Source organism: Leptodactylus fuscus, chromosome 5 (assembly GCF_031893055.1).
Source record: "Leptodactylus fuscus isolate aLepFus1 chromosome 5, aLepFus1.hap2, whole genome shotgun sequence".
NCBI classification, from domain to species: domain Eukaryota; kingdom Metazoa; phylum Chordata; class Amphibia; order Anura; family Leptodactylidae; genus Leptodactylus; species Leptodactylus fuscus.
Genome location: NC_134269.1, coordinates 130918142 through 130990230, shown reverse-complemented (window position 1 = coordinate 130990230; position 72089 = coordinate 130918142). Strand labels below are relative to the sequence as shown.

The following is a 72089-nucleotide window of genomic DNA, read 5'->3' as shown; positions in this document are numbered from 1 at the left end:
TGCAATGGCTGTCAGAGAACGCTTACAGCACATTGTCCAGCAGCCAGTCAGACTCTGCCTCCTCTCCTCCTATTACCCAACAGTCTTGTCTTCCTTCCTCCCAAAATTCCGAAGCTTTACAGAACAATAACCCAAACTGTCCCTGCTCCCCAGAGCTGTTCTCCGCTCCTTTCATTGTCCCTCAACCTGCCTCTCCACGTCACGATTCCACGAACGTAACAGAGGAGCATCTGTGTCCAGATGCTCAAACACTAGAGTCTCCTCCATCTCCGTTCGATTTGGTGGTGGATGACCAGCAACCCACCCTCATCGACGATGATGTGACGCAGTTGCCGTCAGGGCATCCAGTTGACCGGCGCATTGTGCGGGAGGAGGAGATGAGACAGGAGTTGGAAGAGGAAGTGGTGGATGATGAGGACACTGACCCGACCTGGACAGGGGGGATGTCAAGCGGGGAAAGTAGTGTGGATGTTGAGGCAGGTGCAGCACCAAAAAGGGTAGCTAGAGGCAGAGGCAGAGGTCAGCAGCTTAGGCGAAGCCAGGCCACACCCGGAATCTCCCAAGATGTTCCAGTTCGTACCCAGCCCCGAAAAACTCCCACCTCGAGGGCACGTTTCTCGAAGGTGTGGAGTTTTTTCAAGGAATGTGCCGAGGACAGATATAGTGTTGTCTGCACAATTTGCCTCTCGAAATTGATTAGGGGCTCTGAGAAGAGCAACCTGTCCACCACTTCAATGCGCCGTCATTTGGAATCCAAGCACTGGAATCAGTGGCAGGCAGCAACGGCAGGACAAAGGCCGCCTGCCGTTCACGCCACTGCCACTGCCTCTGCCACTGCCTCTGCCACTGCCACTGCTGACTGTGCTGGCGATGCACTCCAGAGGACGAGCCAGGACACCACTTCATCTGCCTCCGCCACTTTGTTGACTTCTACCTCATCCTCCCCTGGTCCTGTCTTATCTCCTTCTCCTGCACCATCAAAGGCACCATCAGGCGTTTCTTTACAACAACCCACCATCTCTCAGACATTGGAGCGGCGGCAGAAATACACTGCTAACCACCCACACGCGCAAGCCTTGAACGCCAACATCGCTAAACTGCTGGCCCAGGAGATGTTGGCGTTCCGGCTTGTTGAAACTCCCGCCTTCCTGGACCTGATGGCAACTGCGGCACCTTGCTATGCCGTCCCTAGCCGTCACTACTTCTCCCGGTGTGCCGTCCCCGCCTTGCACCAGCACGTGTCACTCAACATCAGGCGGGCCCTTAGTTCCGCGCTTTGCACAAAGGTCCACTTGACCACCGACGCGTGGACAAGTGCATGCGGACAGGGACGCTACATTTCACTGACGGCACACTGGGTGAATGTAGTTGAGGCTGGGACTGCTTCCCAAACTGGCCCGGTGTACCTCGTCTCCCCGCCTAACATTCCTGGCAGGGACACGAGAAGAACACCCCCCCTCCTCCTCCTCCTCTACCGCCTCCTCCTCCGCCACCGCCTCCTCCTCCGCCACCGCCTCCTCCTCCGCTGTTAGATTGACCCCAGCTACGAGTTGGAAACGTTGCAGCACTGGCGTTGGTAGACGTCAGCAGGCTGTGCTGAAGCTGATCAGCTTGGGGGACAGACAGCACACTGCCTCCGAGGTGAGGGATGCCCTCCTCGATGAGACGGCAATATGGTTTGAGCCGCTGCACCTGGGCCCAGGCATGGTCGTTTGTGATAACGGCCGGAACCTGGTAGCAGCTCTGGAGCTTGCCGGACTCCAACATGTTCCATGCCTGGCCCACGTCTTCAACCTAGTGGTGCAACGTTTCCTAAAGAGCTACCCCAATGTTCCAGAGCTACTGGTGAAAGTGCGGCGCATGTGCGCCCACTTTCGCAAGTCGACAGTAGCCGCTGCTAGCTTAAAATCTCTCCAGCAACGCCTGCATGTGCCACAACACCGGCTTTTGTGCGACGTCCCCACACGCTGGAACTCAACGTTTCAGATGTTGAATAGAGTGGTTGAGCAGCAGAGACCTTTGATGGAATACCAGCTACAAAACCCTAGGGTGCCACAAAGTCAGCTGCCTCAGTTTCACATCCATGAGTGGCCATGGATGAGAGACCTTTGTGACATCCTACGGGTCTTTGAGGAGTCCACAAGGAGGGTGAGCTCTGAGGATGCGATGGTGAGCCTTACAATCCCGCTCTTGTGTGTTCTGAGAGAATCCCTGATTGACATCAGGGATAACTCAGATCACACAGAGGAGTTAGGGATAGCATCCGATCCGTCACAGCTGGAGAGTAGGTCCACACATCTGTCCGCTTCACTGCGTTTAATGGAGGAGGAGGAGGAGGAGGAGGAGGAGGAAGAAGAGTTGTCCGATGATGTGATGGTGATACAGGAGGCTTCCGGGCAACTTCGAATCGTCCCATTGTTGCAGCGCGGATGGGTAGACATGGAGGATGAGGAGGAAATGGAGATTGAACTTTCCGGTGGGGCCAGAGGAGTCATGCCAACTAACACTGTGGCAGACATGGCTGAGTTCATGTTGGGGTGCTTTACAACCGACAAGCGTATTGTCAAAATCATGGAGGACAACCAGTACTGGATCTTTGCTATCCTTGACCCCCGGTATAAAAACAACATCTCGTCTTTTATTCCGGTAGAGGGGAGGGCCAATCGCATCAATGCTTGCCACAGGCAATTGGTGCAGAATATGATGGAGATGTTTCCAGCATGTGACGTTGGCGGCAGGGAGGGCAGTTCCTCCAGTAGGCAACCAAGTTCTCACCGGTCCACACAAACGAGGGGCACACTGTCTAAGGTCTGGGACACCTTGATGGCACCCCCTCGCCAAAGTGCCGCCACGGAGGGTCCTAGTGTCACCAGGCGTGAGAAGTATAGGCGCATGTTGCGGGAATACCTTTCCGACCACAGCCCTGTCCTCTCCGACCCCTCTGCGCCCTACACGTATTGGGTGTCGAAGTTGGACCTGTGGCTTGAACTTGCCCTATATGCCTTGGAGGTGCTGTCCTGTCCTGCCGCCAGCGTCCTATCTGAGAGGGTGTTCAGTGCAGCCGGTGGCATCATCACTGACAAGCGCACCCGTCTGTCAGCTGAGAGTGCCGACCGGCTCACTTTGATAAAAATGAACCACCACTGGGTAGAGCCGTCATTTTTGTGCCCACCTGTGTAAAGCACCCCAACATGAAACTCCATGTCTGTACTCAACCTCTCCAATTCCTCCGCATCCTCATACTCATCCACCATAAGCGTTGCACAATTCTGCTAATACTAGGCTCCCTCCACCCTGATTTCCCCCAACTCTGCTGGTTAGAGGCTCCCTCCACCCTGATTTCCACCAACTCTGCTGGTTAGAGGCTCCCTCCACCATGAATTTGCCCAAACTGGGCTGTTTAGAGGCTCCCTCCACCATGAATTTGCCCAAACTGGGCTGTTTAGAGGCTCCCTCCACCATGAATTGGTCCAAACTGGGTTTTTTAGAGGCTCCCTCCACCATGAATTGGTCCAAACTGGGCTGGTTAGAGGCTCCCTCCACCATGAATTTGCCCAAACTGGGCTGTTTAGAGGCTCCCTCCACCATGAATTGGTCCAAACTGGGCTGGTTAGAGGCTCCCTCCACCATTAATTGGTCCAAACTGGGCTGGTTAGAGGCTCCCTCCACCATTAATTGGTCCAAACTGGGCTGGTTAGAGGCTCCCTCCACCATGAATTGGTCCAAACTGGGTTTTTTAGAGGCTCCCTCCACCATGAATTGGTCCAAACTTGGCTGTTTAGAGGCTCCCTCCACCATGAATTGGTCCAAACTGGGCTGGTTAGAGGCTCCCTCCACCATTAATTGGTCCAAACTGGGCTGGTTAGAGGCTCCCTCCACCATGAATTTGCCCAAACTGGGCTGTTTAGAGGCTCCCTCCACCATGAATTTGCCCAAACTGGGCTGTTTAGAGGCTCCCTCCACCATGAATTGGTCCAAACTGGGTTTTTTAGAGGCTCCCTCCACCATGAATTGGTCCAAACTGGGCTGGTTAGAGGCTCCCTCCACCATTAATTGGTCCAAACTGGGGTGGTTAGAGGCTCCCTCCACCATTAATTGGTCCAAACTGGGCTGGTTAGAGGCTCCCTCCACCATTAATTGGTCCAAACTGGGCTGGTTAGAGGCTCCCTCCACCATTAATTGGTCCAAACTGGGCTGTTTAGAGGCTCCCTCCACCATTAATTGGTCCAAACTGGGCTGGTTAGAGGCTCCCTCCACCATGAATTTGCCCAAACTGGGCTGTTTAGAGGCTCCCTCCACCATGAATTGGTCCAAACTGGGTTTTTTAGAGGCTCCCTCCACCATGAATTTGCCCAAACTGGGCTGGTTAGAGGCTCCCTCCACCATGAATTGGTCCAAGCTGGGTTTTTTAGAGGCTCCCTCCACCATGAATTTGCCCAAACTGGGCTGGTTAGAGGCTCCCTCCACCATGAATTGGTCCAAACTGGGCTGGTTAGAGGCTCCCTCCACCATGAATTTGCCCAAACTGGGCTGTTTAGAGGCTCCCTCCACCATTAATTGGTCCAAACTGGGCTGGTTAGAGGCTTCCTCCACCATGAATTTGCCCAAACTGGGCTGTTTAGAGGCTCCCTCCACCATGAATTGGTCCAAACTGGGTTTTTTAGAGGCTCCCTCCACCATGAATTGGTCCAAACTGGGTTTTTTAGAGGCTCCCTCCACCATGAATTGGTCCAAACTGGGCTGGTTAGAGGCTCCCTCCACCATGAATTTCCCAAAACTTGGCTGTTTAGAGGCTCCCTCCACCATGAATTGGTCCAAACTGGGCTGGTTAGAGGCTCCCTCCACCATTAATTGGTCCAAACTGGGGTGGTTAGAGGCTCCCTCCACCATTAATTGGTCCAAACTGGGCTGGTTAGAGGCTCCCTCCACCATTAATTGGTCCAAACTGGGCTGGTTAGAGGCTCCCTCCACCATTAATTGGTCCAAACTGGGCTGTTTAGAGGCTCCCTCCACCATTAATTGGTCCAAACTGGGCTGGTTAGAGGCTCCCTCCACCATGAATTTGCCCAAACTGGGCTGTTTAGAGGCTCCCTCCACCATGAATTGGTCCAAACTGGGTTTTTTAGAGGCTCCCTCCACCATGAATTTGCCCAAACTGGGCTGGTTAGAGGCTCCCTCCACCATGAATTGGTCCAAGCTGGGTTTTTTAGAGGCTCCCTCCACCATGAATTTGCCCAAACTGGGCTGGTTAGAGGCTCCCTCCACCATGAATTGGTCCAAACTGGGCTGGTTAGAGGCTCCCTCCACCATGAATTTGCCCAAACTGGGCTGTTTAGAGGCTCCCTCCACCATTAATTGGTCCAAACTGGGCTGGTTAGAGGCTTCCTCCACCATGAATTTGCCCAAACTGGGCTGTTTAGAGGCTCCCTCCACCATGAATTGGTCCAAACTGGGTTTTTTAGAGGCTCCCTCCACCATGAATTGGTCCAAACTGGGTTTTTTAGAGGCTCCCTCCACCATGAATTGGTCCAAACTGGGCTGGTTAGAGGCTCCCTCCACCATGAATTTCCCAAAACTTGGCTGTTTAGAGGCTCCCTCCACCATGAATTGGTCCAAACTGGGCTGGTTAGAGGCTCCCTCCACCATTAATTGGTCCAAACTGGGGTGGTTAGAGGCTCCCTCCACCATTAATTGGTCCAAACTGGGCTGGTTAGAGGCTCCCTCCACCATTAATTGGTCCAAACTGGGCTGGTTAGAGGCTCCCTCCACCATTAATTGGTCCAAACTGGGCTGTTTAGAGGCTCCCTCCACCATTAATTGGTCCAAACTGGGCTGGTTAGAGGCTCCCTCCACCATGAATTTGCCCAAACTGGGCTGTTTAGAGGCTCCCTCCACCATGAATTGGTCCAAACTGGGTTTTTTAGAGGCTCCCTCCACCATGAATTTGCCCAAACTGGGCTGGTTAGAGGCTCCCTCCACCATGAATTGGTCCAAGCTGGGTTTTTTAGAGGCTCCCTCCACCATGAATTTGCCCAAACTGGGCTGGTTAGAGGCTCCCTCCACCATGAATTGGTCCAAACTGGGCTGGTTAGAGGCTCCCTCCACCATGAATTTGCCCAAACTGGGCTGTTTAGAGGCTCCCTCCACCATTAATTGGTCCAAACTGGGCTGGTTAGAGGCTTCCTCCACCATGAATTTGCCCAAACTGGGCTGTTTAGAGGCTCCCTCCACCATGAATTGGTCCAAACTGGGTTTTTTAGAGGCTCCCTCCACCATGAATTGGTCCAAACTGGGTTTTTTAGAGGCTCCCTCCACCATGAATTGGTCCAAACTGGGCTGGTTAGAGGCTCCCTCCACCATGAATTTCCCAAAACTTGGCTGTTTAGAGGCTCCCTCCACCATGAATTGGTCCAAACTGGGCTGGTTAGAGGCTCCCTCCACCATGAATTTCCCAAAACTTGGCTGTTTAGAGGCTCCCTCCACCATTAATTGGTCCAAACTGGGCTGGTTAGAGGCTCCCTCCACCATGAATTGGTCCAAACTGGGCTGGTTAGAGGCTCCCTCCACCATTAATTGGTCCAAACTGGGCTGGTTAGAGGCTCCCTCCACCATTAATTGGTCCAAACTGGGCTGGTTAGAGGCTCCCTCCACCATGAATTGGTCCAAACTGGGTTTTTTAGAGGCTCCCTCCACCATGAATTGGTCCAAACTTGGCTGTTTAGAGGCTCCCTCCACCATGAATTGGTCCAAACTGGGCTGGTTAGAGGCTCCCTCCACCATTAATTGGTCCAAACTGGGCTGGTTAGAGGCTCCCTCCACCATGAATTTGCCCAAACTGGGCTGTTTAGAGGCTCCCTCCACCATGAATTTGCCCAAACTGGGCTGTTTAGAGGCTCCCTCCACCATGAATTGGTCCAAACTGGGTTTTTTAGAGGCTCCCTCCACCATGAATTGGTCCAAACTGGGCTGGTTAGAGGCTCCCTCCACCATTAATTGGTCCAAACTGGGGTGGTTAGAGGCTCCCTCCACCATTAATTGGTCCAAACTGGGCTGGTTAGAGGCTCCCTCCACCATTAATTGGTCCAAACTGGGCTGGTTAGAGGCTCCCTCCACCATTAATTGGTCCAAACTGGGCTGTTTAGAGGCTCCCTCCACCATTAATTGGTCCAAACTGGGCTGGTTAGAGGCTCCCTCCACCATGAATTTGCCCAAACTGGGCTGTTTAGAGGCTCCCTCCACCATGAATTGGTCCAAACTGGGTTTTTTAGAGGCTCCCTCCACCATGAATTTGCCCAAACTGGGCTGGTTAGAGGCTCCCTCCACCATGAATTGGTCCAAACTGGGCTGGTTAGAGGCTCCCTCCACCATGAATTGGTCCAAGCTGGGTTTTTTAGAGGCTCCCTCCACCATGAATTTGCCCAAACTGGGCTGGTTAGAGGCTCCCTCCACCATGAATTGGTCCAAACTGGGCTGGTTAGAGGCTCCCTCCACCATGAATTTGCCCAAACTGGGCTGTTTAGAGGCTCCCTCCACCATTAATTGGTCCAAACTGGGCTGGTTAGAGGCTTCCTCCACCATGAATTTGCCCAAACTGGGCTGTTTAGAGGCTCCCTCCACCATGAATTGGTCCAAACTGGGTTTTTTAGAGGCTCCCTCCACCATGAATTGGTCCAAACTGGGTTTTTTAGAGGCTCCCTCCACCATGAATTGGTCCAAACTGGGCTGGTTAGAGGCTCCCTCCACCATGAATTTCCCAAAACTTGGCTGTTTAGAGGCTCCCTCCACCATGAATTGGTCCAAACTGGGCTGGTTAGAGGCTCCCTCCACCATGAATTTCCCAAAACTTGGCTGTTTAGAGGCTCCCTCCACCATGAATTGGTCCAAACTGGGCTGGTTAGAGGCTCCCTCCACCATTAATTGGTCCAAACTGGGCTGGTTAGAGGCTCCCTCCACCATGAATTGGTCCAAACTGGGTTTTTTAGAGGCTCCCTCCACCATGAATTTGCCCAAACTGGGCTGTTTAGAGGCTCCCTCCACCATGAATTGGTCCAAACTGGGCTGGTTAGAGGCTCCCTCCACCATGAATTGGTCCAAACTGGGCTGGTTAGAGGCTCCCTCCACCATTAATTGGTCCAAACTGGGCTGGTTAGAGGCTCCCTCCACCATGAATTGGTCCAAACTGGGTTTTTTAGAGGCTCCCTCCACCATGAATTTGCCCAAACTGGGCTGTTTAGAGGCTCCCTCCACCATGAATTGGTCCAAACTGGGCTGGTTAGAGGCTCCCTCCACCATTAATTGGTCCAAACTGGGCTGGTTAGAGGCTCCCTCCACCATGAATTGGTCCAAACTGGGCTGGTTAGAGGCTCCCTCCACCATGAATTTGCCCAAACTGGGCTGTTTAGAGGCTCCCTCCACCATTAATTGGTCCAAACTGGGCTGGTTAGAGGCTCCCTCCACCATGAATTTGCCCAAACTGGGCTGTTTAGAGGCTCCCTCCACCATGAATTGGTCCAAACTGGGTTTTTTAGAGGCTCCCTCCACCATGAATTGGTCCAAACTGGGCTGGTTAGAGGCTCCCTCCACCATGAATTTCCCAAAACTTGGCTGTTTAGAGGCTCCCTCCACCATGAATTGGTCCAAACTGGGCTGGTTAGAGGCTCCCTCCACCATGAATTGGTCCAAACTGGGCTGGTTAGAGGCTCCCTCCACCATGAATTGGTCCAAACTGGGCTGGTTAGAGGCTCCCTCCACCATTAATTGGTCCAAACTGGGCTGGTTAGAGGCTCCCTCCACCATGAATTGGTCCAAACTGGGTTTTTTAGAGGCTCCCTCCACCATGAATTTGCCCAAACTGGGCTGTTTAGAGGCTCCCTCCACCATGAATTGGTCCAAACTGGGCTGGTTAGAGGCTCCCTCCACCATGAATTGGTCCAAACTGGGCTGGTTAGAGGCTCCCTCCACCATTAATTGGTCCAAACTGGGCTGGTTAGAGGCTCCCTCCACCATGAATTTGCCCAAACTGGGCTGGTTAGAGGCTCCCTCCACCATGAATTGGTCCAAACTGGGTTTTTTAGAGGCTCCCTCCACCATGAATTTGCCCAAACTGGGCTGGTTAGAGGCTCCCTCCACCATGAATTGGTCCAAACTGGGGTTTTTAGAGGCTCCCTCCACCATGAATTTGCCCAAACTGGGGTGTTTAGAGGCTCCCTCCACCATGAATTTGCCCAAACTCTGCTGGTTAGAGGCTCAATCCACCCTGATTTTCAAAACAAATGTTGGTGCCAACCTCAACTTACTACAAGGGCCAAATTCACTGCTGGTGACAAGCTCTCCTCACTGCAAGTGCCAAATACACATGTTTCAAGGTGTTTTCCTACTGTCAGAGAGGTGGTATTGAGTGTGTAAAGTGTGTAGTTGTTAGGCTGTGATGTTGGGGTAATAGAGGGTCTTTGGTGTGTTAGATGCCCCCAGACATGCTTCCCCTGCTGTCCCAGTGTCATTCCAGAGGTGTTGGCATCATTTCCTGGGGTGTCATAGTGGACTTGGTGACCCTCCAGACACGGATTTGGGTTTCCCCCTTAACGAGTATCTGTTCCCCATAGACTATAATGGGGTTCGAAACCCGTTCGAACACACGAACATTGAGCGGCTGTTCGAATCGAATTTCGAACCTCGAACATTTTAGTGTTCGCTCATCTCTAATAAGAGGTACGTGTACTGAAAATAATTCACCAAAATTAGAAAATGTTCGAGGATTTAGGTACACTTAAAATTTTACTTTTAATAATGCTTTTAATAAAAGTAATAGTGTTAACAAAAAGAAATTACTGATAAAAAGTTCTTATGTAGGTGGCGTGTGTGAATCAATTATTCCTTTTTGGTATGTGGACCATGATATGTTTAACACCCAGGACTGACTAAGTCAGTGCTTCAAATATTCATAGACATTATATAAATGGACACAGATGGGGAACAATTAGGTTCAAGACTGAGAGAAAGCTATAAATTTATTATCTTCCATCCCTTTGTTTGTCCATTAGAACCTATTCCCTCAAACACGTATACACTGTATCCATTAATGTCAATAGCCCACTTAAATACTTAGCCTAAGATTAGCTGGCTATGGTGACTTGTTATCTCAAGGAAGAGACTTAGAGTGTTCACACCTAGCACACATCCATTGACAGTTTCACAGGCTAAATTCGGGCAGGCTAAACTCCATTGTTTTTACTGACTAGGGTGGGGTACTATAAACTTAGTCCACATACACACACTGCACACTACATGGAACATTGGTTGCCATTCACATCACGCGTTTCTACTGATTTAACAGCTCCTCAGAGGCTATAGAAGAACTTTGTTGTTTCGGTTTAGCGCAATCACGGGCTCGATGGCCGCCCGGTCGGCTCGAATGGGACAGGAACTACGACAACGGAGGCATCGAAAAAAAATCGGAAAAAGTAATTGGCTGGCTAATTCAGGTGACCTCCAATTTATACGAACGATGGATTTAAGATCCGGTTCATATGAGACTGTGAACTATGTGACTGTGAGACAGGGACAGATGTTCTTGCAGGGTTAGCTAGGGATTACCTTTATTTAGATGGGAATGTTACTCACACAGCTCTTTGGGACTCTATCTGGTCGGGATCCCTGTAAGCTTGCGATATGCGGGAGCGGACTTTTTCCCATAGGAATGCATTGACCAGCATTGATTGGCCGAATGCCATACAGACTACAGCATTTGACCAATCAACGCTGGTTCTGCCGGAGGCTCATCTGTGAGGAGGTGGAGATCAGACCAGAAAGGAGACTGCTGTGGACCGATCTTAGACTCCGCCTCCTCCGGCAGAACCAGCGTTGATTGGCTGAATGCTGTACTCTGAACGTTCCTCCGCGCCCCCCCCCCCCCCCTCCTCTCCGGAATAGCAGCATCGCTCCTGCCGCTGCTGGCTTCATGCAGGGCAGGAGCGTAGCGATGTTGCAGGCACCTGTGCCGGCATCTACACTCCCCGGCATCCGCCTCTCTATTACAGCGGATGCCGGGTCTGTATTGGCGGCCCCTTCCCCCCCTCCAGGCTCGCTCCCGTGCACTTAGCCCCTCCTCCCTCCCCCCTGAGAGCAGCAGATACATCACTTGACTTTTGACCAGATAAGTCAAGGGCTGTGTCAACAGAGAAATGAATAACGTAAGATAGTGGACAAACAAAGCAGTTTTGCTGAAGCAATGTATTTAGGAAAAGTCTTACATTCAGATTAACAAGCAGTATAGATAGGATTGTGATGGGACAACCCCTTTAATCCATAGAAAGAGGTGGTTGTAATGTTTCTTCTGCTTCTTGGCAGTATTGGAGTTATTTTGAGAAGCCTATGGACGAAAATACGAGAGCATAACCATAGTATGCTGTGTTTTGATGCTGCTGACCCCCCTTCCCCCAAAATGCATAAAACCTAGACACAATGGGGGAGATTCATGAAGACTGAAATCACCTATAAAAGTGCTTCCCTAATAGCAGATTAGACAACGCACATTTGACTATTTTTAATGCATAATTTAATTTAGAATATTATGACTGTATCTCATATACCAGGTAGGCATGCTTTGCACTGCAGCTTCAAATACTACAACTATAAGATTAGCTAAAGTAGGGATCTAGATATGAAAATGTAACAATACTGCCATCTAGTGTCGAACCTTATGATTTTTACTTTCAATGTACTGTATATGCACAAAGATATTTGTATACAGTAAAGTGATTTTAAAAAGGGTTCTATATATAGTTAATAGAGACAAGCGTGTAGTATTTGATCTTAGAAAAAGGTTTTCTTTTTACAACAATGTGTACGGCAGATACGCCATATTTAATTGATACAGTTCATGGGCAAAAGTGCTGGCATCGGTCATTTAGCCACTTCACATAAGCGTATTTATCAGGTATTTTATTACGTATGATGATTATGTATTGCATCAGATTAACGGTGCGATACATGGTTATGCATCTGGTTAGTATGATCGTGCCTCTTGGTAATAGGGATGATGATGTGCAATAATGTGCATCTGTGGGATAACATGTGGCTGTAAAAGAATGAATGGACAGATGGTCACATACTGGTCAAGTCTTTATAAATCATATTTTGTCCATCAATAATAGGGAAGATTACGTAGAGATATAGCTTGTCCAGTTGTTTATAATTTACTTGTTATAGTTATGATTCGCTGTACCGTATATATCTGCTGCAGTCATCTGATAACCTGGGGGTACAATAGAAGATTCTCCCCTCTCCCCCGATGATAACACCAACAGTGAGGGCAGAGACGCAAACCATTCAGATGCGCCGAACACCGTACATTTAATTGGACCACATCACACTCTGGTCAAATAGGGTCAGCAAATATAATATAAATGTAATGGCCTCTTTTGCCCCCATACATAGTATAATGGCCCGTTTTGCCCCTACATACAGTCTAGTGACCCTTTTGGATCTCACATAGTGGCCCCCTTTTGCAATTAAACATAATAAAATATCCCTCTTTTGCTCCCCACACACAAACTTTATTGGCCCCCTTTTTGCCACTACACAGTATAAAAGCCCCTTTTTGTCTCATAAGTAGTTAAGCATCCCCTTTTGAGCCACACATGCAGTTTCACAGAGTGGGCCCAGCCCCATATGCCAGACATTTCTGTGCTGGCACACATATCCTCATTATTTCCTGCTTGCAGCTCCCAGGATTCCCTACCCCTTCTCTGAGCTCTGGCACAAATCACCACATTAGCACTAGAGTAGGGGGCGGAGGAAAGTTTGGGGAGATGCGAGCATCAAGTAATGAGGATATCTGTAGCAGCCCTCGCTACCTAGGCAGTGATTAGACAACGAATGAGTCCATCTGTTCTGATACTGCTGACATTCTGTGGGCCCCCCAGGTGCTCTGGGCCCTGGTACCTGTCCTGGTTGGCTGACACCTGCCTTGGTATGAGTGGTGATAGACAGTACACTTTAACATCTGTTAATGATGTGATAAAACCTGAAACTGTTTTCTGTCTTTATGCAAATGAGTTCTCTCACAGCACTGGGGACGGCCCCCAGCGCTCAAACAGCACTGGGGGCATCACCAATGCTGCGAGAGAACTCTCCAGCACCACCTCCATCTTCTTCAGGAACCAGCCTCTACACGTCGTCTTCCGGCCTGGCTTTCAATCTTCTAAGCATGTGCAGTTGGCTCTGCCAGTGGGCAGAGCCGACTGAACCTGTACGCGGCCATTTTTTTGTGGCCGCTTATATGAGCTCTTGTAGTAAGCGACCACAAAAAAATGGCCACACTCAGGTGCAGTTAGCTTTGCCCGCTGGCAGAGCCGACTGCGCATGCGTAGAAGATTCCTGAAAAAGATGGAGGCGGCGCTGGAGAGTTCTCTCGCATCATTGGGGATGCCTCCCAATGCTGTTTGAGCGCTGTGGCCTGCCCCCAGTGCTGCGAGAAACTCATGTGCATAAAGACGGAAAACGAAATAGCTACCGAATGGCAGCGCGCAGAACACATCTAAAGGTAGGAGAAGAATAGCCTTTCTTAAGGCTATTCCACGTGTTAGAAAAAAAGGGATTCTAATGATAATATATTTTGTCTTACCCTGGCCCTATGTCCTACTGGCACTAATGTGTCAACCCTACATTCAATTAATGTCATTACCATTATATGAAGGCATTGATTCATTTATGGGCATCTAAAAAAATTTTGTTAATAAAAGTTATATTTTAAGGGGTATTTGCTTTTTCACACAATATGAATGGAGAGAGGTCATGCATGGAAAACTCTCCATTTACTGCTCATCTGTCTTCAGAACTCCTATATACAGGAATACAGAAGCAGAAAGCTAACGGAATAAGTCAAGCTCTCCACACCGCTACATGTGATGAAAATATATAAAAATCATTTTCTAGAAAAAACAACAAAAGCTATATAAATTTTGTATTGTAATAATAACAGCAGCCATAAAGTGGAATAAAATATTACTGGTTTAAAGTAAATCTATCAATTGAACCCAATATCAGTTCAGCAACACAGACAGATGGAGCAATGACGGTGTTGTCGATTAACTCTTTGACAGTGGCGTAACTACCGCTGTAGCAGCAGAGGCAGCTGCCACAGGGCCCAGGATATTAGGGGCCGGTGACAGCCGCTACCGCTGCTATCATTATACTCGGGGGTCTTTTCGGACCCCCGAGTATAATGATCGGCGGCCCAGGAGAGGTAAGAAACATAAAAAACACTGTCACTTACCTCTACACGATCTGTGCAGGCTTCGACCTAGTCGCCTGACGTCTTATAACCCCGGCCTGCTTCCCCGGTCATGTGATTTAATTGAAGATGGACTACTTCGGAGGCCGACAGCGTAGGAGCCAGGAGATAGGTGAGTAACAAAGTTTTTTTATGTTTTTCTCTCTCTGGGTCTCCGATTACTATACTCTGGGGTCTGAAAAGACCCCAGAGTATAATAATTGTTTATGGGTATCCACAGTGGGACATAATACTGTGTGCAGGAGCCACTATGGAGTACAATACTGTGTGCAGGGGTGACTATGAGGGATAATACTGTGTGCAGGGGCCACTATGGGGGATAATACTGTGTGGAGGGGCCACTGTGGGGGATAATACTGTGTGCAGGGGCCACTATGGGGCATAATAGAGCGCGCAGGAATGCGTAGGAGGGGGTCGGTCGAGGTCTTCGGTGTTGATGTTGGTCGGGGAATAATGTAAAAATGCTGCTGCACACACTGAATTTGCTAAGGGTATGGTAAGTTTATTTAAATAAATTAAACAATCGTTGTGCCATGGACATGTAGCAATAAGCAAAAAGGAAAACAATAGATCAAATTAACGTTTCGGTCGTTGGACCTTCATCAGATATGATCTATGTACAGGAAGCGGAGGGTGTAGTATGTTTTCCTTTTTGCTTATTGCTACATGTCCATGGCACAACGATTGTTTAATTTATGTAAATACACTTACCATACCCTTAGCAAATTCAGTGTGTGCAGCAGCATTTTTACATTATTTGCTGTTGGATCGAAGGATCCTTTCTGCTAGCACCACGCTATATATTACCCCTGAGTGTGCGGTACCATTGCTTTCTATATATATTAGATGTTGGTCGGGGGGGCCCCCATGTCAAAAGTTTGCCACGGGGCCCTGCCATTCCTAGCTACGCCACTGCTCTTTGACAAGACCTTTGCTACCCCAAATATCTTACTTACATATTAGCAAAAACAGTGATATCTCAGCAATGAAGGAACCTATTGATGAGAAGAAAATACTGTTTTAGGTGACCCTATGGTGTCCTCTGGATTCCTGAAGGTAACCGCTTTTTAATGCATATAGGTTTCTGTTCGGGGGTCCCCAAGTGGACTCCCCAAATGTACATGTGAACCAGGCCTGAGATCTACTAATATTATCACCATACGGTGACCTTGTAGTGGTCAACCGTCCCAGATTCTGTGGGACTTTCCCAGATTCCAGGTTGTGTCCCGCGGTCCCGGTCGATGGGAAGTATGTCCTGGTTTAAACTGATCTGCATTCGGAGGAAGCAGATGTGTTGAATACACTGGTGAATAAAACGAGCTGTTGGCAGCAAAAAGGGATGCCATATACTGGGGGGGGAGGGTGCCATATACATATTGTGATAGGGGCTATTAAATTGTGTATGGGGGGGGAAAAGAGGGTCATTATGTTTTGCATAGGGACAAAAGTGGGCCATTATACCATGGTGAGAGCATAAGCCAATATATTGTCTGGGGGTGATTACAGCACATGGGAGCCATTATACTATGTTTTGGGCATAAAGAGGGTCATTATAGCGTATGTAGGCCATTTAGGAGCCATTATTCTGCCATGCTGCCGACTCACCATCAGCTGAGCCCCTGCCATCTGCCTCAGTCAATAAACATTTAAAGACTTATTAAAAGCTTATGATTGTAGTTCACCCTCATCAGGACTCATATAACAAAATTTAAATATTATATACTAGCTGGTACCCGCGACTTCGTCTGCGGTGATTGTAGAAGTGGGTATATACAGGCGTGGGTAAGGTTTTCGTACTGTGTATATGGTATGGGATATGAAATGTAAGTTTGTATCTTGTTTTTGCTATAATTCAGAGAATACGTGAGACTTTTGTGTTGAAGCTAATTTGTATTTGAGCTGCTATACGGTGTTGTGAGAAACTTTACATAGTGACTTTGGGACAGAAGTATTTGAAGTTAACCCTTTCCCGCCGATGGCATTTTTTGATTTTCGTTTTTGACTCCCCTCCTTCTAAACCCCATAACTTTTTTATTTCTCCGCTCCCAGAGCCATATGAGGTCTTAATTTTTCCTGGGACAAATTTTTCTTCATGATGCCACCATTATTTATTCTATATAATGTACTGGGAAGCAGGGAAAAAAATCAGAATGGGGTGGATTTGAAGAAAAAATGCATTTCTGCGACTTTCTTACGGGCTTTGGTTTTACGGCGTTCACTGTGCAACCAAAATGACATGTCCCTTGTATTCTGTGCTTCGTTACGATTCCGGGGATACCAAATTTATATGGTTTTATTTACATTTTGACCCCTTAAAAAAAATCCAAAACTGTGTTAAAAAATTATTTTTTGAAAAGTCGCCATATTGCGACAGCCGTAACTTTTTTATACTTGCGTGTACGGGGATGTATAGGGCGTCTTTTTTTGCGTGACCGGGTGTACTTTGTAGTTCTACCATTTTCGGGAAATGTTATTGCTTTGATCACTTTTTATTCAATTTTTTAGCAGAATCAAAACAGTGAAAAAATGGCAGTTTGGCACTTTTGACCATTTTTCCCGCTACGGCGTGTACCGAACAGGAAAAATATTTGTATAACTTTGTAGAGCGGGCGATTTAGGACGCGCGGATACTTAACATGTATGTGTTTCACAGGTTTTAACTACTTTTATATGTGTTCTAGGGAAAGGGGGGTGATTTGAATTTTTAATCCTTTTTATTTGTTTTTATATTTTTTTTACTTTTTTTTGCATTTATTAGACCGCCTAGGGGTATTGACATGGGTGGGCGGTGTCGCGGATTGTCAGAGCGGTGGGGGTCGGCAAACATGGCTGCTCCGGAGCGTTAAAGAGAGCCTCCTGGAGTATCGTTAAGGTGAGGGGCAAAGTGGTAAAGTATATGTATATGTGATTGTGTGGGGTTAGGGGCGAGGCTGTAGAGGGCAATATGAATTTTGTGGCTTGCTATGGTCCAAAGTGTGTGAGATTGCAGAGATAGTGATGTGAGTTTGGGTTTTGTGGGGGTCCTGGCACAAACGTATGTGCGCTATTGTGACGAAAAGTAGCCTATTGCGCAATCGAGTGTAATAACTATGTTTGTGGAAAATTTCAGCCAAATCGGTGGAGCGATTTTTGCGTGATTGACCGCCAAACATCCGAACATCCAAAGGGTCCTGGGAAAAACGTATGTGCGCTATTGTGACGAAAAGTAGCCTATTGCACAATCGAGTGTAGGGACTATGTTTGTGGAAAATTTCAGCCAAATCGGTGGAGCGGTTTTTGCGTGATTGACCGCCAAACATCCGAACATCCAAAGGGTCCTGGGAAAAACGTATGTGAGCTATTGTGACGAAAAGTAGCCTATTGCGCCATCGAGTGTAGGGACTATGTTTGTGGAAAATTTCAGCCAAATCGGGGTCCAAAGTGTGTGAGATTGCAGAGATAGTGGTGTGAGTTTGGGTTTTGTGGGGGTCCTGGGAAAAACGTATGTGCGCTATTGTGACAAAAAGTAGCCTATTGTTTAATCGGGTGTATTAACTATGTTTGTGGAAAATTTCAGCCAAATCGGTGGAGCGGTTTTTCCGTGATTGAGGAACAAACATCCGAACATGCAAACATCCAAACACACAAACCCACAAACTCACAAACTTTCACATTTATAATATTAATAGGATACATTTGTAAAAAAAAAGAATGGTGAAAGTTTTTTTGTCCCTCTCTACACCCCCAAAAATAAAAGGCAGACAATAATATACTGTATATCTACCACAAAATAGTTAATAATATCACTTGTCCCACAAAAACAAGGCCAATATGGCTACATCAATGGTAAAAGCAAATAAAAATGTGTGGCTCTTGGATTTTGGCGACATCAAAAAATATTTATTTGAAATGTGCTCTTATGTTGCAAAAGCAGTGAGACAGAAAAATAACTTCTACATATTTATTAATATAATTAATTAATGTAAATGTTCGGATCCATTGAATGAAAAATAGTTAATAAAAGATGGTCATTTAGTAATATGTATCTTATGCTGCAATAAACAAGCCCTCATACAGCAATGTCTGTAGAGAAATAAATAGACCTTGATGCTAAAACAGTATTGGTGCTTAAAGGGTTAAATCTTCAGCTTCATTTGTCACCATGGCAACTACAGGCAGCGACAACCAATAGGATTGCAGGATAGGGATTTGAAAAAAATCAGTTGGCTGTGGTCAGTTAGTAGACAGTGAAGAGAGAAGAAGGACATGGAGGTGCTCGGGCTCTGCAGAGGTGATGACTTTGTGATAAGTGACCGCGATCTAATCCTAATACCGAAAATCTTAAGATATGACCGATCATTGCACAGACTTTATTACAGATAACAGCGAGGGGGTGACTGTTAATAAATGACCAGTATTAGCCTCTGTTCTCATGAGCTTCTCTCTAATCTGACCTATCATTTACTGTATATAACAATAAGAAATATTTCTATGAATTTCTCTTGTCATTGTTAATAAGATTTCTTCCTATGTCCAATGGTATCAGTTCTCATCAGTTGACAGATGCCAAAAGCACAGCTGCCATATACTTGCAATGGGCCGTTTACATTACCGTTGCTAATGTTTGTTGCTATTACCTGTCATTATTACTAGCTAACTTACATGGTTTTATCTTTGTTTCCATATAGGATGAACTGCATGAATGTGTCAGAGATAACCAGGTACCATGAATGTAAATGTCTGTGTGAAGGGTGATCACAAGTGTGGTAAGTAGGTCTATACATAGTATGTGTAAGGGGTACAGGAGAAAGATAAAAGGTGCAGAGGGGTAGAGGAGGCAGTAGAGAAGTGAGAGGTGTGGAGGAGACAGTAAAGAGGCGAGAGGCAGGAAGGGTAGAAACAAAATGCATTGAAGGAGCAAGGCACAAAGGGGTAGAGAAGAGAGGAAAAAGGTCAGAGGAGAGACTGGCAGAAGAGTTGTGGAGTAAAGGAGAAAGGCACAGAAGTGTAGAGGGGAGAAGCTTGAAGAGAGAGAGAGAGAGAGAGAGATGAGAGGCATAGGGGGACAGAGGAGACAGGTGCCAGGCACTGAGGGTTAGAGGAGAGAGGTACGAGGTGTGAAGGGGTAAAGGAGAGAGGTTCAGAGGAGAGAGGCACAAGTGTAAAAAAAAATAAAAAATAGGAAGGTATAGTAAGAGAATACAGACTGGTGAAGAGTGGTAGCAAGAGAAGAGAGAGGCACAAAGCCTAAAGGGGTAGAGGAGAGAGGTACAAAGCCTGAAAGAGTAGAGGAGACAGGTGAAAGGAGCAGATGGGTAGAGGAGAGAGGTGTAAGATAACAATAACATAAGGTAATGTAGACAAGCATGGGACGTGGAGTGGTAGAAGAGAGACGAGAAGAGAGGCAAAGCTGCAGAAAGTTAGAGAAGAGAAGCAAGACTAACAAAGGCGTAGAGGAGTGAGTAGCAAGGTGCAGAAGATTTGACGACAATTAAAGGAGCGGGATGCAAGCAGTGGAGGGATAGAGTAGAAAGGAAAAAGGAATGAAAGGTTATAGGACAAAAGTAAGGGGCATGAATAGGTAAATGGGAGAGGCTTGAGGCATGGAGCGGTAGAAAGAATGAGGTATGGAGTGTTAGAGTAGTAGAGAAGTATGATGTGTGGAGGGGAAGAGGAGAGAGACAAGAGTCTCAGATGAGCAGAGGAGAAAGGTGCAGAGGGGGAATGATAAGAGGTCTAAAGTGGAGAGAGGCATGGGTGGATAACGGAGAGAGGCCTGAGGTGGGAGGAATAGAGGAGAGAGGCTTGAGGTGCGATGGAATAGAGGAGATTGGAGAGGTGTGGAGGGGTAGAGGATAGAGGCAACAAGTGCAAAGTGGTATAATAGAGAGGTAAAAAACATGGAGGGGTGGAGAAGATAAGAATGACATAACCCCTTTAATACTTCATACTATAAAACATGTAGTATTCCATGTAAATAGTTTATATATGTATATATACGAGTATATATAGGTGTTTGTGATAATTATATATGTTGATATCTTAAGTGTAAGTATACTGTAAGAGGTACAGTAGGAGGTGTAGAGGAAAGAGAAGAAAGGTGCAAAGTATGGAGGGAAAGAGGCACAAGGTGTGGAGCAGAGGACAGAGGCATGAGGTCCGGAGGGGTAGAGAAGAGAGGTGCTAGGCCCAGAGGGTAAAGGAGAGATGCGTGAGATAAAGTACCGTAGAGGGGTACAGGCATACAGCATGAAAGGGTAAATAAGAGGGGCTAGATAAGCGGAGGTGAAGAGGAGAGAGGACAGAGGTGACAGACTTGGAAAGGGAGATGTTCAGAGGCATAAAGAAGAGAGGCACAAGGCACAAAAGCATAGAGGAGAGAGGCACAGAACATGGAAGAGTAGAGGATAGAATCGCAACGCACGGAAAATTAAAGGAGCGAGGTCTGAGCCGTGGAGGGGAACAAGGAATCCAAGGTTATAGGACAAAGGTAAGGGGCATGAATGGGTAAATGGGAGAGACTTGAGGCATGGAGGGGTAGGAAAAAAGAGGCATGGAGTGGTAGAGTAGTAGAGAAGAAAAGAATGATGTGTGGAGGGGTAGAGAAGAGAGGCAAGAGTCTCAGAGGAGAGAGGTGCAGAGGGGCAGAGATAAGAGGTCTAGAGTGGAGAGAGGCATGGTTGGATAAAAGAGAGAGGCCTGAGTTGCAATAGAATAGAGGAGATTGGAGAGATGTGGAGGGGTAGAGGATAGAGGCAACAAGTGCAAACTGGTATAGTAGAGAGGTGAATAGCATGGAGGGGTGAAGAAGATAAGAATGACATAACCCCTCTAATTCTTCATACTATGAAACATGTAGCAATCTATGTAAATAGTGTATATAATATATATATGTATAGGTTTTTGTGCTATTTATATATGTAGACATATAGGACAAAGGTAAGGGGCATGAGTGGGTAATTGGGAGAGGCTTGAGGCATGGAGGGGTAGAGGAGACAGGTATGGAGTGGTAGAGTAGTAGAAGAGAGAACAATGATGTGTGGAGGGGTAAAGACGAGAGGCATGAGTCTCAGAGGAGCAGATGAGAGAGGTGCGGAGGGGGAGAGATAAGAGGTCTAGAGTGGAGAGAGGCATGGTTGGATAAAAGAGAGAGGCCTGAGTTGCGATGGAATAGAGGAGAATGGAGAGATGTGCAGGGGTAGAGTATAGAGGCAACAAGTGCAAAGTGGTATAGTAGAGAGGTGAATAGCATGTAGGGGTGGAGAAGATAAGAATGACATAACCCCTCTAATTCTTCATACTATGAAACATGTACTAATCTATGTAAATAGCGTATATATGTTTTATATATATATATATATATATATATATATATATATATATATATATATATATATAGGTTTTTGTGCTATTTATATATGTAGACATATAGGACAAAGGTAAGGGGCATAAATTGGTAAATGGGAGAGGCTTGAGGCATGGAGGGGTAGAGGAGACAGGTATGGAGTGGTAGAGTAGTAGAAGAGAGAAGAATGATGTGTGGAGGGGTAAAGGAGAGAGGCATGGGTCTCAGAGGAGAGAGGTGCATAGGGGTTGAGAAAAGAGGTCTACAGTGGAGAGAGACATGGGTGGATAATAGAGATGAGCGAACACTAAAATGTTCGAGGTTCGAAATTCGATTCGAACAGCCGCTCAATGTTCGTGTGTTCGAACGGGTTTCGAACCCCATTATAGTCTATGGGGAACAGATACTCGTTAAGGGGGAAACCCAAATCCGTGTCTGGAGGGTCACCAAGTCCACTATGACACCCCAGGAAATGATGCCAACACCTCTGGAATGACACTGGGACAGCAGGGGAAGCATGTCTGGGGGCATCTAACACACCAAAGACCCTCTATTACCCCAACATCACAGCCTAACAACTACACACTTTACACACTCAATACCACCTCTCTGACAGTAGGAAAACACCTTGAAACATGTGTATTTGGCACTTGCAGTGAGGAGAGCTTGTCACCAGCAGTGAATTTGGCCCTTGTAGTAAGTTGAGGTTGGCACCAACATTTGTTTTGAAAATCAGGGTGGATTGAGCCTCTAACCAGCAGAGTTTGGGCAAATTCATGGTGGAGGGAGCCTCTAAAAACCCCAGTTTGGACCAATTCATGGTGGAGGGAGCCTCTAACCAGCCCAGTTTGGGCAAATTCATGGTGGAGGGAGCCTCTAAAAAACCCAGTTTGGACCAATTCATGGTGGAGGGAGCCTCTAACCAGCCCAGTTTGGGCAAATTCATGGTGGAGGGAGCCTCTAACCAGCCCAGTTTGGACCAATTAATGGTGGAGGGAGCCTCTAACCAGCCCAGTTTGGACCAATTAATGGTGGAGGGAGCCTCTAACCACCCCAGTTTGGACCAATTCATGGTGGAGGGAGCCTCTAACCAGCCCAGTTTGGACCAATTCATGGTGGAGGGAGCCTCTAAAAAACCCAGTTTGGACCAATTCATGGTGGAGGGAGCCTCTAAACAGCCCAGTTTGGGCAAATTCATGGTGGAGGGAGCCTCTAAAAAACCCAGTTTGGACCAATTCATGGTGGAGGGAGCCTCTAACCAGCCCAGTTTGGACCAATTAATGGTGGAGGGAGCCTCTAAACAGCCAAGTTTGGACCAATTCATGGTGGAGGGAGCCTCTAAAAAACCCAGTTTGGACCAATTCATGGTGGAGGGAGCCTCTAAACAGCCCAGTTTGGGCAAATTCATGGTGGAGGGAGCCTCTAAAAAACCCAGTTTGGACCAATTCATGGTGGAGGGAGCCTCTAACCAGCCCAGTTTGGACCAATTAATGGTGGAGGGAGCCTCTAAACAGCCAAGTTTGGACCAATTCATGGTGGAGGGAGCCTCTAAAAACCCCAGTTTGGACCAATTCATGGTGGAGGGAGCCTCTAACCAGCCCAGTTTGGACCAATTAATGGTGGAGGGAGCCTCTAACCACCCCAGTTTGGACCAATTCATGGTGGAGGGAGCCTCTAAAAACCCCAGTTTGGACCAATTCATGGTGGAGGGAGCCTCTAACCAGCCCAGTTTGGGCAAATTCATGGTGGAGGGAGCCTCTAAACAGCCCAGTTTGGGCAAATTCATGGTGGAGGGAGCCTCTAACCAGCCCAGTTTGGACCAATTAATGGTGGAGGGAGCCTCTAACCAGCCCAGTTTGGACCAATTAATGGTGGAGGGAGCCTCTAACCACCCCAGTTTGGACCAATTCATGGTGGAGGGAGCCTCTAAAAACCCCAGTTTGGACCAATTCATGGTGGAGGGAGCCTCTAAAAACCCCAGTTTGGACCAATTCATGGTGGAGGGAGCCTCTAACCAGCCCAGTTTGGGCAAATTCATGGTGGAGGGAGCCTCTAAACAGCCCAGTTTGGGCAAATTCATGGTGGAGGGAGCCTCTAACCAGCCCAGTTTGGACCAATTAATGGTGGAGGGAGCCTCTAACCAGCCCAGTTTGGACCAATTAATGGTGGAGGGAGCCTCTAACCACCCCAGTTTGGACCAATTCATGGTGGAGGGAGCCTCTAACCAGCCCAGTTTGGGCAAATTCATGGTGGAGGGAGCCTCTAAACAGCCCAGTTTGGGCAAATTCATGGTGGAGGGAGCCTCTAACCAGCCCAGTTTGGACCAATTAATGGTGGAGGGAGCCTCTAACCAGCCCAGTTTGGACCAATTAATGGTGGAGGGAGCCTCTAACCAGCCCAGTTTGGACCAATTAATGGTGGAGGGAGCCTCTAACCACCCCAGTTTGGACCAATTCATGGTGGAGGGAGCCTCTAACCAGCCCAGTTTGGGCAAATTCATGGTGGAGGGAGCCTCTAACCAGCCCAGTTTGGACCAATTAATGGTGGAGGGAGCCTCTAACCAGCCCAGTTTGGACCAATTAATGGTGGAGGGAGCCTCTAACCACCCCAGTTTGGACCAATTCATGGTGGAGGGAGCCTCTAACCAGCCCAGTTTGGACCAATTCATGGTGGAGGGAGCCTCTAAAAAACCCAGTTTGGACCAATTCATGGTGGAGGGAGCCTCTAAACAGCCCAGTTTGGGCAAATTCATGGTGGAGGGAGCCTCTAAAAAACCCAGTTTGGACCAATTCATGGTGGAGGGAGCCTCTAACCAGCCCAGTTTGGACCAATTAATGGTGGAGGGAGCCTCTAAACAGCCAAGTTTGGACCAATGCATGGTGGAGGGAGCCTCTAAAAACCCCAGTTTGGACCAATTCATGGTGGAGGGAGCCTCTAACCAGCCCAGTTTGGACCAATTAATGGTGGAGGGAGCCTCTAACCAGCCCAGTTTGGACCAATTAATGGTGGAGGGAGCCTCTAACCACCCCAGTTTGGACCAATTCATGGTGGAGGGAGCCTCTAAACAGCCAAGTTTGGACCAATTCATGGTGAAGGGAGCCTCTAAAAACCCGTTTGGACCAATTCATGGTGGAGGGAGCCTCTAACCAGCCCAGTTTGGGCAAATTCATGGTGGAGGGAGCCTCTAAACAGCCCAGTTTGGGCAAATTCATGGTGGAGGGAGCCTCTAACCAGCCCAGTTTGGACCAATTAATGGTGGAGGGAGCCTCTAACCAGCCCAGTTTGGACCAATTCATGGTGGAGGGAGCCTCTAAACAGCCAAGTTTTGGGAAATTCATGGTGGAGGGAGCCTCTAACCAGCCCAGTTTGGACCAATTCATGGTGGAGGGAGCCTCTAAAAAACCCAGTTTGGACCAATTCATGGTGGAGGGAGCCTCTAAACAGCCCAGTTTGGGCAAATTCATGGTGGAGGGAGCCTCTAACCAGCCCAGTTTGGGCAAATTCATGGTGGAGGGAGCCTCTAACCAGCCCAGTTTGGACCAATTAATGGTGGAGGGAGCCTCTAACCAGCCCAGTTTGGACCAATTAATGGTGGAGGGAGCCTCTAACCAGCCCAGTTTGGACCAATTAATGGTGGAGGGAGCCTCTAACCACCCCAGTTTGGACCAATTCATGGTGGAGGGAGCCTCTAACCAGCCCAGTTTGGGCAAATTCATGGTGGAGGGAGCCTCTAACCAGCCCAGTTTGGACCAATTAATGGTGGAGGGAGCCTCTAACCAGCCCAGTTTGGACCAATTAATGGTGGAGGGAGCCTCTAACCACCCCAGTTTGGACCAATTCATGGTGGAGGGAGCCTCTAACCAGCCCAGTTTGGACCAATTCATGGTGGAGGGAGCCTCTAAAAAACCCAGTTTGGACCAATTCATGGTGGAGGGAGCCTCTAAACAGCCCAGTTTGGGCAAATTCATGGTGGAGGGAGCCTCTAAAAAACCCAGTTTGGACCAATTCATGGTGGAGGGAGCCTCTAACCAGCCCAGTTTGGACCAATTAATGGTGGAGGGAGCCTCTAAACAGCCAAGTTTGGACCAATTCATGGTGGAGGGAGCCTCTAAAAACCCCAGTTTGGACCAATTCATGGTGGAGGGAGCCTCTAACCAGCCCAGTTTGGACCAATTAATGGTGGAGGGAGCCTCTAACCAGCCCAGTTTGGACCAATTAATGGTGGAGGGAGCCTCTAACCACCCCAGTTTGGACCAATTCATGGTGGAGGGAGCCTCTAAACAGCCAAGTTTGGACCAATTCATGGTGAAGGGAGCCTCTAAAAACCCGTTTGGACCAATTCATGGTGGAGGGAGCCTCTAACCAGCCCAGTTTGGGCAAATTCATGGTGGAGGGAGCCTCTAAACAGCCCAGTTTGGGCAAATTCATGGTGGAGGGAGCCTCTAACCAGCCCAGTTTGGACCAATTAATGGTGGAGGGAGCCTCTAACCAGCCCAGTTTGGACCAATTCATGGTGGAGGGAGCCTCTAAACAGCCAAGTTTTGGGAAATTCATGGTGGAGGGAGCCTCTAACCAGCCCAGTTTGGACCAATTCATGGTGGAGGGAGCCTCTAAAAAACCCAGTTTGGACCAATTCATGGTGGAGGGAGCCTCTAAACAGCCCAGTTTGGGCAAATTCATGGTGGAGGGAGCCTCTAACCAGCCCAGTTTGGGCAAATTCATGGTGGAGGGAGCCTCTAACCAGCCCAGTTTGGACCAATTAATGGTGGAGGGAGCCTCTAACCAGCCCAGTTTGGACCAATTCATGGTGGAGGGAGCCTCTAACCAGCCCAGTTTGGACCAATTAATGGTGGAGGGAGCCTCTAAACAGCCAAGTTTTGGGAAATTCATGGTGGAGGGAGCCTCTAACCAGCCCAGTTTGGACCAATTAATGGTGGAGGGAGCCTCTAACCAGCCCAGTTTGGACCAATTCATGGTGGAGGGAGCCTCTAAACAGCCCAGTTTGGGCAAATTCATGGTGGAAGGAGCCTCTAACCAGCAGAGTTGTGGGAAAGCAGGGTGGAGGGAGCCTCTAACCAGCAGAGTTGGTGGAAATCAGGGTGGAGGGAGCCTCTAACCAGCAGAGTTGGGGGAAATCATGTTGGAGGGAGCCTAGTATTAGCAGAATTGTGCAACGCTTATGGTGGATGAGTATGAGGATGCGGAGGAATTGGAGAGGTTGAGTACAGACATGGAGTTTCATGTTGGGGTGCTTTACACAGGTGGGCACAAAAATGACGGCTCTACCCAGTGGTGGTTCATTTTTATCAAAGTGAGCCGGTCGGCACTCTCAGCTGACAGACGGGTGCGCTTGTCAGTGATGATGCCACCGGCTGCACTGAACACCCTCTCAGATAGGACGCTGGCGGCAGGACAGGACAGCACCTCCAAGGCATATAGGGCAAGTTCAAGCCACAGGTCCAACTTCGACACCCAATACGTGTAGGGCGCAGAGGGGTCGGAGAGGACAGGGCTGTGGTCGGAAAGGTATTCCCGCAACATGCGCCTATACTTCTCACGCCTGGTGACACTAGGACCCTCCGTGGCGGCACTTTGGCGAGGGGGTGCCATCAAGGTGTCCCAGACCTTAGACAGTGTGCCCCTCGTTTGTGTGGACCGGTGAGAACTTGGTTGCCTACTGGAGGAACTGCCCTCCCTGCCGCCAACGTCACATGCTGGAAACATCTCCATCATATTCTGCACCAATTGCCTGTGGCAAGCATTGATGCGATTGGCCCTCCCCTCTACCGGAATAAAAGACGAGATGTTGTTTTTATACCGGGGGTCAAGGATAGCAAAGATCCAGTACTGGTTGTCCTCCATGATTTTGACAATACGCTTGTCGGTTGTAAAGCACCCCAACATGAACTCAGCCATGTCTGCCACAGTGTTAGTTGGCATGACTCCTCTGGCCCCACCGGAAAGTTCAATCTCCATTTCCTCCTCATCCTCCATGTCTACCCATCCGCGCTGCAACAATGGGACGATTCGAAGTTGCCCGGAAGCCTCCTGTATCACCATCACATCATCGGACAACTCTTCTTCCTCCTCCTCCTCCTCCTCCTCCTCCTCCATTAAACGCAGTGAAGCGGACAGATGTGTGGACCTACTCTCCAGCTGTGACGGATCGGATGCTATCCCTAACTCCTCTGTGTGATCTGAGTTATCCCTGATGTCAATCAGGGATTCTCTCAGAACACACAAGAGCGGGATTGTAAGGCTCACCATCGCATCCTCAGAGCTCACCCTCCTTGTGGACTCCTCAAAGACCCGTAGGATGTCACAAAGGTCTCTCATCCATGGCCACTCATGGATGTGAAACTGAGGCAGCTGACTTTGTGGCACCCTAGGGTTTTGTAGCTGGTATTCCATCAAAGGTCTCTGCTGCTCAACCACTCTATTCAACATCTGAAACGTTGAGTTCCAGCGTGTGGGGACGTCGCACAAAAGCCGGTGTTGTGGCACATGCAGGCATTGCTGGAGAGATTTTAAGCTAGCAGCGGCTACTGTCGACTTGCGAAAGTGGGCACACATGCGCCGCACTTTCACCAGTAGCTCTGGAACATTGGGGTAGCTCTTTAGGAAACGTTGCACCACTAGGTTGAAGACGTGGGCCAGGCATGGAACATGTTGGAGTCCGGCAAGCTCCAGAGCTGCTACCAGGTTCCGGCCGTTATCACAAACGACCATGCCTGGGCCCAGGTGCAGCGGCTCAAACCATATTGCCGTCTCATCGAGGAGGGCATCCCTCACCTCGGAGGCAGTGTGCTGTCTGTCCCCCAAGCTGATCAGCTTCAGCACAGCCTGCTGACGTCTACCAACGCCAGTGCTGCAACGTTTCCAACTCGTAGCTGGGGTCAATCTAACAGCGGAGGAGGAGGCGGTGGCGGAGGAGGAGGCGGTGGCGGAGGAGGAGGCGGTAGAGGAGGAGGAGGAGGGGGGTGTTCTTCTCGTGTCCCTGCCAGGAATGTTAGGCGGGGAGACGAGGTACACCGGGCCAGTTTGGGAAGCAGTCCCAGCCTCAACTACATTCACCCAGTGTGCCGTCAGTGAAATGTAGCGTCCCTGTCCGCATGCACTTGTCCACGCGTCGGTGGTCAAGTGGACCTTTGTGCAAAGCGCGGAACTAAGGGCCCGCCTGATGTTGAGTGACACGTGCTGGTGCAAGGCGGGGACGGCACACCGGGAGAAGTAGTGACGGCTAGGGACGGCATAGCGAGGTGCCGCAGTTGCCATCAGGTCCAGGAAGGCGGGAGTTTCAACAAGCCGGAACGCCAACATCTCCTGGGCCAGCAGTTTAGCGATGTTGGCGTTCAAGGCTTGCGCGTGTGGGTGGTTAGCAGTGTATTTCTGCCGCCGCTCCAATGTCTGAGAGATGGTGGGTTGTTGTAAAGAAACGCCTGATGGTGCCTTTGATGGTGCAGGAGAAGGAGATAAGACAGGACCAGGGGAGGATGAGGTAGAAGTCAACAAAGTGGCGGAGGCAGATGAAGTGGTGTCCTGGCTCGTCCTCTGGAGTGCATCGCCAGCACAGTCAGCAGTGGCAGTGGCAGAGGCAGAGGCAGTGGCAGTGGCGTGAACGGCAGGCGGCCTTTGTCCTGCCGTTGCTGCCTGCCACTGATTCCAGTGCTTGGATTCCAAATGACGGCGCATTGAAGTGGTGGACAGGTTGCTCTTCTCAGAGCCCCTAATCAATTTCGAGAGGCAAATTGTGCAGACAACACTATATCTGTCCTCGGCGCATTCCTTGAAAAAACTCCACACCTTCGAGAAACGTGCCCTCGAGGTGGGAGTTTTTCGGGGCTGGGTACGAACTGGAACATCTTGGGAGATTCCGGGTGTGGCCTGGCTTCGCCTAAGCTGCTGACCTCTGCCTCTGCCTCTAGCTACCCTTTTTGGTGCTGCACCTGCCTCAACATCCACACTACTTTCCCCGCTTGACATCCCCCCTGTCCAGGTCGGGTCAGTGTCCTCATCATCCACCACTTCCTCTTCCAACTCCTGTCTCATCTCCTCCTCCCGCACAATGCACCAGTCAACTGGATGCCCTGACGGCAACTGCGTCACATCATCGTCGATGAGGGTGGGTTGCTGGTCATCCACCACCAAATCGAACGGAGATGGAGGAGACTCTAGTGTTTGAGCATCTGGACACAGATGCTCCTCTGTTAGGTTCGTGGAATCGTGACGTGGAGAGGCAGGTTGAGGGACAATGAAAGGAGCGGAGAACAGCTCTGGGGAGCAGGGACAGTTTGGGTTATTGTTCTGTAAAGCTTCGGAATTTTGGGAGGAAGGAAGACAAGACTGTTGGGTAATAGGAGGAGAGGAGGCAGAGTCTGACTGGCTGCTGGACAATGTGCTGTAAGCGTTCTCTGACAGCCATTGCAAGACCTGTTCCTGGTTCTCGGGCCTACTAAGGTTTGTACCCTGCAGTTTAGTTAATGTGGCAAGCAACCCTGGCACTGTGGAGTGGCGCAATGCTTGCTGCCCCACAGGAGTAGGCACGGGACGCCCTGTGGCTTCACTGCTACCTTGCTCCCCAGAACCATTCCCCCGACCTCGCCCACGGCCTCGTCCACGTCCCTTTCCGGGAGCCTTGCGCATTTTGAATTCCTAGTTAGAAATTGGCACTGTATACCAGTAGTAAAAATTGTGGGTGCACGTAACCCCAATATATTCTTTGAATTCCCAGTCAGACACTGGCACTATATGGCAGTAGCAAGAAATGAGGGTATTTGTATTCCCAATATACTCTTTGAATTCCCAGTCAGACAATGGCACTGTATACCAGTAGTAAAAATTGTGGGTGCACGTAACCCCAATATATTCTTTGAATTCCCAGTCAGACACTGGCACTATATGGCAGTAGCAAGAAATGAGGGTATTTGTATTCCCAATATATTCTTTGAATTCCCAGTCAGACAATGGCACTGTATACCAGTAGTAAAAATTGTGGGTGCACGTAACCCCAATATATTCTTTGAATTACCAGTCAGAAACTGGCACTATATGGCAGTAGCAAGAAATGAGGGTATTTGTATTCCCAATATACTCTTTGAATTCCCAGTCAGACAATGGCACTGTATACCAGTAGTAAAAATTGTGGGTGCACGTAACCCCAATATATTCTTTGAATTACCAGTCAGAAACTGGCACTATATGGCAGTAGCAAGAAATGAGGGTATTTATAACCCCAATATATTCTTTGAATTCCCAGTCAGACAATGGCACTGTATACCAGTAGTAAAAATTGTGGGTGCACGTAACCCCAATATATTCTTTGAATTCCCAGTCAGACACTGGCACTATATGGCAGTAGCAAGAAATGAGGGTATTTGTATTCCCAATATATTCTTTGAATTCCCAGTCAGACAATGGCACTGTATACCAGTAGTAAAAATTGTGGGTGCACGTAACCCCAATATATTCTTTGAATTCCCAGTCAGACACTGGCACTATATGGCAGTAGCAAGAAATGAGGGTATTTGTATTCCCAATATATTCTTTGAATTCCCAGTCAGACAATGGCACTGTATACCAGTAGTAAAAATTGTGGGTGCACGTAACCCCAATATATTCTTTGAATTCCCAGTCAGACACTGGCACTATATGGCAGTAGCAAGAAATGAGGGTATTTGTATTCCCAATATATTCTTTGAATTCCCAGTCAGACAATGGCACTGTATACCAGTAGTAAAAATTGTGGGTGCACGTAACCCCAATATATTCTTTGAATTCCCAGTCAGACACTGGCACTATATGGCAGTAGCAAGAAATGAGGGTATTTGTATTCCCAATATATTCTTTGAATTCCCAGTCAGACAATGGCACTGTATACCAGTAGTAAAAATTGTGGGTGCACGTAACCCCAATATATTCTTTGAATTACCAGTCAGACACTGGCACTATATGGCAGTAGCAAGAAATGAGGGTATTTGTATTCCCAATATATTCTTTGAATTCCCAGTCAGACAATGGCACTGTATACCAGTAGTAAAAATTGTGGGTGCACGTAACCCCAATATATTCTTTGAATTACCAGTCAGACACTGGCACTATATGGCAGTAGCAAGAAATGAGGGTATTTGTATTCCCAATATATTCTTTGAATTCCCAGTCAGACAATGGCACTGTATACCAGTAGTAAAAATTGTGGGTGCACGTAACCCCAATATATTCTTTGAATTCCCAGTCAGACACTGGCACTATATGGCAGTAGCAAGAAATGAGGGTATTTGTATTCCCAATATATTCTTTGAATTCCCAGTCAGACAATGGCACTGTATACCAGTAGTAAAAATTGTGGGTGCACGTAACCCCAATATATTCTTTGAATTCCCAGTCAGACACTGGCACTATATGGCAGTAGCAAGAAATGAGGGTATTTGTATTCCCAATATATTCTTTGAATTCCCAGTCAGACAATGGCACTGTATACCAGTAGTAAAAATTGTGGGTGCACGTAACCCCAATATATTCTTTGAATTCCCAGTCAGACACTGGCACTATATGGCAGTAGCAAGAAATGAGGGTATTTGTATTCCCAATATACTCTTTGAATTCCCAGTCAGACAATGGCACTGTATACCAGTAGTAAAAATTGTGGGTGCACGTAACCCCAATATATTCTTTGAATTACCAGTCAGAAACTGGCACTATATGGCAGTAGCAAGAAATGAGGGTATTTATAACCCCAATATATTCTTTGAATTCCCAGTCAGACAATGGCACTGTATACCAGTAGTAAAAATTGTGGGTGCACGTAACCCCAATATATTCTTTGAATTACCAGTCAGACACTGGCACTATATGGCAGTAGCAAGAAATGAGGGTATTTGTATTCCCAATATATTCTTTGAATTCCCAGTCAGACAATGGCACTGTATACCAGTAGTAAAAATTGTGGGTGCACGTAACCCCAATATATTCTTTGAATTCCCAGTCAGACACTGGCACTATATGGCAGTAGCAAGAAATGAGGGTATTTGTATTCCCAATATATTCTTTGAATTCCCAGTCAGACAATGGCACTGTATACCAGTAGTAAAAATTGTGGGTGCACGTAACCCCAATATATTCTTTGAATTCCCAGTCAGACACTGGCACTATATGGCAGTAGCAAGAAATGAGGGTATTTGTATTCCCAATATATTCTTTGAATTCCCAGTCAGACAATGGCACTGTATACCAGTAGTAAAAATTGTGGGTGCACGTAACCCCAATATATTCTTTGAATTCCCAGTCAGACACTGGCACTATATGGCAGTAGCAAGAAATGAGGGTATTTGTATTCCCAATATATTCTTTGAATTCCCAGTCAGACAATGGCACTGTATACCAGTAGTAAAAATTGTGGGTGCACGTAACCCCAATATATTCTTTGAATTACCAGTCAGAAACTGGCACTATATGGCAGTAGCAAGAAATGAGGGTATTTGTATTCCCAATATATTCTTTGAATTCCCAGTCAGACAATGGCACTGTATACCAGTAGTAAAAATTGTGGGTGTATATAGCCCCAATTCTATTGCTAGGGGACTTGCAGGGTATTTCTGGGGTGAAGGTGGGGGGGCACACCGTTGGAACGGGTATCGGGGTATATATCGGGTATACGGGAATACACTGACAGTGTATTCCATTCAGGATCCTGGGAAAGCTGGGTTGCGGCGATTGAGCCCGTCAGTGCCACGTTACACTGACAAGCTTCTCCCTGGAATTTAGCTCTTACAAGAGCTGTTGGTTGTCTTCTCCTTCCTATCCTAGCCTGTCCCTGCCTACCCAGAATCTAAGCCCTAGCTAGCTGGACGGAAACCTCCGTCCTCGGTGAATTGCAAGCTCAGAATGACGCGAAGCTGGGCGTCGCTGTTCTTTTAAATTAGAGGTCACATGTTTTCGGCAGCCAATGGGTTTTGCCTACTTTTTTCAACGTCACCGGTGTCGTAGTTCCTGTCCCACCTACCCTGCGCTGTTATTGGAGCAAAAAAGGCGCCAGGGAAGGTGGGAGGGGAATCGAGTAATGGCGCACTTTACCACGCGGTGTTCGATTCGATTCGAACATGCCGAACAGCCTAATATCCGATCGAACATGAGTTCGATAGAACACTGTTCGCTCATCTCTAGTGGATAACAGAGAGAGGCCTGAGGTGGGAAGAGCAGAGTGTAGAGGAGAGAGGCCTGATGTACAATGGAATAGATGAGAGAGGCACAGACTATGGAGGAGTGGAAGATAGAATCGCAAGGCACGGAAAGGTAAAGGAGAGAGGTGCGAACAGTGGAGGGATAGAGTAGAGAGGAACAAGGATTCCAAGGTTATAGGACAAAGGTAAGGGGCATGAATGGGTAAATGGGAGAGGCTTGAGGCATGGAGGGGTAGAGGCGAGAGGCCTGAGGTGCGATGGAATAGAAGTGATTGGAGAGATGTGGAGGGGTAGAGGATAGAGGCAACAAGTGCAAAGTGGTATAATAGAGAGGTAAAAAACATGGAGGGATGGAGAAGATAACAATGATATAACCCCTTTAATACTTCATACTATAAAACATGTAGTATTCTATGTAAATAGTGTACATATATATATATATATATATATATATATATATAGGTGTTTGTGATAATTATATATGTTGATATCTTAAGTGTAAGTATAAGAGGTACAGTAGGAGGTGTAGAGTAAAGAGAAGAAAGGTGCAAAGTATGGAGGGAGAGAGGCACAAGGTGTGGAGGAGTAGAGGACAGAGGCATGAGGTCCGATGGGGTAGAGAAGAGAGGTGCTAGGCCCAGAGGATAAAGGAGAGATGTGTGAGGTAAAGTACCTATAGAGGGGTAGAGGCAAATGGCATGAAAGGGTAAATAAGAGGGGCTAGACAAGCAGAGGTGAAGAGGAGAGAGGACAGAGGTGACAGACTTGGAAAGGGAGACGTTCAGAGGCATAAAGAAGAGAGGCGCAAGGCACAAAAGCATAGAGGAGAGAGGCACAGAACATGGAAGAGTAGAGGATAGAATCGCAAGGCACGGAAAATTAAAGGAGCGAGGTCCGAGCAGTGGAGGGGAACAAGGAATCCAAGGTTATAGGACAAAGGTAAGGGGCATGAATGGGTAAATGGGAGAGACTTGAGGCATGGAGGGGTAGAGTAGTAGAGAAGAGAAGAATGATGTGTGGAGGGATAAAGAAGAGAGGCAAGAGTCTCAGAGGAGAAGAGGAGAGAGGTGCGGAGGGGCAGAGATAAGAGGTCTAGAGTGGAGAGGCATAGTTGGATAAAAGAGAGAGGCCTTAGTTGCGATGGAATAGAGGAGAATGGAGAGATGTGGAGGGGTAGAGGATAGAGGCAACAAGTGCAAACTTGTATAGTAGAGAGGTGAATAGCATGGAGGGGTGGAGAAGATAAGAATGACATAACCCCTCTAATTCTTCATACTATGAAACATGTAGCAATCTATGTAAATAGTGTATATATGTTATATATATATATATATATATATATATATATATATATATGTATACATATATATATGCATAGGTTTTTGTGCTATTTATATATGTAGACATATAGGACAAAACTAATTGGCATGAATGGGTAAATGGGAGAGGCTTGAGGCATGGAGGGGTAGAGGCGAGAGGCCTGAGGTGCGATGGAATAGAAGAGATTGGAGAGATGTGGAGGGGTAGAGGAGAGAGACAACACGTGCAAAGTGGTATAATAGAGAGGTAAAAAACATGGAGGGGTGGAGACGATAAGAATGACATAACCCCTTTATACTTCATACTATAATACATTTAACAATCTATGTAAATAGTATATATATATATATATATATATATATATATATATATATATATATATATATATATTTGTGCTAATTTTATATGTAGACATGTTTAGATGTAGTTCAAGTTATGTAATTTATATGTGTTATTGTCCTCTTATGTAATAGTGTAATAGATCTATATCTACATTTATAGTAATTGTCAGGTGTCTGTATGGTTATATATACATATACACATAGTAAAATATTTAACCTGTACATTATACATTATACCCTGCATGTATATATATGCAGGGTACACAGCACAAGGACATATGAATGCCCTAAGGGGCAATCCTGTTGTAAATAAAACCACCTACAGTAATATGATATAAATTTAGAGGTTCTTTGTTATACAAAGATTAGATGGGAACCTACACTAAATAAAATGCCTCTCTTGAACACAGGGTGAGTAGAATCCAGAGCACACTCCATTTCAAAATAGCCTAGGGCAGATGGGAAAGTAGGATATATAAGTATAAGTTGTCTAAGTGTGTTTTTAAATATATTGTATTTCAATAAATACAATATTATATATGTTATAGTTACCTACTATTATTAGTATATTATAGTATATTACTATGTTTTAGTTATAGTGACACGGAGTAACGCCGGGCGTGTATCACAGCCGTACACGCCGGCGTTACGGCAGACTGCCGAACACTTCCCATTCACTTCAATGGGAGCGCTCGTAACAGCGACGTTTACGAGCACTCCCATTGAAGTGAATGGGAAGTGTTCAGCAGTCTGCCGTAACGCCGGCGTGTATGGCTGTGATACACGCCCGGCGTTACTCCGTGTGAATGCCCCCTAAGACTTACAATGTAGATTTTTTTATTTTGTATAGCAGTTAAAACAGTGAATATTCTTTCAACATGTAACTGTACACTACTTTGTTTTTAATCTTAAAAGGGTGGTGCTTTTACTGACAATCATCTCCCATCCACAGGAACACCAGTGTGCTTGCATGACCAGTGCCTCATTCATACCTCCCAACTTTTGAAGAACTGAAAGAGGGACAAAATGTGCTACGCGCGCCGCGTCAAATTTAGCCCCGCCCACTTTTGTGTTGACTCCGCCCACTCGTTAATTTTTCATGTGCCCGCACACAGTATAATCCTCCTACAGTCACCCATAAATTATATGTCCCCCCTCTATCTCTCCCCCAGCTTCATGTCCCTCCATCTCTGCACCCAGATTCATGTCCTCTCCATCTCTGCCCCCAGATTCATGTCCCCCATCTCTGCCCCCAGCTTCATGTCTCCACATCTCTGCCCCCAGATTCATGTCCTCTCCATCTCTGCCCCCAGATTCATGTCCCCACATCTCTGCCCCCAGTGTCATGCCGTCCTCTCCATCTCTGCCCCCAGTGTCATGCCGTCCTCTCCATCTCTGCCCCCAGTGTCATGCCGTCCTCTCCTTCATCTGCCCCAGATTCACGTTCCACCTCCACATTAAAATTACCTTCTCCTCCGCTCCCTCACCGCTCTCTGCGCGCCTCTACATCGATGTCACATCGATGCGATGACGTCGCAAGCCGGCCCGCAGCTTTAAAGCAGGAGCTGAGCTGTCACAGCTCCTGCTTTAATCGTCTATGTATTCAGCTCATCGGCGTCCGTCGGACGCCGATGAGCTGAAATCGGGACAGGCAAGTGCTGGGGCGGGCAAGTGCCGGAGAGCCCCCAGAGGCTCTGAGGGCCCCGGCACTTGCCCGACTATGCCGTGCGCTGACGCCGGCCCTGGTGCAGGGTGTACTGTGTGAGAGGGGCAGAGTGTACTGTGAGGGGGCAGAGATGTGGTGTGCAGGGTGTACTGTGTGAGAGGGGCAGAGATGTGAGGTGCAGGATGTACTAAATATGATATGAAACTGGGGCAGATGAAGGGGGGGCATGAAACTGGGGACAGACAAACAGGGGGGCATGAAACTGTGGGCAGATGGAGGGGGACCATTAAACTGGTAGCAGATGAAGGGGGGTTATTAAACTGGTGGCAAATGGAGGGGGTGGGGACATTAACTAGGGGAGATTAAGGGGGACATTAAACTGGAGCAGACTCCCTCGGATGGAGCACCAACGCAGATGTGAACGAGGCCTAACCCTGCACTTGGTCTTATCCAAATACCAGCTGAGGAGGCATATTCCACCACCTGCCTGCAATTATATGCATTATTTGGCTTTGTGACCTGTGTCTTTGTGTACCACTGCTTCAGAATTATCTCCTGGAAATCGAATTTTGGCTTGTGGCCAGATAACTTTTGTCCTCTATTTCAAACCCTAACATGATCTCTTGGTATACTGACCCTTTTGGTTTTTGTTACTGGAAAGAACTTGTCTGCTGATTCTTGTCCTGACATCATCTCTTGGAATACAACCTTTTGGCTTGTCATCAGAATATCATTTTCTCCTGGCTCAGACGTCACAGACTACTACCAGGACATTACCTTTCTGATTGTCCACCTCTTGTAGATATGGTTTTGTTTTCAGTAAGTGGAGCATTTATTTCCTGCATGGTTTCTGGTAGTGATAACTTGGACCCCAAAATTTAGTAAAATTCTATCTGGTCTTGCGGCTGGTACTCGTGAAGGCATTGGAGAGGTGTGGGCCTATCTCATGGCGTTGTTCTACTGCTCAACCAGATTATTCTTTTGCTATTATTTGCTCCTATAACTCAACCATAACAGGCATGACAATTGATAGAATTTCAATAAAAATTTGTGGCATGCCATTATTGTGCCTACTAGTTGAAAAGTGATAAAGAATTCAGTGTAGAAAAAAAGCCACCAAAAATGACCCCTTTATGCACAGTTGGCACCAAGGAATGACAAGTTACAGAATTTCAAGAAAAATTAGTGGCACATGATCAGTGTCCCTAGCCTGCCACCTGAAAAAACTGGACATCTTCCAAAAGTTTCCTGAAATTTCCCCAAGGTGGGACTATTAAAGGATTATCTTATCTTATCTTATCTTAAAAGTGATCATAAGGGAGAAGTTGTTCTTCTTCCTCATTGTTATATGATCCAATGTTTCTGTGGTTTGCAGCATGCAGAATACAGCTGCTCAAACCTACAGTTCGGCATGTGTGCTTTGCCTAATAATCATGAAATAAGGGAGGGTGAGTGTAAGGAATGGCATGCGCTGGTGATGTTGGGGCAGGTTAATGGTCCAGTGTGGAGGAACTGAGAGGAGGTGGATGGGTCTGGTGTTGAAACTGAGCCTGCACTCACAAGGTAATGTCAGTACTGGAACTAGAACCACTGTTACCTTCAGCAACAGTAATGTCATCCATCTTTACATCTAAAACAGTCTGTCCTTATCCAATTCATCAAGAAAAGGAAGTCTTGGGAACATCTCCCTCAGAAAATGCTATATAACTACTAGGGAATAAGATCTGTGTTAGTGAAGGTAAAGAAAGAGACAAGGTTGACAATGTAGAAAGACAGCGTGGTAAATTATGTGTAACAACAGAGGAGGAACACACAGAACCCTGAGTCAACACTTACGTATCCCTGCTTTTAAAAACTTCATTTTCATTCTAAGGAAGTACAACAACACTACAGTTATTGGTTATGCTGCCAAGACCAGTAGTGTTGCTGTTGCCATCCATATTTTTATTGTTAGTATTAGTACTGGTGGATGGCGTGACAGTAGCATAAGTGTTTCCTCCTCCTCCTACTTTAGCCAGTTCCCAAGTTTTTTTTCCCTGTTTTAAACTGGGGAAGTTTAAAAAAAAACAAAAAAACATGTTCCATGTCCCTCATTGAGCCCACTAATTGGCCCGTTTCCTGTGGCTGAACAGGAAGGCCACAGGAAAATTGGTGACAGACATGCGCATTCCGTGCATTTGGATGAAGACTTGACGGTGATGCGGGAGAAGAGGTGGAGGCGGAGAAGATGGAGGCGGCGCTGGAGAGTTTTGAAGCAACACAGGGGATGCCCCCAGTGCTGTTTGAGCACGAGGAAACACCCCTGTGCTGTCTGGAGACTCATTAGCATAACGACAAAAACCGGGATATCTACTGAACGGTGGCACAGAGAATAATTCTAATGGTAGGGGAAGAATAGCCTTTTGTAGGGTTATTCTGACGTGGGCTTAGTTAAAAACAGGATTCTAATGATAGAATATTAATATTCATGAGACTTGCCCCTTATTAATCCACTGTCCTGTGATGATAAAGGATATCAATAATAAACCAGAAGGGCAGCCATGAAACTTGAAGCAAGGCCTTACATCATAAGACTTGTTGATGCCCAGAGGAACTTTGTCACACACATGGGATCAGTTGAGCTGTGCGTGTGGCCATCTTTTCGCCCAGTCCCAGGGAATCAAAAGAATTGTAGCTGTAAATTAGTGGGGTTTTTTCAGTGCTTTATCTCTTTTTATTCTATAACTGTTTGCTTGTTATGCGTCATTGTGATAGTTCTCTTTGCACTATGTTTTTTATAGGCACACGGCCTCCATTATCAAACAGTCTACTTGTTGATGGTGGACAATCTCATCGACTGTCAACAATCTAATGTGTATGGTCAGCCACAAGTTAAAGGAGTTGTCCAGGAAACTCGAAATCCTGACACTATTCTAAACACCCTCTCCCCTCCCACTTTCTAAATAACATAGTTAATCAAAAATGGATACTTACCCATATCCCTGGGACCACCCCAGGGACATTTTCTGATTATCCGGTGAGAATCCATTTCCTCCCCCCCCTTCATTATACTTACCTTCCACACTTCTTCCTGTGGGATGGCTCCTCCTTCTTTACTGATTCTGCAGGCGCACCCTCTTCTCCAACTGCTGCTCTACGCACTGCTGCTGATAATCCACCAATACTGCGCGGCATCCATGTGTGCGCAGTGGAGGTGGATCATCGCCAAAGAGAACAGAGCAGTGCTGGAGAAGAGCGCGTGCTAACAGTCAGAAAAGGAGGAGCCGTCCCACAGGAGGAAGACTGGAAGGTAAGTATATATTGGGGTTTGGCTAAATAGGTAGGGAAGGGCAGGATAGCTTAGAGAGACAGGGAAAGAGTGTATGGGAGGAAGGGAGAGAGGGGAAGGAGGGGGGAGTGAGGAAAGAAGGGGGAGTGAGGTGAGAGGGTTTAGGGCTCGTTCACACTGAGTTTTTTGGCAGCGGATTTTGACGTGGCATACGTCTCAGAATCTGCTGCCAAAACCAGCTCCCATTGACTTCAATGGGAGCCACTCGCTTCTTTTTTCCACTAGCTAGTAGCAGAAAAAAGAAGCAAGATGACCCTTCTTGCCGTGGACTCCGCAGCCGACACAGCCGCAGCGTCTTCAACGCAACACTCCCTCCCGATCAGGCCCATTATTTGGGCCTAATCCGGAGCGGAATGCTGCAATGGGTTGCAGATGCACCACACCGGCATCCCGTCGCGGCTATACGCACGGAATGCAAATTACATAGCAGGAAGCTGAACCAAATAAACAAAATCAGAAGATACCAGGAGCTCCCAGAGACACCCATAAATCACTCAAATCATGGCTGAAGGTATATGGGTGCATTTATTAACCTATTAATAGCAATAACAGACATAAAAAATAAACATTCTTTGCCCGGAAATCCCCTTTAAGATTCTTCTAGCAATCGCAAGAAATAGGAGAGCTCCTCAGATGTGCCGCTGCACAAGAACATACCGAGGTCACAAGGACGTGCAGTGCCATTTCTGACCGCAGGGGGGACCCGATTATTTCGGCTCCAGAGTACGTAATAAATTACAGAGCGCACACCTAGGCTTTCCCACACCGTCAGACACACGTGACTCTCTCCAGTCACTGGGCGCGCTCCCGCGACGCTTCTCCCTGATCCCGGCCGCTGCGTGACGTCAAGCTCCGCCCAGAGGGCGCGCACAGTCAGTCAGGAAAAGGGGGTGAAGAAGATGGCGGACGTGGAAGATCAGCTGTCCGATGAGGACAAGGTTGGTGTTTGGCCGTGCGCTGGCGGCCAGTCCGCTGTGTGTAATCATTGTGTTGTCAGCTGCTGTGTAGGTGCACGGATTGGACTGTGGGGGGCGCTGTATCTCGTCTGTTATTGTGTGTAGGCCCGGTTTGAGGCCGGTTACGGGCTGGGCTGGCAGGTGACTTCAGTACCGGGTGACAGTCTAGCTCCGGGGTGGCACACTTCCGCTCGGGCCATGCAGGGCTGCGGCTCGTTTCTTCTTCCTCTGCCAGAGTGTCCGCTCCTTGTACGGCCTCAGCCGAAAATAGGAACCAGGAGGGTGGAGACCCGGCCACACAGGGGGCCACAGGGAGGCTCGGCCCTAGATGGCTACAGTGCAGCGAGTATCAGGATGCCAGGCTCTGCAGCCCTCAGTGCTACCTTATGGCAGTCACAGCCAGGACATGCACCTTATATAGACGCAGGCTGAGACTTTCCCTGTATATTATTGTGTGGGCATTCCTCACTCCTGTCCACAATGGGGGACTGTACTAAAGCAGGGTGCCAGCACTACCTATCCTCACAGTCTATACTTACTAAGTCCTGTGGAAGGGCTGCTGTGTTCTACACAAGAAGGATGATTGTGACCTACAGCAAATGGACATTATAGTGACATAACATTGTCCCCATGTATGCAAAGTCAATGTGGCACAGACTAAGTTCACATCTTTGTTGGAGACTCCATCTCAGTGTGTGTCAAAATTTTTTTAAGAGAACCCCCTGTGGATCCCATTCTAATTAATAAGGTTCGTCAGGCTCCATATGTAACTGGTGTTGTAGTCGTCCTCCGACTGACCAGAACAATGGTGAGGCTGACACAGGACAGCATGTCGCCAGTGGCGGGGACAGAAATAGTAATTTAGCGCTATGCTTCATACAAAATGAACTACCTCACCTTATTGAAGTCTTGTGAAGTGGCCCACACAAGAGCTGGACTGTCATTAGCACTTAGTCTCTGTTACTAACAACAACTTAATAGTTTCCTCATTGGATAGGAAGACCTTTTGGAAGGAATACCGTGCACTTTAGAAACTAGATTGATTTCTTTAGTAGCCTGACATAAGATCTCCTGTAAACCTGTACAGAAAAGAATCAATATGAGCTATACACCTTCTTCCTGGACTGTACTCGTCCATAGACCAGTACTGAGGGGTGTTCCTCACATCTTAGTGTCATGGGAGGTAAGGAACACCCCCTTCTGACAGTTAAGGGCTATGGACGAGCACTGTCAGGAGAGGCGTTCTTGCTAGACTGTCAGTAATGCCCTTCTGACAGTTTAGAGATATCTGTAACAGCACTGCTATCTCTCCCCCAGGGGCACATAATGGGAAAGCCGACAGTGCACTGAATTCAGAGCACTGTCAGCTTTCTAGCTGTATATAAAACCACATGGGCCTGAGGACATGACAGGTTCTCTTTAAAGGGATTTTACCATGAACACAACTTATCCCCAGACCGAGGATGTAAGGGTCTAACTGGCAGGGGTCTTACACAAGTTGAATGTAACTATGGGTACACATGCTTGGTGTTGTCATTCATTTCTATGAGAATGCTGAAGAGAAGTGGAGTCTAAGCTATTTCCAGTGCACATTCATTCATTACCATTGCTTCACTTAAATGGGGAAGGGGAGGTACACAAGATCCCTGTTCTTGTGATTCCCTCATAGATTTTAAGCCACCCTTGTGGTTAGGACCCTCTATCCCACTGTTCCAGTTGGTCACTGTTAGTATTGTACTTGTATATTATATTTTGTATGTAAACCCTCAGCTGTAAAGTACCATTGAATTAATAGTGCTCTAAAATTAAATAACAATATGGGGGGGGGGAGATAGGGTAGGTGGTGGGTCCCTCAATGATCAGACACTGCTCCCCTATCTAGTGTTCAAGGCAGAAGAGCATTTAGAGGAGTGTTGCCATTATAGTATTTCTGGCTACATCCACAGGGATCTGTAGGACCCACATCTGGAACCTGCATCTGTTGGGGCTCAGTTTGTCCCCAAAAGTGAGTAAGGAGCCCATGTGCATAGCAGGAAATGTACCCTAGATTATGGCCAACATGGATTTTGGTCACCATTTGTAAGGGAGCGTTCACACTACCATCGATGTCCGACAGCTAGTGTCTGCTGCTAATGTCCGTGCAAAATCTTGTGCGAACATTAACAGCAGACACTAGCTGTATCCGTGACGTTTTGCATTGATTTAAATGGACATCGGGTGCGTTCTTTTACAGTCCGTGTCTGTTCACAAAGATGTCCGACTTTTCAAGCGGATAGCAAAAACCTACGTGTCGGGTTTTGCTGTCCGCTTGAAAAGTCGGACATCTTTGGGAACGGACAGTTAAGGACAATCACGGACAGTAAAAGAATGCACCCGATGTCCATTTACATCAATGCAAAATGTCACGGACACAGCTAGTGTCCGCTGCTAATGTCCGCACAAGATTTTGCACGGACATTAGCAGCGGGACACTACCTGTCGGACACAGACGGTAGTGTGAACGTCCCCTAACTGAAAAAAGTACTAAATCTCCTGTGGCTAATGGGCCTGTCCTGGCAAAGACCCTTTTTTTTGGCATGTGCAAGAACAGCCTAAAAAAATTATTTGCACAAAAAGCCTTTTTTACGCCATTTTACATTGTGATTTTAATTCCTATGGATATACCACTACAAACTGAAAAACCCCTTAAGGCCAGGGCCCAACGTGGCATAAATAACAGTTTGCCCACAGCAGAAATTAAAAAAGAGCTGGATTTATTGGAGTTTTTGAAAGGTCCTCTTTAAGGCTGGGGACACATTGAGAACACTCTTCAAAATTTCTATCAGGAAAAAATCTGCAGGTTGTACCTCTGCAAGAACTGACTGCAAAGACCACACAAAATAAAGTGGGTTTTTTTTTTCAGTTTTTTTTTTTTTCTGCAGCCCACCTGCAGGAATTGCAGTGGCCCCTCTGTATAGCAAAGGTGCACAAAGGGAACTGCAATAGTTGTGCAGGGTTCACATGTGAAAACCCTAAGGGCCTCTTCACACGGCGTAAGCGCGCCGCTCAGTTAGACACGTATACACGTGTCCGAGCGTAGCGCTTCAAAACAGAGCCCATTGATTTCAATGGGAAGAGCTTGTATATTGTATCGGCATATACGCGCGCTTCCCATTGAAATCAATGGGCTCTGTTTTGAAGCGCCACGCTCAGACACGTGTCTAAATGAGCGGCGCGCTTACGCCGTGTGAAGGGGCCCTAAGAGCTAGTGACTTTGCTCTGCGGGTTTTAGTCGCAGCATGTTAGTGAGACTTGTTTATCTACTATTCTGATCCTCTAGATTGCAGCAAGCTAGCTACTGGTGAGTTCAGATCAGCTAACTAGTTGCAATCCATTCCCATGTCACCCGGCCATAGGAGAGGTTCATAATGGTCAGTTTGGTGAACAGTCATTAAAGAAGGCCTTTCAACACCTTCAACAGGTCCATCTCTTTGCATCATGTAATAGTCACTGCTCCACTGATATTCTGGAACAGCTTGAACTTTTTTTCTTTAGCCCCCACTATTGCCGAGCAATCAATGCTGTTAGTTTTGGTGCCTGATATGCTATGTTAATTAGGCTCTGTAGTGTCAGGAGGGCAGTGTCAGGCAAGAGCAGGCAAGGGGTGTGATTCTGAATTTTGACACTGGCTGCCTCTGATTGGAGCTCTGAATCACACACCCCTGCCTGACACCGCCCTTCTGACATTACAGAGCTTAAAGGGGTTGTCCAGGATAACTAGAAATCCCTACACTAGTCTAAACACTCTCCCCCCTCCTACTTTCTAAATAACATCAATCATCAAAAATGGATAGTTACCCAGATTCTGATTATCCAGTGACGATCCCTTTCCCCATTTCCAGACCCCCAAATCACCCCATTACACTTACCATCCAGGCTTCTTCCAGTGAGACTGCGCCTCTCTCTGTAATAAGTCTGTCTGTGTGTGCTGCCGCTGCTGGTAATTCACCTCTACAGCACTTCCATTCATGCGCAGTAGCTGTCTCACTGGAAGAAGCGTGAAGGGTAAGTATAAAATATATGGGTTGGGCTGAGTAGGTATAATAAAATTAGAGAGACAGGGAGGAATTGTATGGGGGAAGGAGGGAGTGAGAGGGGTTACTGAGGAAGTTACATACCATAGCAGGAAACAGAGCATGTACACAAAAGCAGAGATGGCAGCAGTCCTCAGAGACACCCAGAAATCACTCAAAACAAGCTAAAGGTATATGGGTGCATTTATTAAACCATTAGAAGTGCTAGCATTTTTTTTTTTACTTTTTTTTTTTGCCCGGAAAACCCCTTTAAATAGCACATTGGGCACCAAAACTAACTGTGCTTGGTGATCGGGAACTGTAGAGCCTAGACAGAAAATTCCAACCGGGGTGGATCGATGGAGCACTGCCTATTACCAGATGTTAAGAGCTTAAATTGGTGAAGGTGTTGAAAGGTTTAAGAAACCGCATGTAACATAAGAACATATAAAGTGTTAGTTTAATTTAAGTCATATAAAGGGGGAAGACATGTTCAAGACTTCTGATGCAGTTTGCGAAACCAAACCCAGGTGTGGATCCTAAAGGGTAAGACCTAAATGACAGATGATACTTCTGTATATTTAGATTCACGCCTGGTTTTAGTTACCCTAGAAGTTGAGACTACTACTCCACTTCTTTGGGACTAACGGAGCTGAGGTCCTGCATACACATTACTGCTCGATTCACAACACAACTCGGGTACTTCCTGTTCTTGTCATTACTTGGGGTTCCACAGGTGGGAACCTGTGCAATACGATACTTCTCTTGTATATAGGGGATGGGTCTTGCTAGCGGGTAAACCACTGAGGCTCTACTCAAAAATGACACTTTTGTTGTTTTTGTTTGAGTAAAAGCCAAGATGCTGGGTTTTGCAGCAGTGAGCAGTACTTCCTTAATAGTTTTATTCCTGTTGAAGCGACTCTTTGCTTTTGGTCAAGCTCTCCTCTTCCATAATAGGTGGACTCAGTTAGGGCTAGTTCACACAGAGTCAAATGGGCCGGATTTTGACGCAGAATCCGGCTCAAAAAAACGCCTCCCATTGAAATCAATGGGAGACGGTCATTTCCTCCCGACTAAGCCCATTCATTTGGGCCTAATCCGGAGTGGAAAGCCGCGACTGTTGGAAGTTTCGGCAGGCGCATGTTGGTCCGGATTCTGATGCGGCTTTACTCCGTGTGAACTAGCTCTTAGGGGGCGTGCACACTAGCATCTGTGTCTGATGCTAATGTCCTCGCAAAATCTTGCGCGGATATTAGCATTGGACACTAGCTGTGTCCGTTACATTTTGCATTGATTTAAATGGGACATCATGTGCGTTCTTTACAGTCCATGTCTGTCCTTAAGTGTCCGTTTACAAAGATGTCCGATTTTTCAAGCAGACAGTTAAATCCTACATGTCGGGTTTTGCTGTCCGCTTGAAAAATCGGACATCTTTGTGAACGGACAATTAAGGACAGAGACGGCAAGATTTTGCGCGGACATTAGCATCGGACAGTAGCTGTCGGACACCGACGCTAGTGTGAACCCTGCCTTACAAGCATAACATGCAGCACAGGTACAATACAATATTTTCCAAATATTGCAATGTATCTGAATCTGAAAAACAAAGCAATATATTTACTATAATACGTCTGCTAGTGTAAACTCAGGTCTGAATATGAGGTTTGGGATAAGAATACCCGTTTAGAGTGAGGCTTCACCTTGCATGTCTTGTTTGTGCCCCAGAAAATAAAACCTGATGGGGTACAGGATCTGGTCATGTTGAAAGTCTCAAACATTAATACACAAAGTGAGCAGAACTTTTCACTTTGGGGCCTCGGCCTTAGCAGTGTTTTTTTTTTTTTTTTTTTTTTTTTTGGGGGGGGGGGGGGGGGCGGGGGTCTGTATTTTTCGTTCAGCCAAAGTCAGAACAGGAATGAACAAAAGGGAAATGTCTAAACAATTCCTATATATTTTTTGTATAAAACTTTAAAGTGGTAGGGAATGTGCATATACAAAACTAAACTGTGTTACAAACGGTTAAGTGATGTGTGTGGGTTTTGTTTTTTTTACCTGCATTTAAAAAAAAAAAATGTATGTGTGAATAAACCCTAGTTCTTTGCTTTAGACTACTAGGTCGGTAGATGAAACTCCACTTTATAACTCCACTCCCTGCGCTGGGGTGAAAGCCTTGTAACCCCTATCGATAATAGATTAGCTAAAGATCTCCATAGAAATCCAATGATAAATATATAGGAATTATAAACTAGAAGTGTTTTAATGAAGGGGAAAATTTTTCCTGTCAAGTAAATGTGCGCCTTATAACTCCTCATGCCCCAGCATGTCTACAGCTTACATGGCATGCTGGAATTCGGGAAGCTACTGGTGTATGACAGTGTCTGCAGGACTAATAGGGGGCTGCTGTAAAGTGACACGGTGGTAATTGTCCCTCTGTGTCTGGAATGCATGGTATCCTTTACATGTACAAAGTGGAGCTTCTTATATATCTGCTTATCTCTGGCCTTCCTCCCTGTATTGTATTGTACAGTGCTCTGCTTCTGTCACTTCTCCTTATTCTCTAGTCTTTTATGTGGCCTGATCTCTGAAGGCGTGCCTGTCCCTGCCCCATGTCATTTACTAAGTCTTTATTGCCATAAATGGACACATAAGCAGTTGACACAGTGTTGTGATGCTATTGGCTTCTAGTACACCATGTAGGAGGAAGTGGCAGTGGTGTAGTACTTATTATCTGCGAATAGTGAAACTAGCACAGCATACTTCAGTTGCTTTTCTGACTGTATCACAATGAGTTATTCTTGGGAAATTCCAATAAACACATTAATTCAGGTGCTAGAAAATGAGTGAAAATGAAATGTGTATCCCATGTGCAGATGTTACTGAAGGATCAATGTGCTGCCTTTAATTTTAGACCTGCTTACCGAGCAGGCACTCTGACAGCTTAGCAGAAGCTTCTCTGCTGTCACAGGAGCGCAGAGCTGAAGACAGAACCAATATTCACACAGGAGAAAGGAAGCTGACTCATGGAAAGAGAGAAATGTGTGTAGAACTAACAATAATATACAGGCATACACTGGCCTTTAATGTGCAAGTGGTTCCTAGTCAGTCACTTCTTTATATTCATGGGCACACTGTAGCAATGTCAGAGTGCTGACTGAATGGAAGCTGCTCTATGGTTGGTTGTCGTTGTCTGCTCAACCCTTTTTGTTTTGACTCTACCCTGTAATAAAAATGAAGTAAAACAGATTTTAACTTTGTTAGTGCATAACAGTTCTACATTCAATCTCTGCTGTGGTGACAGTGCAAAGGATGTTAAAGGAGTCTGCTGGCTCCAAACAAATTTTTTATACTATCTACAGGATAGGTCATCCGTATTTGATCTGTGAGGGTCTGAGACCCAGACTTCTAAGGCTGAGTGCACACGGTATTTTGGTCAGGATTTTGAGGCCGTATTCTCCTCAAAATCCTGACCAAAAAGACGGCTCCCGGAAAAAAGAATGGACATGCTCATTCTTCAGGCCGATTTGCCTAGCGAATCAGCCTGAAGACACTCCCGACTAGGCCCATTCATTGGGCCTAATCCGGAGCGGAGTGCGCGACTGGATGCTGGTTCACTGCATCGGCATCCAGTCGCGGCTATCCATATTTTGGACCGGAACCTGAGGCGGCCTCCGCCTCAGGTTCCGGTCCAAAATACCCCGTGTGAACCAAGCCTAACAGATCTGCTGACCAGGGTGCCAGAAACTATAGCAGTGAACAGATGGCAGAAGCAACTCTGCTCTTATTCAGGTAATATGACCACAGCCCTGTTCACTGTATAGTGGTGACTATGTGGTACTGCAACTTGGCTACCTTCATTTGAATAAGTGCAGAGCTATAGTTTCCAGCAGTCTGGATGTCGGACCTCCACAGATAGGCTACTGAGGACCTATTCTGATTGGTCAAAAATGCATTTTGGGCTGCAAAACTCCTTTAACCCTTTCCCTCTCCATGCTGTACTATTACATCACAATCCCCATCATCTCGTCCGAAGGGTCATGGTAGCCAGAAAGCCAAGAAAATGTAAAACAAAAACCTAAAAGACACGTTCGGTATCCCCATCTGCATATAAGTACACACTAACAATAATACTCGTCTATGGACGAGCACTGTGCCAGTTGAAATTTTTTATTTTTTTTAATCAGATTTTTGTGAAAAACTGTAACTTTTTAAAATTTTCACTATGATCTCAAGAAGGGGGCGTGCAGGGGACACAGATATATCATTTACAGCATAATCTGGTATAAATGATGCAGCAAATCTATTCCAATTGGTAATAATAATTCCTAAATTTCCCCACTATTTTCGTGTGAGCTTTAGGTTAGTCAGTCCAAATATATGCCGGATTTATCCCAACCAACCCACGTACAGAAGCAGTGTAGTTAATGGGCTTTAAACAAATCCATACCCTGCAGAATGGGAAAAAACAGCAGAGAAAAGTGTCTTGTACCAGAGGTTTATGAAGATGCAGCATGACCATCATTGCTCGTGTGCAGACAAGATTTGTAACCTTTGTAAGGTGCAGGCCAGCCATCTAGAAGTGGCAGATAAAAGAGCTGATCTTCCTATTAAACCTGACCAGAGGGGGGAATATATATATATATATTCCAAAAACAAACAAACCCTGGAACCCCCTCTGGTCAGGGTTCTGGTTATTTTTATATATATATATATATATATATATATATATATATATATATATATATATATATATATATATATAACAAATCCTATATACTCTCCTGTCTTTTCGGCTGGGGTTCTCTTGGAGAGTCTCCACTCGGGTCCTTAGTTTTCCTGATCTTTAGCCTGAACAGTAGCATGTCAGCCAGTTAAAAGGGTCTTCCCCTCTCTTGGTGACATTGTAACTAGAGATGAGTGAGTAGTATTCGATCGAATACCTCCCTTTGCAATAGTTATTGGTGTACTCGGTCGAATACTACGCGGGAAAAATTTGAATCATCTCCCACCTACCCAGGCGCTTTTTTTTACAACAGTTACCAATGCAGGGAGGTATTCGATCGAGTATACTCGCTCATCTCTAATTGTAACTAAGGGCTAGTTCACACGTGAACTGCCCGCGCGGGTTTTGACACAGAGAGAGACGCGGCGAGCCGCGTCTCTCTTGTCAAAACCCGCCCGCCGCGACCATCGCGGTCACGGCTTTCACCTCCGCTGTCGGCTCAAATGAATGAGCCAACATGGAGGGTGCTGCAGCCGGGCGGAAGCCGTGCGGTGCAGCCCGCGCGGCTTCCGCCTGAAGAAAGAGCATGTCGCTTCTTTTCTCTGCTAGCAGCAGCCCACCACTAGTGGAGAAAAGAAGCCCGGCGGTCTCCATAGACCACCATTATAAGGGGATGTTTTGGACGCGAAATCCGCTGTCAAAAACCTCCCCTTATACTCACGTGTGAACTAGCCCTAAGTGTTATGTCTTTGGAAGGGAGTTTGATTTGTTATAAATGTATTTGTTATAAGTGTCTGCTTTTCTGTTTTTAGGTACGTGTAGCGGCAAAATTCATCATTCATGCGCCACCAGGAGAGTTTAATGAAGTGTTTAATGGTGAGTAATACTAGTAATGTTGTTCTTTAGGCCAGGTCTCCACGTGGCGTAAATGCTACAGTGGAAACACCGTTTTGGAAATCGCAGGATGTCAATTATACCTATGGAAATGCCAGTGATTTCCCTAAAGGTATAATGGAAGCAGGCAGTCCACAGAAGAAACTTCTGCGGATTTCCTGTAAAAAGAACTGTGGGGGGAAAACCACGATGCATTGCTGTTGCAGCTTTTCCTCAGCGCTTTTTTGCTGCGGCCCGGTTCCTAGGGCTATAGCCTAAGGCTGCGGTTCCACATGGTGTACTTTGGATGTATAATTTAATATAGCGAACAAAGTATCTTTAAATATTAGAGGATAAATACATGCCTAAAAAAAGCCTGTTATATGTATAAAATGCATATGTATTATTGTGAAGATGACGCAAATGAAAAGGAACTGTGTAATATGAGAAAGTATAAAGTTACAGACATCAGGAAAATATCAGGACACTAATTATTAATTTAGTGAATTCTGTGTCTGCCTTTTTTAAATGCATGTGGATATTTTTAGTTTTCCCTGTCCTTCCTTCTAAATGTTCATTGAGCTGTCATGTAACCCTTTATACACTGCTGAACAACAGCGATTGATCAAAGTCTTTGCAGATCAAGTCTAGAAGATTCACGCCACTTGTATGTTTTATTGAAGACCTCTTTCCTTCTCAACCTATTAGACTGCCCTCTCATTATAGTCACTCAGACTGTTTATATAGAATTCACCCCATGCACTTGCATTTGTGGAGAGAAGAGGAGACTGCTACCAGCTGGTTAATTGATTTATTGCCTAATCCTGTGACCTAGCAGTGTGCAAACAGCTCTCACTCAGTGTAGCAGAGTTTACAGTCATTTGTGTGTCTCATCCAGAAGCCTCCTTTCTCTTATTCATAGACTTGTATGTAAAAAATAGATCAGTCTAAATGGAGAAGGAAACAGATTAAGGGAGGCATTCACACGGAGGAAGTTGGTGCTGTTTCTGGCACAATAACTCGCAGCAGAATCTGCGCTGAAAAAAAAGACTCCCATTGACTTCAATGGGTACCGTTTTCTGCCTGGAACCCATTGAAATCAATGGGAGGCTTTTTGTCCCATTGATTTCAATGGGTTCCACGTGGAAAACAGAACCCAAAAAGATGTGTAAAGCAATGCATACCAAAGTGCTAAATTTGGCCTGAGCATGGCCTGGGCATTAATGACGCTTGGTCCTGAAAGGTTTAAAAGCAGCTCAAAAACTGTGTTAAAAATACCGTATATACTCGAGTATAAGCAGACCCGAATATAAACAGAGGCCCCTAATTTTACCACAAACAACTGGGAAAACTTATTGACTCGAGTATAAGCCTAGGGGGGAAATGCAGCAGCTACTGGAAAATTTCTAAAATTAAAATGGTCGGAGTTTTTGGGTGCAGTAGTTGCTGGGGAGGGGGGTGTTTTGGTTGTCTGTCTGCCCCTTCCCTGAGCTTGAGGACTGAGGTTTTTTTTTCCCCCACTTGGAATTCAGCCTGGCTGAATATAGGGTATCTGCAGTGCTCCTATTAACCCCTTCCTGACAGAAGAGGAGCACTGCAGATACCCTATATTCAGTAGACCGGTCACTGTCAGACACAGCGATACCTAATGTGTATGTGTTTCACAGTAATTTTCTTTTTATATGTATTCTAGGGAAAGGACTGATTTAGAACTTTTATTTACTTGATTTTATTTTTTTTTTTAAAGCTTCTATTTTTCCCCACTATTTTATGGGAGATTCTATAAATTACTATTGCGATGGTCATAAGCACAAAAACTGTGCTTAAAAATTTGGCTTATACTCGAGTATATACGGTAGTTAAAAACCATATATGTAATGTAGAAAAATGTATATACTCGACTGTAAGCAGAGTTTTCAGCACAGTTTTTGTGCTGAAAAGTTCCCCTCTGCTTATACTCGAGTCAGGATGAGTCGGGTTTCTATGACCAACTACAATAGTAATATATAGAATCTCCCATAAAATTGTGTGGGAAAAAAAGCTTTAAAAAAAATATAATGAAATAAATTAAAAGTTCTAAATCACTCCTTTCTCTAGAATACATATACAATTACTGTGAAATACATACACATTAGGTATCCCTGTGTCTGAAGGTGCCCAGTCTACTATATATATATATATATATATATATATATATATATATATATATATATATAATATATATATATATATATATAATATATATATGGTATCCGCAGTGCTCCTGTTCTGTCAGGAAGGGGTTAATAGGAGCACTGCAGATACCCTATATTCAGCCAGGCTGAGTTCCAAGTGGGGAAAAAAACAGTCCTCAAGCTCAGGGAAGGGGCAGACAGACAACCAAAACACCCCCTCCCCTTCCCCAGCAACTACTGCACCCAAAAACTGAGAACTACCCCGCCCCCCTCCTCGCCTTATACACGAGTCAATAAGTTTTCCCAGGTTTTTTTTTTTTTTTTTTGGTAAAATTAGGGGCCTCTGCTTATATTCGGGTTGGCTTATACTCGATTATATACGGTAATCAGAATAGTAGAAGAAAAAGAGCAGATCAGTCCTGTATCTTAATAATTTGTGCACCTTTTCAGTACTGACATTATTGAATTATAATTCTTTCTTAAAATTTTTCCTATGCAGATGTTCGGTTCCTGCTTAACAACGATAATTTACTCAGGGAAGGTGCTGCGCAGTAAGTATTAATGTCTTTTAGTCTTAAAGAGGCATGTAACAGGCATCACTCCACTGATTCCAGTTGGATTTTTTTCTCTAGCTTCTACCGTGTCCAAACAATCAATGCAGTTAGTTTTAGCACATTTATACTGTGTACTGTCAGGTGAGTGGTTCAAAGCTGTTTTTCAGCCAGGTCGGCCCATCTGACTGACAGTTGTGCTTAGACAAACAGAAATTATTGCTCAGGAGCAGTAGGGGCTGGGACTTGTCAGGAACCCAGCTATGATTTTCTTATTGTAGCTGGGTTACCAGGCGGGGACACTACATGTATCAGAAGATATCCTGGCTACAATAAAGAAATCATGGCTGATTTTCTGACCTTAGAAAGTTTCTGCATTAGTGGTCGTATCCAGGGCAACCGATCAAGACAACAGACTGTCACCACTAAGAAAGTTAGAAAAAATGTTTAAAACTCTGAAGAATTTTTAATTACTTATATTTACAAAAATGTTTAACTTTTAATTATCTACAAATTTAAAAATAATTATGTAGATGGGAATACCCCTTTAAGTAGAACGGTAGTCCTGACAACTGTTATTTCCAGGAACTGCACCTAATATCATGTTAATTCAGATTTGAAGTGGACAGTGTTTAGTAGGTATAGTTCTCTATAGCAGTCAACTAAAGGTGCTTATATGCATAGCAAAGTCAGGTGTGTGCATGCCAGATCACTGCTCTCACATAACTAAGGCTGCCATCAGAAGTGCCTGACAGTGACTCCCATCTCCCCAGTGGAAGCCAGAGCATGAAGGGTTAGAAATACTTGTGAAATGTTATAAAAAATGTACGGCCTCCTTAAACTGATTAATTGTGTAAGGTATATTGCTTACCAAAGCTGTATCTGACAATTTGGGAGAACTTGGAACATGAATTTTTAAATTTTAAACATTTACCTAAAAATAGTAGCAAGCCTTCATGCCAAGATGGAGGCTTGACTGGCTTTTCCCAGAATGTATTTTATGTCCTTTTCCTTTACAGAGTTGGAAGACTTGTTTCTGACCATTGCAGCCCTCCTAATCTAGGGAAGGGGGGTAACCAATTCCATTTCTGTATAAAGACCTGGCCTATTGCACAGTTACTTTCTATTCTAATCAGCTGATAATGCAGAAAATTTGATCAGCTGGTTGGTACTTCTCATAGACTGCAATTAACTATGTTTATGCAGTCTGGGGCAACTTCTCTGCTTGGGGCTAGGCTCTTTGTCTCTGGGGGGTGGGGTCCCCAGAAAATGACATTCTCAAAACTCTGTAATACAAAGCATTTGTTACTTTCCGCACTGTACAGGAACTAGAACACAAATGGTTCAAATCTATTGTTGGTGCATATTTGTAATTTTATTATTTTGAATTTAACGTTTGACTGGATTTTGAAGTACCAAAGGTTAATTTCCAATATTTTTCTATATTTAGTGCCTTTGCACAATACAACTTGGATCAGTTCACCCCGGTTAAAATTGAAGGCTATGAAGATCAGGTATGTGCACCTGTTCCTCTATTTATGAGATGATTCTTGGTTTTTATTATTGGTCATATTGGATGATTTGCTTAGTCGATATAAAGGATAAAAGAATATAAATAAGAACTATTGCATTCTCAATTATAATTTTTTTTTTTTTCCCTTATGAAATTTTACATTCTGTACAAAGTGAGAAAGACACGCTGTCTATCAAATGGAGGTGCTTTTGGGGGGGGGGGGGGGGGGTCTTCAACCCAATAAATAAGACATTGAATTCCTCTGCACTGTCAAAGTCTTATTTGCATGTTAGTATTTATTAGTAATAAACATTGATTTTTCACATGGCAGTGATGGGTCAGACTTGTCATCAGATGAGCATCTGACAAGTCTGTGACTCATCACTGAACAAGCTCTGATTGTGACCAAAACGTCTGGATGAACGATTAATTTAGGGGACATTAAGGAAATGGAACGTCACCGATCCAACTATGACTATGGTCCGAAGCTTCTGGGTACGGGAGTCACTTCTTCTGGGATGACGGCACCTCTTTTTGAGGTCCACTGGCCACTCGCCTGCACTATCGAGTCGTAGTAGTACTGCGCAAGCCGGCACTCTGGCTCTACTGCGCAGGCATGGGTGGCCGGCAGGCTAGACCAGAAGAGGTTACCTCCCATGCCCAGAAGGTACAGACCAGAAGACAGGTAGTTTTAGTTTTAAAGGGCTAGTAGTGGGTGGGATAGCTAGGGAAACTGAGAGGAAGTGAGAGAGGGAGTGGGTGTGAGCTAGCACTGAGTGACACCCAAGGCATCATGGTAGTTGTAGGAAGATACAGAATAGGAAGATGGTCATGTAAACAAATGCAGAAGATGCCAGGAGTTCTCAGAGAAAGCCAGAAATCGCCCAAAACACTGCTAAAGTGTTTGGGTGCACTTATTAAACTATTAATAGCACTAACAGACCTTTTTTGCCCTAAAAACCCCGTTAACAATAATAGTTCTGACTTGTTCATTTAGTTATCACAGTGATGCAAATTGGTGCCAAAAGATGAATTTAAAAAACCTCTTATCATTGACAACAGTTTTCTAACCACAGAGCACTCTATATGGGTTTATTGCATCGTTACATGTAAATGGGACTTTGTCCTAGTTGAATCTTTTTAATGTCCTTCACACAATGTTTGTCACTTTTTATTTTAACTTTGAATGTGTGAATACGTTTTTAATTCAGGTATTAATAACAGAGCATGGAGATCTTGGCAATGGAAGATTTTTGGATCCTAAAAACAAGATTTCATTCAAGTTTGATCACTTGAGAAAGGAAGCCAGTGACCCAAGGCCCTATGAAGGAGAAAATGCAATAGAGTCTTGGAGGAATGTTGTGGACACGGCAGTGAGATCCTATGTGAAAGATCATTATCCTAATGGAGTTTGTACTGTAAGTCTATAATTTTATATATTTGTGTATCTCTCTTAAATATGGATTGCATGTTGTTAGTTTCAGCACTCTTTTTTTGCTAAATTTTAAATGTAGTAATAATGTTTTCAGGTGTATGGCAAAACAATAGATGGACAGCAAACAATAATTGTGTGCATTGAGAGTCACCAGTTTCAAGCTAAGAACTTCTGGTAAGTAACCTCACTGCCTCATTCTTAAGAGGACCTTCACTTCTTGGGAATTTCTTTTATTATTAATATAATTTATATTTTAGTTTCCTTTCTCAGATCTAGCTAATCTATCAGAATTACCCAATCCTTATATACTGACCCTTTTAAGTATGAACTGGCTTCACTTAACATCAGCTGTCCACATAGACTGGATCTTCCAAGATTTTAGGACACTGAGACTTTTTAGTAATGTAAAGGAACATTCACACTACTGTTGGTAATTTCCGTTGCTGTCTTCCGCCATCTGCAACAAACATTAAACTGTCAGAGACCGGTCGCAAACTCTTTCTGTCTCTGTTCCCATTGACACTAATGTAAACAACATAACAGAAGCTATTTGTCATGCATGCAGGAATTTATCTCCCATTACTAAGGTAATAAGACATGATGAAAGCTAGCTTTCATAATGTTGTTTGCATTGGTGTCAATGGGAGCGGACACAGAATCAGTCTGTGATCATTCTCTGATAGTTTGGTGTCTGTTGCTGTCATCCTGTGACAGAAAATAGCAACAGACATTACCAACCATAAGGTGAATTCCCCTTAAGAGAAACTGTGTGTGGCTAGGTTTATGTTCTGTCCTATTTAGCCTGCTTTACAGCCCTTAGCTTTCCGTCATGAATGACCCTGCAAATCATGTTTATTGCGTTTCTCATTTTTGTTCTTGAGCGTTCTTATTAGTGAACATGTTGTATTTGTTACTATATTTGGTGACCTGTACTGTAAGGCCTGTTTGTCTTACATGCTCTTTACCTGTTTATTTATTTTTTTCTTTTCTGTGTATTGAAAAATTCCTTTAATAAAAATTACATTTTAAAATAAAATGAATGACCCTGCAAAATTTGTGACTGGTTGCACAGCAAAATCTGCAAGTGTAGTTATTGCCATGAATTAACAGATTTCACTTCATAAAGAGTGAAAACCGTTGTTTTATAGTGTGTCTATTTTATTTTTTTTATTTACTTACACAACATAATGCCCAGTGCAACTGAATGACAGACTCCCATTAAAACTGCCATTTTAGAAAAAGTATCTTGTTAATCTGAAAAGTCAGTTTAGCTATAAGGATGGTAAATTATAGCACTTTCCTGTTGTCTCCTGCTTTTGCTTCAGTTCATGGCTGATGCTGGGTCTGTGAGGGACTCAGATTAAAGGGATATTGCCATGAACGTAATCATATTTCAATTTGTAGACCACTAAAAGTTAAAGGGATTCTACCATTAAATAGCTATTTTTTTCTGCTTTAGACGTCGGAATAGCCTTTAGAAAGGCTATTTGTCTCTTACCTTTAGACGTGGTCTCCGCAGTGCCGTTCCTTAGAAATCCCGGTTTTTACCGGTATGCTAATGAATTCTCTCGCAGCAATGGGGGCGGGCCCCAGTGCTCAAACGGCGATGGGGGTGTCCCCACTGCTGCCCGAGAACTCTCTCTCCAGCGATGCCTCCTTCTTCAGCTGCATCCTCTGTTTTCTTCCTTCTGCGTCAGCTGCGATGCCTGCGCACTCAGCTCTGCCAGCGAGACACTAGTAGAGCATGCCGGCCAGCGGCCATATTTTTGAGGCCGCAATTGCGGGCATGCGCAGTATGCTCCTCAAAGTCTTCGCCGAACAGAGCGTACTGCGCATGCTCAGTAAGGTCTGTACAGACCCTCCGAAGCCTGCATGACTTCACTCACGTGTTGGAGGTCTGTACAGACCTTACTCAGCATGCGCAGTACGCTCTGTTCAGCGAAGACTTTGAGGATCATACTGCGCGTGCGCAATTGCGGCCTCGAAAATATGGCCGCCGGCTGGCATGCGGAGTCGGCTCCACTGGTGTCTCACTGGCAGAGCCGACTGCACAGGCGTCTGAGCTGACGCAGAAAGAAGACGACAGAAGGGGAGGATGCAGCTGAAGAAAGAGGCGTCGCTGGAGAGAGTTCTTGAGCAGCAGTGGGGACACCCCCAGCGCTCAAACGGCGCTTTCTATAGTATGCCACTTGTATGCCCAGTCATGATTTCTATATTGTGGACAGGTAAATAGGCAGGGGCACTACATGCACAATTAAATATGGTTGTGTTTGTAGTAAAAACCCTTGTAACCTCTTTAGATGTAACTGTATCTTTTTCTGGGCTGCATAAACAAAAGAAACTTTAGATTTATCATCCAGCATCAGCCTCCATGATAAAATCTGGTCCATAGTGTTTTCTAGTTTCAAAAAATCTTTTTATTTTACAGGAATGGACGCTGGAGGTCAGAATGGAAGTTTACAATCACACAGTCCACTACAAAGGTGGTTGGCATTCTAAAAATTCAGGTATGGTTATATTATAAGTGTATGACATGCATTTAGATGTTCTTCTGGGTTTGCCGCAGAATATTGCAGATTGCAACCATAGTATCTGCCATAAGTCTGCATTAAAAATCTGTATGTAAAATGAGTGACTGTCTAGCGTAAAGTTACATAATATGTGAATACACCCTTATAGGATCACCTCATTTTTAACTTATCACAGATGGTATTTTCATTTTGCATATCCTTGTCTTGTAAAGGTACATTTGATCCAGGAAACCATTTGTGTATTTATTTTTTTATTCATGTATAGAAGAGCTTCACATATGGGCCGTTTTATGATATTTAAGACATTTACACAGATTGATGACAGGGTAAAGGAATGTTTGTTCCCGATCAATGCAATGTGTCGCTATACCACTGTAGACATTTAACCTTGATGTAACTGAAATTGCAGTAGCTGTACGATCTTCTGAAGGTTCATAGGCTTGCCAGTGCAAAGTTCCTACTGAACCAAGTCTTAGGCAGGACTCAATAAAAACATTGCAGTTGTTGAAGTCTATGGTGAAATTGCTATTTAGTATAGGCTATGGTACAGCTTAATAATCCCATGTTCAACCACCTGGAAGGGGTATAAAAATAAAATGTTTTAAAATACAAAGAACAAAAATTCAAATAGCCCCTTTTCTCATTTTACAAATAAACACAATTGATCATCTTTGGTACAGTGTGTCCAAAAATACTCAAATTCAATGTCTCTCTTTGGGTATGTGTTTTTTTTTTTTTTTTTTTTTTTTTTTTTTTTTTTTTTTAATAAAAAAGACTTTGATCTATAGGGAACTATCTTCCAAAAGGTGGAACTAATAGTGAATTTTCCTTGTACCATCAAGGGGAAACTTAAAGAGCTTGTCCAGTACCTTGACATTTCGGAAGCCATATACTAAGTTTATGGCCAGGGGTAGCCCGACTCCTATTCGTATAAATGGTATCTCAGAAGGTGAAATCAGGAAAGCAAATTACAAAGATAACTTTTATTAAAATAACACTAAAATTTTTGACATGACAATTCTGTAATAGTACTATCTTCTACAGCCACTAATATGGATAACTGCTGCTATATAATGGCTTGTTTATTTACCTCTTTAACTTTTGGCCACTCTGGCCTGGTGTCTCGTTGCCTTGACAGCTCCGCTGCCCCTTCTGACATCAGCTTCGAGGTGGGTGTGTGGCTTTTTGCCTATCGGACACCCGCCATCTACGTAATGGAAGGGGGCAGAGTTTGAGTGAAGCTTTGTTATTGAAACTCAGATCCAGTGTACTGTCTCCTATTTAATTACTGGCTTCCACCATCATGGCCCCAGAACGGCAGTTGTAACAGCATACTTAGTTACTCTCTGTTACTAGTATAGATGCTAATATTCATGGTTTCCTGCTGAGCCCCTAATCGTGTTTTATGGGGTGAAATGTGTAGTCAGCACAAGATTTCGTAAATCACTATATTAGCCTTTGGTTTTTGTGATTTATGATAATTTGAACAATGTCACTCACTTTCACACAGTAAGTAGGAGGAGAGGGATGAATAGATTATTCACTATAATCCCAAAGTGGTAGGGGCTATGATAATACAAAGCCTGAACCATGTGAATAGTTTCACAATGTTGTTGGACCCAATTTATGAGTCTAGAATTCCCACTAACTACCCATCCCACAAATAAGTGGATGTGGTGGACATATTAACATCTACCATACAATATAGATTACGGAATCTACTATATATGTGTGAGGGATCATTTGCATTTGAACTGGGTCACAATATCTGGGGACTACTCACTTTTAATCAGAGAACTTGTTTCCCACCATGGACTAGCTCAATAGCCCTGACATTTAGTACAGAGTTGTCATGCCCAACGTTTTAGTGGGGTTTAATAAAAAGTTACATTTTATGGTTGTAATTTGCATTCCCATTTGCTCCCGTGAGCTATTCAAGTGAATGGGAGCAGGGCTGCAGTTCCAGGCACCATTGCTACAATGAGCATAGCTTCTGGTCTGTACAATGTAGCAGTGGCACCTGGAACCGCAGTCACGCTCTCATTCACTTGAATAGGAGCAGGGCTGCTTCCAGCTGTATGTTTCGCATACAGCAGCCACATCAGCTGATCGGTTTGGGTGTTAGACCACGACTGATCTGATACTGATGACCAATACACAGGATAGGTCATTAGTATCAAAAATGTTCAGATCTGGGACAACTTTCATTATTGCCTTCCTGGTATTAATTTAGTACTCCCTTCCTCCTTAGAAAATGTTACATTTTATAACTAAATTATAGTTATGCATTATAGCTTGTTCCCTCTCTCCCCACAGGTTCATTATTATGAAGATGGCAATGTTCAACTAGTGAGCCATAAAGATGTTGCAGAGTCACTAACTGTGACGGTAAGTACACAGTATTAGTTTAAACAACACACAAAATTATAGGGCTATTGATGGTAGCTACAAGGCTATTGTACACACAGTGCCTGAAAAAAGGCAAACTACCACTACAAAAAATGATAAAATATGTATACTTTATTGAATCAAATATAAAAAATACATAGTAAACTACAAAACATGCATGAAAAAGTGAGGGGAACAATACATCCAAAACAGCATAAGGGATCAAGGTATTCTATTGAAATAAGTCCCATGAAGATCCCCTCAATATATATATAAAAGAAGGAAAGACCCATCTATTCAAATGGAGTTGCTAAAGTGCCTTAAAAGATGTGCTACAACTAATAAAGTTTTAGTGTACAAAAATAACCGTATGTGTATAAGTAAGACCAGGCATGTTGTATCAACTTAAACAAGATCCTATCATGCGTCATCTGCATAATTGGGATATGAAGGTAATACTTTCACCTTTATAAGCTCCTTGTGCCCTTATGATTTTTTTGACAGACCCATGATAGGATCTTGTTTAAGCTGATACAACATGCCTTGTCTTATACACATACGGTTATTTTTGTACACTAAAACTTTATTAGTTGTGGCACATCTTTTAAGGCACTTTAGAAACTCCATTTGAATAGATGGGTCTTTCCTTCTTTTTTTTATATATATATTGAGGGGGTCTTCATGGGACTTGTTTCAATATAATACCTTGATCCCTTATGCTGTTTTGGATGTATTGTTCCCCTCACTTTTCATGCATGTTTTGTAGTTTACTATGTATTTTTTATATTTGATTCAATAAAGTATACATATTTTATCTTTTGTAGTGGTAGTTTGCCTTTTTTCAGGCATTGTGTGTACACAGTATTAGTGCAGATGGATAAGTGATTGTAAGAGGGTTTGCTAAATTTCATGACTATTCACATATGAAAGCTCATTACATATACTAGAAATTCACAGTGCTTCTCTCAGGACAATAGCAGTGGGCTAGATTTCACTTGGCTATTGTTTTTTAATGCAAAGTTGTTACCATAAACTAAATAACTGTACTTTTTCTTTCTGGTTTTTATAAAACTTTCTCATTACTAGAAGTTTACACACAGGAATTTGAGGTGGAATCGATTCATTTCAATGGGAGGCAGTAGCTGGGTTTTTTTTCAGTTAGGGTATGTTCACACTGAGTTTTTTGGAGCAAATTTTGACACAGAATCCGCCTCAACATCCGCCTTAAAAAAAACAGTTCCCATTGACTTCAATGGGAGTTGTTCACTTTTTTTCCACTAGCTAATAGCTGAAAACTGCAGTCATGCTAATAGCAGAGAAAAGAAGTGAGTTGCCCTATCTTGCTGTGGATTCTGTGGCTGCATTCTTTGGGCCTAATCCGGAGCGGGATGTTGGTGCACTGCATTGGCATCCCATCGCGGCTAGCCGCAGAATGCCATGTGAACATACCCTTAGTGGGCAGAAAAAAGGCGTCCTGTTTGTTCTTCAGGCAGATTCTGCCTAAGAACTCCCATTGAATGGATGGAAGGCAGAAAATACACCTTTTCCATCAGCTTATAATTAAAGCCTGCTTGATAAAGGCAAAATACAGTGCCACTTTTCTCCAAATTCTACGCCAGTTTTTGTCGAGCAGAAAAAAAATCTGCTTCGAATTCTTGAAGCAGAAATTTTCTGTGATAAATTTAGCATCAATTTTTTTTTTTTTTTACATCTGAACACCCCATTACACTATTATAATTATGATTTCTCTGCATTGTGTCCCGTATAAAATAAATCGGGCAAAACTTATATTAAAGGGATTTAAGGTCATCTCATGTCATAAAGAAGCAGGGGCTGTGGGCTTGCTGCTTCAGAAATGCATTGCATGCCATTCACTCAGATAAATGGCTGTCCACATAATGCATGGATATGCCAGATCCATCAGACCCGCTATACTTTAGCATGTAAATGGTCCATTGTCGGGTACATAAATTATACCTGAGACACTCTATAAAAAGATTCAAGGCTGGCTCATTTCCAGGGTTACAATTGCAAATTGGGTCATGGCATAATATTTAAAATGACTTTACATTATTCTTCTAGCTGGAGTTACTATGTGTAGTTAAAGGTACACAATTGTTGTCTTTTTTTTTAATAATAATAATTCTGCAATGTAATTTCCTTATTTAGAATGAAGTTCAGACTGCTAAAGAGTTCATTAAAATTGTAGAGGATGCTGAAAATGAGTACCAGGTACGTTTTCCAGACCTTAAAAAATACACAACTTTTGTCATCCTTATTGTTCTAGTGTGGGGTGGGATGACATAACCGCAAAATCAGCATACACATAGGGTTGGTTGTAGTCTGTTCTCATGGGTCTGCTTGGAAGCTGTAGACAAAACAGTGGAATGTATTTTGATTATGGGCATTTCCCAAGTTGGGTTATTCGTGGATGATTTTTCGAATAGAAATGGTTTTGAAAGTTCATATATCCTTTATGTTCAGTTTGGAATATATAAATGGGGCTTTAGCTGTGCATACCTCAAACATATGCTACTGGTGGCACACGTGGTCACTGGCACAGTGCAAAAGAGACCTTTTTTGCAGTCGTTCACGGAGTAGAAAAGTAGAGTCTGCATTTGTAGAAACTGTGGCTACAATCCAACAGTTGCTGGTAGAAGAAATGGCCACTGTAACAAACCTGCTTATAAAGGGCAGGGAAGTCCATTTGCTTCCCAGCTGAATGCATTCATTTGTCCCATGTAAGCGACCAGTTTGTATTAGTAGCGAAATTCCTTCTGCCAGCAATTGTTCATTATCAGTGTAGGTTTTATTTCATGGGTTATACAGATAACTCTTTTGGGCAGTGAACACAGCAGATGTGATTTGGGCTCCTTTTTTGTAGTGACGGGAGTTGTCTGTAAGACTCTGTTCCCACGGAGTAACGCACTGCGCATTCAGATACGTATACACGTGTCAGAGTGTGAGTGCTCAAAACAGATCCCATTCACTTCAGTGTGTGCCGGCTCACGCGCACTAAACATTGAAATCAAAGGGTTAGAAGGCCTCCCATTGATTTCAATGTGTAGCCCCCGTAAGCCGGAACACATTGAAGTGAATGGGATCTGTTTTGAGCGCTCACTCTGACATGTGTATACATGTCTGAATGTACGGCGCATTACTCTGTGGGAACGGAGCCTTATACTATTTGGAGTGCAGTCTGAGCAATCCAACTGATGCATACTGTATTTTCTCAACCATAAGTTCCTGCGTGTAGGGACTTTAAAGGATTACTCCAGCGATAGGTTAGACCCCACCAGTATTGAAACTAGGTGGTTCTAATATTTGTGTTCATTTCCTGACACATCTGTTTTGTTTGTTTTTTTGTTTTTTTTCTTTCATAACTGATGGTGTTTTTAATCACTTTTTTTTTCCCATATATAGAACATTGCACGCACTGACCTTATTTCTTGGGTTCCTTTCTTTCTCAGACTGCTATCAGTGAAAACTACCAGACTATGTCGGACACTACTTTCAAAGCCTTACGCCGGCAGCTGCCAGTGACACGCACCAAGATTGACTGGAACAAGATTCTTAGTTACAAAATTGGCAAAGAGATGCAAAATGCCTAACGTGAACATTGCATGACTGGATGATTTTAGTGTCTGTGCATATAAATAAACATGGTTACAAAAGTATTTGGAACTGCCAACTCGCCTGGTCAGCATGGCCCTTTGCTATAAAATAGGAAATCACTGTAATTACAATAATTCAGCTACAGCACAACATTTACCTTATTCATTTCAATTTGTTTACATGTAGGGGGTGGTATATGTGCTGTATTTGACAATTCCCCCATAAAGCAGAATATATAAACCATATGATAAAAATATAAGCACTAGAACATCTAGCCATAACAGACTTGTCGGTACAGTACTACACTCCATTGTGCCAGCTCTACAATGAGGCTCTTCAGCTTGGCGCTGCCATATGAAGTGCTTTGTTTGAATACTTTGTTGTATCTTTTTATATTTTGCTAAATTGAACTAACCCCCTTAAAGTGAATACAGTAAAATTAAGCCCAAGCACTCTCATACAGAAACTGATAAATTGGTCATTGCTTAAATATATATTACATGCTTTTTTCCCAAGACAGCTATTCAAATTGGCTTGAAATCCATCTGCCCTTAACTCTTATTTTATTACATAGCCGCCGATGTATTATAACATGGCAAATTGTAATATATATATAATCCTGTACTCATTATCATGTCTGTCAGTTTACTTTTCTGTTTCTGCACTTGAAATGTATTACAATTCAATGTGACATTAAAATGCAGATTTTCTATTTCTCTGAGTGCATCTCTGCCTTGTGATAAATAACCTAGAGTAATTATTCCTTGCTCAAGAGTATACATTTATTGAAAAATCAGCCCAGCAATTTTTTACCTGTATATAATGCAGCATTAGTTATTATTGAAGACTGGTGTGGAGTGTCTTCTGTTATGCCATGTATACTTGTTTTAGCTAATGTGCCATTTATACCCTTTGTTTGCGATCTTGATTCCTCCCTCCCCTCTCATATGGTTCTCCTAAATTAACCTACACGTTCTCATTATGACTTTGGTTTTGCATAGACAGAGAGGCATTTCCTATGAATTTAGGCTTGTGCAGTGTTGTCTGTGCCGGGTGAGGATCAAGGTTGTTGTTTTGTTTTTTTTTCTGTACTCAGTAGTTGGAATTTATTAAGACTGGTATTCTGTGCAACAGTCTTACTCGATTCCCTGGCTGGAGCTAACTACACCTGAATCGAAAGGCTCTGGCCTACTAATACACTGCTCAAAAAAATAAAGGGAACACTCAAATAACACATCCTAGATCTGAATGAAATATTCTCATTGAATACTTTGTTCTGCACAAACTTCAATGTGATGACAACAAAATCACACACAAATCATCAATGGAAATCAAATTTATTTAAACAATGGAGGCCTGGATTTGGAGTCACCCCCAAAATTAAAGTGGAAAAACGCATTACAGGCTGATCCAACTTTGATGTAATGTCCTTAAAACATGTCAAAATGAGGCTCAGTAGTGTGTGTAACCTCCACATGCCTGTATGACCACCCTACAACGCCTGGGCATGCTGGCTATTTAATGAAGCTGCCAGTTGAGGATCTGTGATTTATTGAAAAATGTGAGGTGTCTATTTCTTCAACTAGAAACTCTAATGTACTTGTCTTGTTGCTCAGTTGTGCAGCGGGGCTTTCCACTTCTATTTCTACTCTGGTTAGAGTCTGTTTGTACTGTCCTCTGAAGGGAGTAGTGCACACAATTGTAGGAAATCTTCAGTTTCTTGGCAATTTCTCGCATGTAATAGCCTTCATTTCTAAGAACAAGAATAGATTGTCGAGTTTCACATGAAAGTTCTCCTTTTTCTGCCCATTTTTAGAATTTAATTGAACCAACAAATGCTCCAGATTCTCAACTAGCTCAAAGGAAGGTCAGTGTTATAGCTTCTCTAACCAGCAAAACTGTTTTCAGCTGTGCTAACACTTGTACAAGGGTTTTCTAATCATCCATTAGCCTTCTTACAAAGTTAGCAAACACAATTAGAGATGAGCGAACAGTGTTCTATCGAACACATGTTCGATCGGATATCAGGGTGTTCGCCATGTTCGAATCGAATCGAACACCACGTGGTAAAGTGCGCCAAAATTCGATTCCCCTCCCACCTTCCCTGGCGCCTTTTTTGCACCAATAACAGCGCAGGGGAGGTGGGACAGGAACTACGACACTGGGGGCATTGAAAAAAATTGGAAAAAGTCATTGGCTGCCGAAATCAGGTGACCTCCATTTTAGACGAATAGTGGATTTCAAATCCGGGTCATATGAGAATGTGAACTTTGTGACTATGAGACAGGGATAGCTGTACAGGCAGGGATAGCTAGGGATAACCTTTATTTAGGGGGGAATGTTATTAAAAATAACTTTTTGGGGCTCTATCGGGTGTGTAATTGTGATTTTTGTGAGATAAACTTTTTCCCATAGGGATGCATTGGCCAGCGCTGATTGGCCGAATTCCGTACTCTGGCCAATCAGTGCTGGCCAATGCATTCTATTAGCTTGATGAAGCAGAGTGTGCACAAGGGTTCAAGCGCACCCTCGGCTCTGATGTAGCAGAGCCGAGGCTGCACAAGGGTTCAAGCGCACCCTCGGCTCTGATGTAGGAGAGCCGAGGGTGCACTTGAACCCTTGTGCACCCTCAGCTCTGCTACATCAGAGCCGAGGGTGCGCTTGAACCCTTGTGCACACTCTGCTTCATCAAGCTAATAGAATGCATTGGCCAGCGCTGATTGGCCAATGTATTCTATTAGCCTGATGAAGTAGAGCTGAATGTGTGTGCTAAGCACACACATTCAGCTCTACTTCATCGGGCTAATAGAATGCATTGGCCAGCGCTGATTGGCCAGAGTACGGAACTCGACCAATCAGCGCTGGCTCTGCTGGAGGAGGCGGAGTCTAAGATCGCTCCACACCAGTCTCCATTCAGGTCCGACCTTAGACTCCGCCTCCTCCGGCAGAGCCAGCGCTGATTGGCCGAAGGCTGGCCAATGCATTCCTATGCGAATGCAGAGACTTAGCAGTGCTGAGTCAGTTTTGCTCAACTACACATCTGATGCACACTCGGCACTGCTACATCAGATGTAGCAATCTGATGTAGCAGAGCCGAGGGTGCACTAGAACCCCTGTGCAAACTCAGTTCACGCTAATAGAATGCATTGGCCAGCGCTGATTGGCCAATGCATTCTATTAGCCCGATGAAGTAGAGCTGAATGTGTGTGCTAAGCACACACATTCAGCACTGCTTCATCACGCCAATACAATGCATTAGCCAGTGCTGATTGGCCAGAGTACGGAATTCGGCCAATCAGCGCTGGCTCTGCTGGAGGAGGCGGAGTCTAAGGTCGGACCTGAATGGAGACTGGTGTGGAGCGATCTTAGACTCCGCCTCCTCCAGCAGAGCCAGCGCTGATTGGTCGAGTTCCGTACTCTGGCCAATCAGCGCTGGCCAATGCATTCTATTAGCTTGATGAAGCAGAGTGTGCACAAGGGTTCAAGCGCACCCTCGGCTCTGATGTAGCAGAGCCGAGGCTGCACAAGGGTTCAAGTGCACCCTCGGCTCTCCTACATCAGAGCCGAGGGTGCGCTTGAACCCTTGTGCAGCCTCGGCTCTGCTACATCAGAGCCGAGGGTGCGCTTGAACCCTTGTGCACACTCTGCTTCATCAAGCTAATAGAATGCATTGGCCAGCACTGATTGGCCAGAGTACGGAATTCGGCCAATCAGCGCTGGCCAATGCATTCTATTAGCCCGATGAAGTAGAGCTGAATGTGTGTGCTAAGCACACACATTCAGCACTGCTTCATCACGCCAATACAATGCATTAGCCAGTGCTGATTGGCCAGAGTACGGAATTCGGCCAATCAGCGCTGGCTCTGCTGGAGGAGGCGGAGTCTAAGATCGCTCCACACCAGTCTCCATTCAGGTCCGACCTTAGACTCCGCCTCCTCCAGCAGAGCCAGCGCTGATTGGCCGAATTCCGTACTCTGGCCAATCAGCACTGGCTAATGCATTGTATTGGCTTGATGAAGCAGTGCTGAATGTGTGTGCTTAGCACACACATTCAGCTCTACTTCATCGGGCTAATAGAATGCATTGGCCAGCGCTGATTGGCCGAATTCCGTACTCTGGCCAATCAGCACTGGCTAATGCATTGTATTGGCTTGATGAAGCAGTGCTGAATGTGTGTGCTTAGCACACACATTCAGCTCTACTTCATCGGGCTAATAGAATGCATTGGCCAATCAGCGCTGGCCAATGCATTCTATTAGCGTGAACTGAGTTTGCACAGGGGTTCTAGTGCACCCTCGGCTCTGCTACATCAGATTGCTACATCTGATGTAGCAGTGCCGAGTGTGCATCAGATGTGTAGTTGAGCAAAACTGACTCAGCACTGCTAAGTCTGCATTCGCATAGGAATGCATTGGCCAGCCTTCGGCCAATCAGCGCTGGCTCTGCCGGAGGAGGCGGAGTCTAAGGTCGGACCTGAATGGAGACTGGTGTGGAGCGATCTTAGACTCCGCCTCCTCCAGCAGAGCCAGCGCTGATTGGCCGAATTCCGTACTCTGGCCAATCAGCACTGGCTAATGCATTGTATTGGCTTGATGAAGCAGTGCTGAATGTGTGTGCTTAGCACACACATTCAGCTCTACTTCATCGGGCTAATAGAATGCATTGGCCAGCGCTGATTGGCCGAATTCCGTACTCTGGCCAATCAGCACTGGCTAATGCATTGTATTGGCTTGATGAAGCAGTGCTGAATGTGTGTGCTTAGCACACACATTCAGCCCTACTTCATCGGGCTAATAGAATGCATTGGCCAATCAGCGCTGGCCAATGCATTCTATTAGCGTGAACTGAGTTTGCACAGGGGTTCTAGTGCACCCTCGGCTCTGCTACATCAGATTGTTACATCTGATGTAGCAGTGCCGAGTGTGCATCAGATGTGTAGTTGAGCAAAACTGACTCAGCACTGCTAAGTCTGCATTCGCATAGGAATGCATTGGCCAGCCTTCGGCCAATCAGCGCTGGCTCTGCCGGAGGAGGCGGAGTCTAAGGTCGGACCTGAATGGAGACTGGTGTGGAGCTATCTTAGACTCCGCCTCCTCCAGCAGAGCCAGCGCTGATTGGTCGAGTTCCGTACTCTGGCCAATCAGCACTGGCCAATGCATTTCTATGGGGAAAAGTTAGCTTGCGAAAATCGCAAACTGACAGGGATTTCCATGAAATAAAGTGACTTTTATGCCCCCAGACATGCTTCCCCTGCTGTCCCAGTGTCAGTCCAGGGTGTTGGTATCATTTCCTGGGGTGTCATAGTGGACTTGGTGACCCTCCAGACACGAATTTGGGTTTCCCCCTTAACGAGTTTATGTTCCCCATAGACTATAATGGGGTTCGAAACCCATTCGAACACTCGAACAGTGAGCGGCTGTTCGAATCGAATTTCGAACATCGAACATTTTAGTGTTCGCTCATCTCTAAACACAATGTACCATTAGAACACTGGAGCAATGGTTGCTGGAAATCGGCCTCTATACACCTATGTAGATATTGCATTAAAAACCAGATGCTTGCAGCTACAATAGTCATTTACCCCATTGACAATGTGTAGAGAGTATTTCTGATTCATTTAATGTGATCTTCATTGAAAAAAACCTGTCTTTCAAAAATAAGGAAATTTCTAAAAGTGACACTAAACTTTTTTGAATGGTAGTTTACATCAAGAAAAAGCCCATCTACAAACATATTTTTCCCATACGGTGAAAGCTGTACCGGGAGGGGAAAATCAAACCCCCAAATTTCAGGTTTATTTGCCATTTTACTTCCAATAAAAATTTGAATAAAATATGATCAAAATATTAGACATTCCCCACAATGGTATTACTAAAAAGTACATTGTTGTAAAAACAAAGCCCGTCAGAATTAAGTGGCGCGCGCACACAGTTTTTCTTCAATTCCACCCCATTCCAAATTTTGTATAGGTCTTCATACACAATGTCCTATTAGTTTTAATGATGCTTCTATCCCCATATGACTGTAGCACAGTTTACATTTGTCTTTCAGGTTGTGGGCATGTTCCATAAGTAGCAGACTGCCACATTCCTCTATCCATTATTACTAGTGATCGGTTATACTGCCAGGAGTAACTGTGTGATAGATGACAAATAGCTTAGAAAAGCCCAAGTGACCATGATACAGGAGATCCATAAATACTAGATTATAGATACAGGGCAGGTAAGCAGCTAAAACACAGGAAAAAATACAAGCAAACAATCTATGAACACAGCCAGTAAAGCACCTTGCTGTTAATAATATCCCATCTGTAGTCACACAAGCAGCCAGAAATAGATACAAGTACATAGAAGACCCCCCCCCCCCCCTCTGCATTCACTGTGCGCAGAGAAAAGAACCTCTCCGCTCCCCACTATGATTCCCTATTGCTTATAGACAAACCTTGCATAACAACAGGGAATGAACTGTAAATTAGCTAGAAGGGAGATGCCTTGTATCAGTAACTTTATAGAGGTTTTTCAGGCAGAAAGCAGCAACATTTTTTTTTTGTCCAGAATCACACGCTCTGTGAAGTGAGACTAAGTTGTCTGAAATGTTAGTGACCAGGTAAAGCATACCTGTCTTTTCATTTGACTTTTCAGGATAAAAGGCAAGGTGTGTACATGATGAGTAACACTTTTTGCGGTCATTATATGACTTATATTCTGCAGTTTATGCAATATTACATCTCTAGTTTTCATTCCCCTGCGGATTTGGGAGGCCGAGACTGTGTGTATATATATATATATATATATATATATATATATATATATATATGTACAGGAGAATCTACT

General features: G+C 45.1%; 1 protein-coding gene across 1 annotated transcript; it reads left to right on the top strand.

Annotated features, from left to right (window-relative positions):
• The first annotated feature begins 41273 nt into the window (after window positions 1–41273).
• On the top strand, window positions 41274–65972 carry CAPZA2 (capping actin protein of muscle Z-line subunit alpha 2). The gene is made up of 10 exons (XM_075274284.1): window positions 41274–41386; window positions 50989–51052; window positions 53723–53774; window positions 55225–55288; window positions 56499–56705; window positions 56817–56896; window positions 59151–59229; window positions 61570–61641; window positions 63811–63873; window positions 65112–65972. Exons 1-10 carry the CDS (start codon window positions 41348–41350, stop codon window positions 65250–65252), a joined length of 861 nt encoding a protein of 286 aa, XP_075130385.1. The 5' UTR covers window positions 41274–41347; the 3' UTR covers window positions 65253–65972.
• Window positions 65973–72089: the final 6117 nt, after the last annotated feature.

Excerpts from the sequence above, each read along its gene's own strand:
- CAPZA2 (XM_075274284.1), top strand. The coding sequence starts at position 41,348 with ATGGCGGACGTGGAAGATCAGCTGTCCGATGAGGACAAG. Across the intron at positions 55,289-56,498 it reads TTGAAGGCTATGAAGATCAG|GTATTAATAACAGAGCATGG; the intron begins GTATGTGCACCT and ends TTTTTAATTCAG. Across the intron at positions 56,897-59,150 it reads TTTCAAGCTAAGAACTTCTG|GAATGGACGCTGGAGGTCAG; the intron begins GTAAGTAACCTC and ends TTTATTTTACAG.